Source organism: Ovis canadensis, chromosome 2, assembly GCF_042477335.2.
Source record: "Ovis canadensis isolate MfBH-ARS-UI-01 breed Bighorn chromosome 2, ARS-UI_OviCan_v2, whole genome shotgun sequence".
NCBI classification, from domain to species: Eukaryota; Metazoa; Chordata; class Mammalia; order Artiodactyla; family Bovidae; genus Ovis; species Ovis canadensis.
The window spans coordinates 90,394,954-90,458,526 of NC_091246.1; the positions used below are offsets into that span (position 1 = coordinate 90,394,954).

At 41.8% G+C, this 63,573-nt stretch overlaps 2 protein-coding genes across 13 annotated transcripts; both read left to right on the forward strand.

Moving 5' to 3' along the window:
• Positions 1-16,025: 16,025 nt before the first annotated feature.
• On the forward strand, positions 16,026-51,538 carry KLHL9 (kelch like family member 9). 12 transcript variants are annotated; one of them, XM_069576658.1, is made up of 7 exons: positions 16,026-19,042; positions 21,600-22,589; positions 23,649-23,874; positions 44,602-44,785; positions 46,916-47,555; positions 50,002-50,147; positions 51,308-51,538. In XM_069576658.1, exon 1 carries the CDS (start codon positions 17,088-17,090, stop codon positions 18,939-18,941), a length of 1,854 nt encoding a protein of 617 aa, XP_069432759.1. In that variant the 5' UTR covers positions 16,026-17,087; the 3' UTR covers positions 18,942-19,042; positions 21,600-22,589; positions 23,649-23,874; positions 44,602-44,785; positions 46,916-47,555; positions 50,002-50,147; positions 51,308-51,538. The 12 variants fall into 12 exon arrangements, with proteins under 12 accessions (XP_069432759.1, XP_069432760.1, XP_069432757.1 ...); XM_069576659.1 differs by lacking the exon at positions 44,602-44,785 and having other exon boundaries at positions 21,634-21,715; positions 22,488-22,589; XM_069576664.1 differs by lacking the exon at positions 44,602-44,785 and having other exon boundaries at positions 16,519-19,042; positions 21,634-22,201; positions 22,488-22,589.
• Positions 51,539-54,572: 3,034 nt separating this feature from the next.
• Positions 54,573-55,169, forward strand: LOC138432385 (interferon alpha-H-like). The gene has a single exon (XM_069573731.1). It carries the CDS (start codon positions 54,573-54,575, stop codon positions 55,167-55,169), a length of 597 nt encoding a protein of 198 aa, XP_069429832.1.
• Positions 55,170-63,573: the final 8,404 nt, after the last annotated feature.

Here is a 63,573-nt window from a genome sequence, read left to right on the forward strand (position 1 = left end):
ACTCCAGTGTTCTTGCCTGGAGAATCCCAGGGACGGGGGAGCCTGTTGGGCTGCAGTCTATGGGGTCGCAAAGAGTCAGACACGACTGAAGCGACAGCAGCAGCAGCATCACACGCTGGTAAAGTAATGCTCAAAATTCTCCAAGCCAGGCTTCAGCAATACGTGAACCATGAACTTCCAGATGTTCAGACTGGTTTCAGAAAAGGCAGAGGAACCACAGATCAAACTGCCAACATCCATTGGATCATCAAAAAGCAAGAGAGTTCCAGAAAAACATCTATTTCTGCTTTATTGACTATGCCAAAGCCTTTGACTGTGTGGATCACAATAAACTGTGGAAAATTCTGGAAGAGATGGGAATACCAGACCATTGACCTGCCTCTTGAGCAACCTGTATACATGTCAGAAAGCAACAGTTAGAACTGGACATGGAACAACAGACTGGTTCCAAATAGGAAAAGGAGTCTGCCAAGGCTGTATATTGTCACCCTGCTTATTTAACGTCTATGCAGAGTACATCACGAGAAACGCTGGGCTGGAAGAAGCGCAAGCTGGAATCAAGATTGCTGGGAGAAATATCAATAACCTCAAATATGCAGATGACACCACCCTTATGGCAGAAAGTAAAGAAGTAAAGAGCCTCCTGATGAAAGTGAAAGAGAAGAGTGGAAAAGTTGGCTTAAAGCTCAACATTCAGAAAACGAAGATCATGGCATCCGGTCCAATCACTTCATGGGAAATAGATGGGGAAACAGTGAAAACAGTGTCAGTCTTTTTTTTTTTTTGGCTCCAAAATCACCACAGATGGTGATTGCAGCCATGAAATTAAAAGACGCTTACTCCTTGGAAAGAAAGTTTTGACCAACCTAGACAGCATATTAAAAAGCAGAGATATTACTTTGTCAACAAAAGTCCTAGTCAAGGCTATGGTTTTTCCAGTGGTCATGTATGAATGTGAGAGTTGGACTATAAAGAAAGCTGAGTGCCAAAGAATTGATGCTTTTGAACTGTGGTGTTGGAGAAGACTCTTGAGAGTCCCTTGGACTGCAAGGAGATCCAACCAGTCTATCATAAAGGAGATCAGACCTGGGTGTTCATTGGAAGGACTGATGTTGAAACTGAAATGCCAATACTTTGGCCACCTGTTGCCAAGAGCTGACTCATTGTAAAAGACCCTGATGTTGGGAGGGATTGAGGGCAGGAGGAGAAGGGGACGACAGAGGATGAGATGGTTGCATCACCGTCCCAATGCACACGGGTGTGGGTGGACCCCAGAAGTTGGTGATGGATTGGGAGGCCTGGCATGCTGTAGTTCATGAGGTTGCAAAGAGTTGGACACGACTGAGCAACTGAACTGAACTGGAGCTGTCATGGCGCCTGTGGGTGTATCATTTTCCTTTCTGATTGAGGATCAAGGTCTAGTCAAAGTTTACTTGTCTGCCATCTTGGACCTATTTGATTCTAATGAGTTTATGTTGTATCCTTGGGCTATGTCATTCTTTCAAGAGCTGTGCCCTGTCCCCTTCCCTCCTGTTTCACTATCAAGGCCTTGACTCAGCACTGAATATTTATATGCTACTTGAACCTTGAGACTCAAGGGAACCTGAGATCTTACTGCACTTGCACTGGTGATAGATTAGCTAGTTACCAAGGCAGATAATGTAGGAGGATGAGAGAAATATTAGGAGTGAGGCACAGGGTGAGCAGGGGAGGGGCTCCCTGTGAACCCAGGTTCTAGAAGGGGTGACTTGGGGTTGTTAGGCAGTTAGAATAGGAAAAAGGAGTCCAAATTGGTGGGGCTAAAAGGCAAAGAAGAGAAAAGCCTGAAAAAATAGAACAAAGGAAGGTCCAAGGACCAGAGTGAGAACCTCAGATAAAACAAATAGCCCTCCTGGCTAGCCCAGTTTACATAGGGCAGGCTCAGGGGGAGGAAAAAAATCAAACAAAAAGAGGAGCCAAAATTGAGGGCGGGGTAGAGAGAGCTTCTCTTCTCTTCCTATTCTTTGGGTCGACCCGCCCTCATGCCTCGAGGATGTATTTTCCTTTGCTTTCTAAATAAAACTGAGCTGTAACACAGAGCTGTAACACTGGTCTCTCTGTCACTTCAAATTTTTGCTGCAGCAAGACAGAACTAAGGAAATTACAAACTCCCCCAACAGGGGCACTTGAGTTTTCCTAACAGCGCACTGCCACCTTCAGTTCAGTTAAGTTGCTCAGTCATGTCTGACTCTTTGCGACCCCATGAACCAAACCACGCCAGGCCTCCCTGTTCCTCACCAACTCCCAGGGTCCACGCAAACCCATGTCTATTGAGTCGGTGATGCCATCCAACCATCTCATCCTCTGTCGTCCCCTTCTCCTCCTGCCCTCAATCTTTCCCAGCATCAGGGTCTTTTCCAGTGAGTCAGCTCTTCTCATCAGGTGGCCAAAGTATTGGAGTTTCAGCTTCAACATCAGTCCTTCTAATGAACACCCAGGACTGATCTCCTTTACGATAGACTGGTTGGATCTCCTTGCAGTCCAAGGGACTCTCAAGAGTCTTCTCCAACACCACAGTTCAAAAGCATCAATTCTTTGGCACTCAGCTTTCTTCACAGTCCAACTCTCACATCCATACATGACCACTGGAAAAACCATAGCCTTGACTGGATGGACCTTTGTTGGCAAAGTAATGTCTCTGCTACCTAGGTTGGTCATGACTTTTCTTCCAAAGAGTAAGCGTCTTTTAATTTCATGGCTGCACTCACCACCTGCAGTGATTTTGGAGTCCCAAAAAATAAAGTCTTACACTGTTTCCACTGTTTCCCCATCTATTTCCCATGAAGTGATGGGACCAGATGCCATGATCTTCATTTTCTGAATGTTGAGCTTTAAGCCAATATTTTCACTCTCCTCTTTCACTTTCATCAAGAGGCTTTTTAGCTCCTCTTCACTTTTTGCCATAAGGGTGGTGTCATCTGCATATTTGAGGTTATTGATATTTCTCCTGGCAATCTTGATTCCAGCTTGTGTCTCTTCCAGTCCAGCGTTTCTCATGATGTACTCTGCATATAAGTTAAATGAGCAGGGTGACAATATACAGCCTTGACGTACTCCTTTTCCTATTTGGAACCAGTCTGTTGGTCCATGTCCAGTTCTAGCTGTTGCTTCCTGACCTGCATACAGATTTCTCAAGAGGCAGGTTAGGTGGTCTGGTATTCCCATCTCTTTCAGAATTTTCCACAGATTATTGTGATCCACACAGTCAAAGGCTTTGGCATAGTCAAGAAAGCAGAAATAGATGTTTTTCTGGAACTCTCTTGCTTTTTCCATGATCCAGTGGATGTTGGCAATTTGATCTCTGATTCCTCTGCCTTTTCTAAAACCAGCTTGAACATCAGGGAGTGCATGGTTCACGTATTGCTGAAGCCTGGCTTGGAGAATTTTGAGCATGACTTTACTAGCATGTGAGATGAGTGCAACTGTGCGGTAGTTTGAGCATTCTTTGGCATTGCCTTTCTTTGGGATTGGAATGAAAACTGACCTTTTCCAGTCCTGTGGCCACTGCTGAGTTTTCCAAATTTGCTGGCATATTGAGTGCAGCACTTTGACAGCATCATCTTTTTCAGGATTTGAAAGAGCTCAACTGGAATTCCATCACCTCCACTAGCTTTGTTCGTAGTGATGCTTCCTAAGGCCCACTTGACTTCACATTCCAGGATGTTTGGCTCTAGATGAGTGATCACACCATTGTGATTATCCGGGTCATGAAGATCTTTTTCATACAGTTCTTCTGTGTATTCTTGCCACCTCTTCTTAATATCTTCTGCTTCTGTTAGGTCGATATATTTCTGTCCTTTATTGAGCCCATCTTTGCATGAAATGTCCCCTTGGTATCTCTAATTTTCTTGAAGAGCTCTCTAGTCTTTCCTGTTCTATTGTTTTCCTCTATTTCTTTGATCGCTGAGGAAGGCTTTCTTATCTCTCCTTGCTGTTCTTTGGAACTCTGCATTCAAATGGGTATATCTTTCTTTTCTCCTTTGCTTTTTGCTTCTCTTCTTTTCACAGCTATTTGTAAAGCCTCCTTAGACAGCCATTTTGCTTTTTTGCATTTCTTTTTCTTGGGGATAGTCTTGATTCCTATCTCCTATACAATGTCACAAACCTCATCCATAGTTCATCAGGCACTCTGTCTCTCAGATCTAGTCCCTTAAATCTATTTCTCACTTCCACTGTATAGTCATAAGGGATTTGATTTAGGTCATACCTGAATGGTCTAATGGTTTTCCCCACTTTCTTCAGTTTAAGTCTGAATTTGGCAATAAGGAGTTCATGATCTGAGCCACAGTCAGCTCCCGGTCTTGTTTTTGCTGCTTCTCCATCTTTGGCTGCAAAGAATATAATCAATCTGATTTCAGTGTTGGCCATCTGGTAATGTCCATGTGTAGAGTCTTCTCTTGTGTTGTTGGAAGAGGGTGTTTGCTATGACCAGTGCGTTCTCTTGGCAGAACTCTATTAGTCTTTGCCCTGCTTCATTCTGCACTCCAAGGCCAAATTTGCCTGTGACTCAGATTGGGGGAAGGGATTGTTACCTTTACTCAGTGCTGTGGCTGTGCAATCACACAATCTAGCTCTCCTTGGTACACTTAGCGTGTCCAAAAAATTGTATGTATATAAATCTTGTGCTGTTCCTTGTGACCCAAACAAAATTCTAATTTTAATAAATGTGTGGAATTGCAGAGAATGTCCACCCATGTTTTTAAGTGGAGTCCCCAGGAGTATGGAGATACAGGTGCTCTGTATTTCACCTTCCACCATGACTGGATAAAATGTTGAGCTCACACCTCCAATATATTTATTTTTATTGATAATATACATGTTTGCTACAGTTACAAAATATTATGCCTATTATAGCATATATATTGTAATAGAAATTTTTAGGTGGATAATCTGTGATAAAACATTTTAAAATTGTGTCTTTTTATAATTAAAAGGGCATCATGACTTGTCCTCAAAAAATACATGCACTTCTAAAAGGATATGACAGTCTGCATTGATATGAGCTGCCAGGCCATTATTTTAGGAATACTGTGATATCTCACAGAATCCATGTGAGAGTTAAACAATAAAGCCTGAGAAGAGGTAAGAATTATGTAAACTGGTGGCTCAGACGGTAAAGTGCGGGAGACCAGGGTTCAACCCCTGGTTTGGGAAGATCCCCTGGAGAAGGAAATGGCAATCCACTCCAGTATTATTGCCTGGAAAATCCCATGGACAGAGGAGCTTGGTAGGCTACAGTCAATGGGGTCGCAAAGAGTCGGACACGACTGAGCAACTTCACTTTCCAGCAACCTTAGAACATTCTCATTCATGTGACTCAGCTCCTAAGTCTTAGCTTCTGGCTTTCCTGAGTCAAATTCTTAAGATTAGCTTCCTGATTTTTTTCACACTGGTTTTATCATTCATAGCTTCCAGGTCCTGAAATCACAGCTGGAAGGCAGTTCTTAGGGAAGTTCTGTGAAGACAGATAAGGTGCCCTCCTCCACCTGGATTCCATCCTTGGTTTCCCAGTCTCTGCATCCTTATGCACATGGTTTTGGAGGTACCCAATCCAGTTGTCCCATTCCATCTGCCACTGTACTGCCTTCTGGTGGAGACAACAAGTATCACATGCATAAACTGCTTATAATAAACATTAGAAGGCCACTGTTCTCAGAGTGTCCTTTGTCTATCACAGTCTTTTTTTTTTTTTTTGGCTGTGCTGGATCTTCATTGCTGCATGTAGGCTTTCTCTCATTGTGGAGAGCGGGATCTACTCTTCACTGGGGTGCGTGAGCTTCTCCTTATGGTAGACTTTCTAGTTGTGGAACACCGTCTCTAGGCACACGGACTTCAGTTGTTGTTCTGTGACATGTGGAATCTTCCTGGACCAGAGATCAAACCCACGTCCCCTGCTTTGGCAGGCAAATTGTAACCACTGGACCACTAGGAAAGTCCTGTCCATCACAATCTTGTTAGACTTTTCTGCAGATTATGAACCCAGTAGAAAATTTGAGTGTGACCAGATCCACACAAGAGAAGAAAAAGGAAGAGAGAGAAAAAACAAACACACAAAAAACCAAAAATATCTTAAAAAAAGAATAATAAAGTAAAACGGTGCATGCTAAGTTGCAATTGTGTCTGACTCTTTGCAACGCTATGGACTGTAGCCCATCAAGCTCCTCTGTCCATGAGATTCTCCAGGCAAGAATACTGCAATGTGTTACCATGCCCTCCTCCAGGGGGTCTTCCTGACCCAGGGATCGAACCTGTGTCTCTTTTGTCTCCTGCATTGGCAGGCAGGTTCTTTACCATTAGCACCATCTGGGAAACCCAAAGTAAAGGTACAGTTACTCAATTTTTGTATTTTGGGAAAACAAAGAACAATACCTATAGAGACTGCCAAACTGATTTCCGCCACTGATAATGAGGCAATAATTGAATAGCATAATATTCTTTTCCTCCCATTACATTCCCTTCCAGGGTTATTCGCCTCCTCGGTTAACCAGTTTTTTGCAGTCATGTCTCTTGAAGATCTTTCTATGCCTTCCAAAGGGACCTGAAATCTCTTACTTGGGTAACAAGACTTGAAAAGATGGTATTCCTTTTGCAGATGACTAGGAAATTTGGAGACAGGAAGAAGACTACAGAGAAATACTATGAATTATTTTGTTGAGCCATCCTATCCAACCTCTATGGTACCTTCTTAAGGAAACTAATGGGAAGAATTGAACAAGAATACAATTATTATTCAATTCTTGTTCAATTCTTGAATAAGAACAAGTGATCTTGTTCTTGAATAAGAACACTGCTTTTGTTCAAAGCAGTACCTGGTCCAAAGTGGAGCCAACAATATTAGTTTACAAATCAAGTCTAGTAATATTATTTCTACAGTTCAGTTGTTTCCTATAATCCTGTGAATACAACCTAGCACTTTGGCATTTATAATAGACATTTGATGCACCATTCAAATCTCTCTTAAAGACCTAAGAACTAGTTCCTTATAGCTACTGATAGAGTGTCATGCTTCATGCTTGCAGATCTTCTCTGGAAACTGCTCTTGGCTAAGGTGAGTCATTTAGCCCAAAGTTATTTCCCCCTCCTGGGGCAGCCTTCATCCAATTTTCAGTCTGTTTTCCCAGGTATATGACCTATAGTAGCATAACATATGATATCTATTTTTAACCCCCAGACATAAAAAATAATGAATGAGCCCTGCTCATATGGCTCTGTTAAGAGATTAAGTTGCTGCTGCTGCTAAGTCGCTTCAGTTGTGTCTGACTCTTAGTGACCCCGTGGACTGCAGCCCACCAGGCTCCTCCGTCCATGGGATTTTCCAGGCAAGAGTACTGGAGTGGGGTGCCAGTGCTTTCTCTGAGAGATTAAGTTACTTTTTAAAACATCACTCTTCCCAGATGGACCATTTGGATCAGCTACTTCTTGGAGTTAAAAATAAGGTACTTCTCTTTCTCTTGTTGACTTAAAAAGATGCACAATGGGAGAGTTGTGAGTTAAGTTTTATTGGGAGCAAAGTGAGGACTGCAGCCTGGGAGATGGCACCTCAAATAACTCTGAGAAGCTGCTTCAGAAAGGTAGGTAGGGGGAGCTAAATACATGTGGTTTTGGTGAAAGGAGAGTTCATACAACCTAGCACATATCTTAGGAAAGGTTTTCTGCTAGTCACAAGGAGCTGATGTCACCATGAAAAGATTCAGTGCTTTTCTAGATGTGAGGGTTCCCTGGTGGCTCAGATGGTAGAGAATCTACACTTTCACTTTCTCTTAGATGTGAGGAGATGCAAGGGTTGGGATCATGAAATCAGTTCCTGAAATAGCTATCTAAAGACCTGTTCCACCAGTTTTCCTGGATCACAGAGTGCCCCATTCCTGTTCTCCACCCTGGACTCCCGTCAGGTGTGTCAGCAGCTGCAGCAGCAAAGGATTCAGTCCCCACGGAAAAAAGTGAAAGTCACTCAGTCGTATCCAACTCTTTGCGACCCCATGGACTATACAGTCCATGAAATTCTCCAGGCCAGAATACTGGAGTGGGTAGCCTGTCCCTTCTCCAGGGGATCTTCCCGACCCAGGGATCAAAGCGGGGTCTTGTGCATTGCATGCAGGTGAATTCTTTACCAGCTGAGCTACCTGGGAAGCCCATTCCCTGCAGAGGCAAATGGCAAATGCCCTTGGCAAGCACCCATTTGTAGTTAACATTCTGATGAAAATTTAGTTTATCATTAGATACTAAGGGCACAATAACATAATGACCAGAGGTATAGGGCAGAAGCCAGGTGGAGTATCTCTTCTGATTGTTCTGGTCTACTTGGACAATCATTTCTGAATACACTTTTTTTTTTTTTTTTTTTGCCTTGTGTCCCAGTCAAGTTAAGCTCTGAAGAAAGAAAGAAAGAAAGAAAGTAAAGTTGCTCAGTTGCGTCCAACTCTTTGCGACCCCATGGACTGTAGCCTACCAGGCTCCTCTGTCCATGGGATTCTACAGGCAAGAATACTGGAGTGGGTTGCCATTTCCTTCTCCAGCGGATCTTGCTGACTCAGGGATAGAAGCCAGGTCTCCCGCATTGCAGGCAGATGCTTTACCCTCTGAACTACCAGGGAAGCCCCAACCTCTGACTCAGGAGTAGAGAATTCTCCTGTGGTGCAGGGGACCAGGGTTTGACCCCTGGTTTGGGAAGATCCCCAGTGCAGGGAATGGCTACCCACTCCAGTATTCTTGCCTAGAGAATCTCATGGAAAGAGGAGCCTGGTAGCCTATAGTCCATGGGGTCATAGAGTCAGACACAACTGAGTGACTTTCTCTTCACTATGGAATTAAAGCCAGTCAAGTTGGTGGAAGCTGCTCACTTCTTCACCTGACAGATAATATAGAAACTACTGGTACTACCTTAAGTGGCTACAATGGGACACATTGTAACTTATTAAACACAGAATTTTTTGAAAAGTATATAACAGAAATACATGTAAAAGGTGTAAATGATTCAATTTATGGTCTTACAAAGTTTAACTCTCTCTCCACCAGTCTAATCTAAGATCATTTGTCTTTTCCTTGGCTAGCATGGAAGCTTTCTGGCTAGCATAGTCTTTCTATGAGAACACTATTAAATTTTTGTGGCAGTTTCCCTCCTTTTTCTTGGATTATGCTTGAAACATTCCAGGTTGGCAGAAGACAGCCAGCATGTAGCAAGTGTATTTAAGGTTAAATATAACCAGTATTCAGGGAATTGGCCAAAAGGCAAAAACAGTTCATAAGTTTACCTTCAGTATAAGAGAAATCCAGCTTCTTAGAGATATGGAAGTTTTAGGCAGCAAAGGTAGAGGTATGTACCTCTTGGAAAATATGTCATGAAGTTTGGATAGAACAAAGGACATGGATGCCCGGTGCACTCGGGCCCTCACAGGAAGGCTGCACGGTGTGACACTCAGCCCTTACCTTTCCTTGGGGGAGGAGGGGTCCTGCCATTATACGAATTTCTTTTTTAAATTAGTTAATTATTTTATTTTATTTTTGTTTTTGGCTGCTGGGTCTTTGTTGCTGCGTGTGGCCTTTCTCTAGCTGTGGCAAGTGGGGGCTGTTCTCTAATTGCAGTCCACAAGTTTCTCATTGCAGTGGCTTCTTTTATTGTGGAGCACGGGGTCTAGGGTATACGGGCTTCAGTAGTTGTGGCTAATGGGCTTAGTTGTTCTGAGGCATGTGGGGTCTTCCTGGACCAGATATCGAACCTGTGTCCCCTGTATTAACAAGCATACTTTTAACCACTAGACCATCAGGGAAGTCCAGGAATTTCTTTCTTTGGACTCTGTTGGTCCTTGAGTTCTTCCATGGATGGGTTGTCTTTTCTTTCCTTAATTCATGCATAAGCCTGTTTCCTCTCTAGGATCTAGCCAATATCTGACTTGTCCTTCTGAATGTCACAACCCCCTTTATCCATAAAGACTGCTCTGATTTCTACTAGGTATAGGCTGTCAACAGAGGCTGATGTCACTACGGATTTGTGCTGCGGAATTTCCTGTACCTTCCCAGTTTCTTGTGGATGAAGCATCTGACACACACACACTTCATCTGGCTTTTAAAGTTACTCTTTCATGGAGTCTGTAACAGGAACTGGGGCAACTTGCTTGCAAGGATCTCTGCTAATTCCCTGTCCTGGGCAAAATGATCTAATCTATAATGTAGAAGGATCCGTTTCCCCACACCCCCTCTTTAATACTCTCCTTCTGAGTCTCCTGGGTCTTCTCACTTCTGAGTTGATCATAGATTCTTGTCCTGTTTGCTATTCTTCCCAGTCCAAATGACTAATCATGAAAGCCCAGAAAAATTAGAGTGGGCTCCTCTCATGGTCCTCTGGCTTCCCTTTGTCCCAGTGGAGGGCCCAAGGAAAAAGCTATCCACACTGGGGACTGAATTTCTTCTCCAGAAGCAAATGGCAACACACTCCAGTATTCTTGCCTGGAAAATCCCATGGACAGAGGAGCCTGGTGGGCCACTGTCCATGGCATCACAGAAGAGTCAGATGTGACTGAGAGACTAAACAGCAGCAACCGTCTGCTGATGATTTCTTCCAAGGAGCTTTGCAACCTTGTCCATGGAGTTAGTCTTTGAAACATGGGTAATAGGAAAAGATGGACTTGGGGAGTGTAGATCAAGTGAGGAGGTGGTGTTGAAAGACAAAGTGAGGCATAGGTTCCAGTGTCTTTTCAATACTCTGTGGGTTGAAAGTAAAAGGCAAGTGGTGAGGTAAAAATGATCCTTGAGTATTGTGGCATCCAGTGATAAAAGAGGATTTGGAGGCTGGGATGGAGCAGACTGCAACCTTTTACTATTGTGTCAGGGGTACAAAGGACTATTGCAATCCTTATGCAAAGTTATGATGAGCACATTTTTCTAATTATAAAGATAAAAGATCTATTATAAAAAATGAGTTTGTGAAACTGGGAATTACCATTTATAGAGAAATTGAATGCACCCTCAAACATGAAGTTATACTCAAAATACTGTTGTAGTTTTAAAATATTTGTTTTTTTCATTTATTATTGATAATGTTTGGCTGTGCTGGGTCTTTGTTGCTGCATGCGGGCTTTCTGTGGTCTTGGAGTGAAGGCTCAGCAGTTGGGGCACACAGGCTTAGTTGCCTGATGGCATGTGAAATCTTCCCGGACCAGGGTCAAACCCATGTCCCCAGCATTGGCAGGCAGCGTCTTTACTACTGGACCACCAGGGAAGCCCCTGTTATGGTTTTTACCCTGAGATTTTCAGGGCCTACTCACCTCCCACTGTCAGACAGTATGTGGAAAGTGAAAGTCAGTCAGTCGTGTCTGACTCTTTTAGACCCTGTGGACTGTAGCCTGCCAGGCTCTTCTGTCCATGGAATTCTCCAGACGAGAATACTGGAGTGGTTAGCCATTCCCTTCTCCAGGGAATCTTCCCAACCCAGGGATCAAACTCAGGTTTCCTGCATTGCAGGTAGATTCTTTACCATCTGAGCCTCCAGGGAAGACCAGACAGTATGTGGATCAGATCATTAATCAGAAGCCCTGGGTCTGCCCAGCAGGTTGGAGGAAAGAACCGTATGGAGCTTCTTTTCCTGGGAGGGCTTTGTAGACCTCTTGGTTATTGGACTCCGCTTTCTGCTTCCTTCGAACTCTGCGGGCCCTCATGTTGCGGGCCCTCATGTTTTCAAAAGTATTCAACAAAAGGAAGATTTCTCTTACATGTGTTTCCACAAAATCTGAAAATATCATGCAACTTTAACTTTCTATTTGTGTCCACCTGAGAAAACTTAAAGCCAGAAACCACAACAGAACAAGAAGTGACTGTGCAAATAGGAAAGGGCAGTGAAAGTAAAGGGAGTGAAAGCTGAGGGCCCCCTGGGGATTTCAGCCCTGAAGGAGAAGGAAAGTACTGCGATATGGAAGCAAAGGAATAGATCCAGGAAACCAGGCAGACTTGCCAAGAGAAGTGGACCAGGCTCCAGAATCAGCAAAAGAATACAGGATGTTTTTCCCATTCCAGCCTAGGAGAGTCCCTTCTCAATTTTGGATATTGATTTAAGCCATTGTGCTGAGTCAATATAAATCAAATATGTCTTTGATATGATCATATCTATTTTTAAAAAAAAATTTTTATATTATATTGGAGTATAGCCGATTAACAAACAGTGTTGTGAGTTTCAGAAGAGCAGCGAAAGGACTCAGCCATACATAAATGTGTATCCATTCACCCCTAAAACTGCTCTCCCATCTAGGCTGCCACATAACATTGAACAGAGTTCCATTTGCTATACAGTAGGTCCTTGTTGGTTATCCATTTTAAATATAGTAGTGTGTACATGACCATATCTATTTTTCACTCTTCAAGGTTCTTACCAAGTCAGTTGACTTTGTCAGTCAGCCATCAAAAGTGAAATGGAACAGTGTCAAACCAGTTTATCAAAAAAAGACATAAAATATTCTCATATAGGTTTATATGGGGAAAATGAGGAAAAGAGTTACTTGTTGTTAACTCCAAGGAAGGGGCTTTCTTAGAGCTTTAAAATGTACTTACATCAGCTTTGCAAATATTGTTCATTCCGCTTGAGAAAACTGAGACTCAAAGAAATTGAGTTGCCTTCAAGCAGAATAAGGTTTCATGCAGAACCTCAGACAGTGAGTTAGAGTCTTTAAGCAACATGTTGGATTTCTGTGGGTTGTTTTTTTTTTTTTAACTTGCAGAAATATTCTTTTTCTTTTTCCCTGGGCTTCTCTTTTTGGTGGCTACATTTTTACTTTCTGATGATTTTAGTCTATTTTTTGTGATATGATTTTAATCTATTTTTTTCTTTACCTTAGATTTTTGGGGAAGAGAAATTCTCTGATCCAGTTTCATTTTTCCATCTAATGAAGGAAAATCCTCAGAATTTTATATCTACTACAGTATGATTATTTTTGAGTCCACAAAATTTCCTGATTTTATAAAGCCAATGCTGACCTCTGTAGAACAATTCCAAAGTTAATTAAGAAAGATCACCAAACAAAAATATCAAAGTATAGATACGAGAAAAAATTCTTATATATATAGCTTTAGCAGAAAATGAACTGTATTATAAACAGCAATGGTGTAAACACAGTAACAGTAAGGAAAGTTAGGTGATCAGAGTAAAATAGAGAAAATAAGTCTCTGGGGAGTTCCCTGGCACTCCAGTGGTTACAACTCTGTGCTTTCACTGCTGTGGCCTGGGGTTCAGTCCCTGGTCCAGGAACTAAGATTCCACATGCTGCATGGTACAGAAAACAAACAAACAAAATCTCAGAAATTTTTATATAATCTATAGTAATTAAGTTTGAAAGTAACATCTTAGATGTTAATATGGAAGAAAAAAGTTTCAATACATGGTTACAGTATGAATGCCTGGTAATCTAGACACAAAGCAGTTTATAGTCTCATCTCATAGATGAAAAAAAATTCTCATGTACTATAAAAATAAATGTGAAAGATATAAAACATAAAGGGAATTGATAATCCATAAGATCAACAGAAGAATGAAAATGGGTGAGGATTGGTTCTACATGTTCAGTATTCTGGCATTAGAAGAAAATATAAAGAAAATGAGCTGGTATTTGTAAAGATAAAGTTGACAAATATTTACACCATAGGAATATAGTTACCATCTGCACTCTAGCCATAGCACTCTGCTAAGTTCTACAGCTGTACATCCAGTGTCAAGTCTTAGATTCTTGAAACTGCATCCTCCAGTTTCTGGTGACAGGAGCTTTTTCTTTTGCTTATGGAGTTGTATATAATGTAGTTGAAATGAATTAACAAATTGATTAATATTTTTATGTTTCCTTCTAGCAAAAAAGGAAGTTCCAAGAGGGCTGGCATTTCATTTTTTCCTTCATCCTCATCTTTTAATCCTTCGAAGGCATAAAACCTGCGATTTAGATACATAACTTCAATAAAATGAATGAATGAACTGCAGTTCCACCCTTTGAGTTTGTGAAATCAGTCTTGACATTAATTTCTTTAAGAGAAACAAATGCAAAAATATTTGAAAGTAAAACTTTAAATAATAATTTTAAAATAAAAAGATGAACACGTGTAATTAGCACAAAACAAAAATACTGAAATATAAGAGATATAGTAAAATATTTAAGTATATAAGTACATTAGTAAGATTATCTGCAATTGTCTGGTGCCTGCTATGAACTAAATGCTTTTACTTATAGTTGTTTAATACTACCAATAAATATTTTGACAAATTTAACCCATTGATTTTATGATGAAGGCAAAAAGAAAGAGGCTTTTGAAATTACTAATATGTGGGTGTATGATGAATTGTATCCATCCACAGTAATTGTTTAAGAGCATACCTCTAATTCCTCAGCTCCTAGACTCTCTCGCAAGCTTGATAATAAAGAGAAGGATTTCATGATTTCTTGCTCTGACAACTTCCCAGGTATTGCAGCTCTGTTCTTTCTTTTCCAGAGAGAAACTGTTTCCTTGGAAGTGCTTTTTCACAACCATTCTGGAATTTTCACAGTTCAGGGGAATTCTTCTGTCTCCAGCTTCAAGCAGGCCTCCAGGACTTTTCCATGCTGATGAAACCCAGTGAAGAATTCCTCCATGCTGGTCTCATTCCAACCAACCTCTTCTGCTGAACAGTTTGAAGACTTGCTGAAGCTTCTGATGGAACATAGCAGTGATCCTTTTGGACCTTGCTGCCATCTGCAGGAAACAACAGAAGACCATTGGAACCAGCTGAATGTCCATCTTTAGGGACTAATCAAATAATGTAGGACCCATCCATTCAGTAGGAAACAATACAGCTATTTAAAAAGATAAAGAAGTTCTCTATAAATGACTAAGATCTCCAGGTTAAAAAAGATAGGTGCAGAACAGTGAGTATAGTATGTTATCTTCATATTTTCATCAGTTAGCTTATACATAAAGAAACTGGAAGGATGTATAAGACAGTAGTAACTTCAAAATGTGGAAAGTGTTGGAAGCAGTTGTCAAAGTATACATTTATTCATATATCCAAATTTAAATTGACTAGTCATTTTTAAAATATAAGTTAATCAACTATATTTGAATTTTTTAAAATGTAAGTTTTTAAAATAACCATTAAGGGAAAGATCAGTAGTGGGATAAATATACACTCAAAGTGTTGACTTTAAAAAAGTACTTAAAAAGAGTTGTGAGTTAAGTTTTATTGGGGGCAAAATGAGGACTATTGCCCTGGAGATAGCATTTCACATACTCTGGGAAGCTGCTCCAAAGAGGTAGAGGGGAGGTTGGTATATATGTGATTTTGGTGAAGAGAGGGGTATATGCAATCAAGCATGTTTTTTTGCAGAAGGTTTTGCTAGTCACGAGGGAGCAGATATCACCATGAAGGAATTTAGTGCTTTTCTAGATATGAGGAGATGCAAAAATTGTGCTCCTAAAATCAGCTCCTGAAAATATCTATCTGAAGACCTGTTCTGCCAGTTTTTCCAGAGCACAAGAGTGCCTCCTTTCTGATCTCCACTCTGAACACCCATCTGGTGGTGTTGAAGGTCAGCAGCTACAACAGCAGGAGAGATTTATTCAATCCTTGTAGAGGTAGATGGCAAGTGCCAATGAAAAGTGCCAATATGTAGTTTTTCAAAACATCTCTGGTGACAGTATTTTGCAAAAAACTTTGTATGTCTTCAAGCAGCATTCTAACATTAGGATTTATCCCAAAATGGGAAGTTTTGTGCTCGGAGTCTGTAACATTGGAGAACAACGAAGTATATATTCAGGAACAAATGACAATTGTCTATCCATTTAAAAACTTGTGAGTGGAAAACAAAAGCACGAAAAATTTACTGATGGAATTCTGCTGCATGGCAAAAATTCAGCCTATATTATTTACATAGCATGGTCATAATTTGGTATTTTAAGAGAGGCAAATAACCTGTTTTAAATGATTAAAATCTGAAAATATGTACCCAGAGTTATACTTGAACTGTCTATTAAATTGTGTGGGATAGGTTTTTTGTTGTTTTTTTTGAGGGAGTTTGAGGGATCTTGGTCTGCAGCCAGGGTTTGAACCCTGGCCACAGCAGTGAAAGTGCCGAGTCCTAACCACTGACCTGCCAGAACATTCCCAGTGTGGGATAAGAATTAATAAAGTTTGTTTTTTATAGAGGAAAACTAAAAGCATCTTTCCCCTAAGGAAGCCTTCTGCCAGGTTTCAGCTTCCAGAAAAGCTGCATTTCATTGTTATCCAAAAGGCAGAAGCCAAGAAATGTAAATCTCGAAGTATTCATTTAGAGGAACAGCTCAGCTGCAGTGAAAGAGTTATATTAAAAATAATATCCGGGCACCCATTCCTATTTAATAATACCACATACAAAGTACCCCGAAGACACCCCGCTAGCCCACCACGCACAGCTCTGCCCGACCCAAACCCCGCCTGCTCGAGGCACGGCCCACATCCTCCCATCCCCCACAAGCCCGCCTACTGGCGAGGTCGGGCGGCTGCGCAGCCGCAGTAGCTGCCACGGCCGCTCCTAGCCCGGGGGATCCTGGGACGAGGCCTTTCCGGAAGGACCGGCTCGGCGTTGGGAGCTCAGCCCGTGTTCCAGGCCCAGGCTCGTGTTCCAGGTCCTTGCTCCAGGACGGGCCGGTAGCCGCGGCGACGCTCAAAGGGCGGCGGAGGGCGCGGCGGGCCGCTCTCTGAGGTGCCGGCCCTCGCCGTCGAGCGAGACGCCGGGCCGCAGGACGTGGCGGCACCTCCCCCTTAGCCCGGAGCAGAACTGCGGGAAGAGCAGCGCAGGCCGGACCAGGTGAACCGGGTCACTTAACTGCCTCAGGTGATGAATCATCTACATAGTAGTCAGATTTGAGGTCCACAGCCCTCTGTGGGCCAGCTGCAGAACAATTTTCAATGTGGGACTATTGTGTTCTGAGGCGTGCTGCAGTGACAGTTTGCCCTTGATAAGGAAAGCGAGCTCTCTTGCTCTTGGGACATCCTCGTTTCCTTTAAAGCTTTCCGGTCGTAACCTCTTTGTCCGGCATACATCTTTGTGCAAGAGGAAGGCGTTCACATGAAAGTGTCTCTTGGTAACGGTGAAATGGGCGTCTCCGCCCATTTACAGCCTTGCAAGGCAGGAACCACACGTTTTTTTACCAGCAATACTCACAGTTCGGTGGTATTGCAAGGTTTTGATCAACTTAGAATAGAAGGATTGCTTTGTGATGTGACTCTGGTGCCAGGTGATGGAGATGAAATCTTCCCTGTTCATAGAGCTATGATGGCGTCCGCTAGTGATTACTTCAAGGCTATGTTCACAGGTGGAATGAAAGAACAGGATTTAATGTGCATTAAGCTTCACGGAGTGAACAAAGTTGGTCTGAAGAAAATTATTGATTTTATTTATACTGCAAAGCTTTCTCTTAATATGGACAATCTTCAGGACACTCTTGAAGCTGCCAGCTTTTTGCAAATCTTGCCTGTTTTAGACTTCTGTAAAGTGTTTCTTATTTCAGGAGTCTCTTTAGATAACTGTGTTGAAGTTGGACGAATTGCTAACACCTACAATCTTATAGAAGTAGATAAATATGTCAATAATTTCATTCTGAAGAATTTTCCTGCCTTACTGAGTACTGGAGAGTTTCTAAAACTCCCTTTTGAACGGCTTGCCTTTGTGCTTTCTAGCAATAGCCTTAAGCACTGTACTGAACTTGAGCTCTTTAAGGCTGCCTGTCGCTGGCTAAGGTTGGAAGATCCTCGGATGGATTATGCTGCAAAATTAATGAAGAATATTCGATTTCCACTGATGACACCACAGGATCTCATCAATTATGTGCAGACAGTAGATTTTATGAGAACAGACAATACGTGTGTGAATTTGCTTTTGGAAGCTAGCAATTACCAAATGATGCCATATATGCAGCCAGTGATGCAGTCAGATAGAACCGCCATTCGATCTGATTCGACACACTTGGTTACATTAGGAGGAGTTTTGAGGCAGCAGCTGGTTGTCAGTAAAGAATTACGGATGTATGATGAGAGGGCTCAAGAGTGGAGATCTTTAGCCCCCATGGATGCTCCTCGTTACCAGCATGGCATTGCTGTCATTGGAAACTTTCTTTATGTAGTTGGTGGTCAAAGTAATTATGATACAAAAGGAAAAACTGCTGTTGATACAGTTTTCAGATTTGATCCTCGATATAATAAATGGATGCAGGTTGCATCATTAAATGAAAAGCGCACATTTTTCCACTTGAGCGCCCTCAAAGGACATTTGTATGCTGTTGGTGGGCGAAGTGCAGCTGGTGAGCTGGCCACTGTAGAATGTTACAATCCAAGAATGAATGAGTGGAGCTATGTTGCGAAAATGAGTGAACCCCACTATGGCCATGCTGGAACAGTGTATGGAGGCTTAATGTATATTTCAGGAGGAATTACTCATGACACTTTCCAAAATGAGCTCATGTGTTTTGACCCTGATACAGACAAATGGACACAGAAGGCTCCAATGACAACAGTCAGAGGTCTGCATTGCATGTGTACAGTTGGAGACAAGCTCTATGTCATTGGTGGCAATCACTTCAGAGGAACAAGTGATTATGATGATGTTCTAAGCTGTGAATACTATTCGCCAACTCTTGACCAGTGGACACCAATTGCTGCCATGTTAAGAGGTCAAAGTGATGTTGGAGTTGCTGTCTTTGAAAATAAAATCTATGTCGTAGGTGGATATTCTTGGAATAATCGTTGTATGGTAGAAATTGTCCAGAAATATGACCCAGAAAAGGATGAGTGGCATAAAGTTTTTGACCTTCCAGAGTCACTTGGTGGCATTCGAGCTTGTACTCTCACAGTTTTTCCACCTGAAGAAAATCCTGGGTCACCTTCCAGAGAATCACCTCTTTCAGCACCTTCAGATCATTCTTAGGACCAAGGTGTAAAACCTTTGCAGTGCATCAAGGATGATCCCGTAATTCCCCTTCAGTTGTATCTTCTTACAATGATTGGTACAGTTATTAGATTAAAAAGGTAATTGATGTTATTTGTATTGTTTGGCTTAGTATGTTTATCAAATGGTTAACAACTGTATTCTGCAAATGTATGTGTTCAACATAGCTATTTTAACAAATGTAAAAAGCAGAAAAATTGTTAGATATCTTTTTGTGGTGTTGTGTAAGGCAGAGTGTAGGTGATTGAAGTAAATGTATAATTATGTTCATTATGCTTCAAAGTTGAAAGTTTTCATCTTTGACTACAAGACATCAAAGGGAGGATGCCTACTATAACCTAAAATAATAAACAAAAAAGGTCGTCAAGCCTTATTAGCTGCTTCCCTTTTTTCATGGTTTGTGACATAGCTGCTGACTCACCAAATTGTGTGGGTACATTCAGAATATGTGACAATTCTTCAGCAGACTGGAGGAATATTAACTCAAAAACTAGTATAACCCCAAGTCAGCGTTTCATATCTCTTTCTGGGGAGAGGAAGAGAGAAAATACATTACCGCACACATACATATGTATATACATGCATATACATATATAATTTTTAAATTGATTGGCACTTCAGCTATAGTAAAATTGTAAATTTAAACTCTTCTACATAGCAGCTATTTCTATTCAAATGGGAATTCACTACTAGAGAATAAATGTCTATGTAGTCTTACTGCAGTGATGTAGATAAGGACTTGAACATTAAATTATTAATAACCAAATAGGTCATTTGACTGAATCATTACTATAGATGAAACTTAACTTTTCCTGCTTGTATATTGTTTTCTGTAGAGTTGCCTTTATACAGATTATTTAACAGAGTTCAAGTCTCAGAGAATTGCTTTTGCTCAGTAAATTTAGGCTCTGCTACTTTCCACATTTGTGTTCAGTAAAACTTAAGAAAAAGACAAAAGCATGCTCAACAAAGCTGTAGGTTTTTAAGTTCGGTCTCTCAACTTAGTCATTCTGACATAACTATTTGATTTGAGGTGGTTGCTGTGGTGCTGCTCCAGCTTTGTGTGATCCGTCTTGAGGCTGTGATCTGAGCAAGTGGAAGATGTACTTTTGGCATCACATCAGAAAATGTCCTTTTGGCTATGTCTGAAGGACAGGACCAACTTCAGATTCCCTAAGAAGCCAGCTATAGAAAGCCTAGGACACTGTTGTCTTGCAGGCAGTACTAAAATATATCTTCAGCCTCTTCAATACCAGAGGTGTCCCTACTGGTTGAGAACCACAAGGGGAGACCTTAATGGGACCTTATCAGCAAATGGAATCATATGTGTCCTCTGAAGTGAGTGATTCTGAAGAATCTGAAGAGGTACTTCCCTGGAATAATTGCCTGCCTGAAGAAAAAATTTATATACATACATTTACATGTATATTAATATTTATATCCCTGTACTTGGGAGATTGTCATAGTGTAAATCAGAAACAACCTTGTTATTGACAATCTCAGGAACCAAAACGAAAGGAATTGGCTTCAAGGGATCTGAGCCTCACTGCCCTTTTCATTTTAATGATTTCTGCATTGGCAGAAAATTTCATACTTCCTATTTTTTTAAATGACTCAATTTTTTATTACTAAATATAGCACACGTGAGTACATTTAGAAAATAGAAAAAGTAGAAATTGTAATAACTTCATGCATCAAATAAGAAAGAACATCTCAGTTATTTCCTTAATTATTAACTAGGTTAAATATTTGCATTTTTTCAGTAGCTGTGTTCCTCTTTAACCAAATGTTAATATCCTTTGCTCTTGTAATACCTATTGGAGTTGCTTTCTTTTTCATATCAAGTTATAGCATCTTTATATAATAAATATAATTTAACTGGCATTTGCTTGCATTGACTTTTTTTCTCAGTCTGTTAGAAGTTTACAAGACAGGACATTCAGTTAATTTTTGAGATCAAATTTGTCCATCTTTTGCATTTTGACCTTTTGGGTATAAATTTGCCAAGTTTCCTTTATTTTTTGTCATTTTTGACGCTAATTCTGACATGCTGAAATGGTACTGTTCTGCATAAGCTTTTTTCTTTTCCTTGTTGAGAAAAGGTTTCTGCCTTCTATTACATTTGACCCTGTTGTTTTGTAATTAAATATTATTTATCCAGGTAAGTTAACTGCTCCACCTATACCCCCTACCTCCAGCCTCACACATCCCACCTCTCATCCTTTTACTTGATAATTTTCTGCAGTTTACAAGTCTCTTGATAATCATAAAACAACTCACTGGTGCTTTGCTAATTAAATATATTAAATCTGGCATTCCTTCCTTACAGATATGGAAATTTTAGATGACTGAAATGATTGGGATGATACCTGTTTTAACAAGCTGATAGTTTTGGGTTTTGTTTTTTTTTTTTTTTTTACAGAAAATTTAGACTGTAGAAAAATATTTAAAAGAGGATAAAAACTGTAACAATATAAAACATTTTGTTAAATTTTAATTTCTTGTTTTAGTTTTTCTGATAGGGTCAAAAGTTGACTTTTGTTAAGTCTTCTGATTATAAAAATAATTTGTCTGTTACGTAAGTTATTGTTTAGTCGCTAAGTTGTGTTCGATTCTTTGCGACCCTATGGACTGTAGCCCACCAGGCTCCTCTACCCATGGGATTTCTCAGGCAAGAATACTGGGATGGATGGCCGTTTCCTTCTCCAGAGGATCTTCCTAATCCAGGGATCAAATCCGCATGTACTGCACTGGTAGGTGGATTCTTTACCGCTGAGCCACCAGGGAAGCCCTGTGGTAAGTACAGGAAAATAAAAATGAACAGAAGGTATAAATTATCAATGATTACACATTCAAAGGTAAAATGTTAATTGTGAATTTACCTGCGTACAAAGTGAAAGTCTCTCAGTTGTGTCTGACTCTTTGCAACCCCATGGACTGTAGAGTCCATGGACTTCTCCAGGCCAGAATACTGGAATGTGTAGCCGTTCCCTTTTCCAGGCAATCTTTCCAACCCAAGGGTCAAACCCAGGTCTCCCGCATTGTGGGTAGATTCCTTACCAGCTGAGCCACCAGGTAAGCCCAGGAATACCGGAGTGAGTAGCCTATCCCTTCTCCAGCAGATTTCCCCGATCCAGGAATCGAATCAGGGTCTCCTGCCTGCATTGCAGAGACTCTACAGACACTTGTCAGATATATTGCAAATACACCAAACCTTAAGCTAAAATCTGGATTATGAAGTAAGTTCAACTTCCAGAGACACACACTGCTATTATTATGGCTTTCTCCAAGTTTTCTAAAATCTATATGTATTAGAAAGTAGTATATGGGATGTTTCTTCCTTAATTATCAAATGCATGTACATTAAGAAAAACATTACATTTATAAACCAGATTAATATCCATACTTAATTTTTTCCCATTTGCCTAGAGTAGTATTTCTGTACTTTACCTGCAAAGTAAACATATTTAATCATGTTGCAATTTTCTGGTTTCTAATTAAAATTATCTTGTTCTGATTATAAAGACAAAATATACACCTTCAGAAAATTTCACTCAAAACTACCAAAACATACTATTGAGAATTCAAAGCAACATTCTGTTCGCAGCTCAACTGAAAGAACTTAGGGTAAGTTAACCTCTCCAAGGTTCATTTTCCAGTTTGTCCATGGGGTGGATGGTGGGTGTTAATAAATGTATCTATATTAGAATTATAAGGAGATAATATAAAGTGATCAGCATAAAACATATACAGAGAAGCGTTAGGATAGTTGTTACTAATTGGCCTTGTACTACATCATGTTTTAGTTTAATTTTGTCTTAATGATTTTCAGATTCTTTTCTTTGAAAGTGTTAAATATACCATATTTTATCCATGAATATGCCTTCATATTTTTTCCATTTCCTTATGGGTTATATTTAAATATCTAACCCTAATTTTTTATCATAAATTAAGCAAGATTTAAAGCTCTTTCATAAAACTTTTTCCATCTCTATTGCCCTGTGATAAATTCTAAGTAAAATCTGAGTGAAATAGTGTAAGTTCTTTTATGCTTTTGAAAAATATTTCCAGGAGTATGTGAATATGTGTTTTCGCCAGAATGTGTTTAGTGACTATTTCAAAGGAAATTTTTGCAGTTCTGATTATTTACTGTTTGTACTTGTATTTAATTATTGAAAACTGTGAATTTTTTGTTTTTTGAGCCTGTGCATTTTTTTCATATGTGAATTATTTATTCCTTTGTATTGTTTTAAATGTTCTATTAGCTACAAATACTTTTTTCCTCAGTGTCATTTTTATGGGGACAGGGCTGTTCAATTTTTTAAAATTCAGTTATAACTGGCATTTTATTATATTAGTTTCAGGAATACAACATAATGATTCAATGAAAGTGAAAGTGTTAGTCTCTTAGCCGTTTCCTACTCTTTACAACCCCTTGGACTTTGGCCCTATCCATGGAATTCTCCAGGCAAGAACACTGGAGCCATTTCCTTCTCTAGGGGATCTTCTGGACCCAGGGATTGAACCCAGGTCTCCTGCATTGCAGGCAGATTCTTTACCATCTGAGCCATGAGGGAAGCCCGAAACACTGCAGCTAGCAGAGGATGGTTTTATATAGTATATATTATGAAATGATCACAAGCCTAATTAAATTCCATTACCACACATGCTGCTGCTGCTGCTAAGTCGCTTCAGTCGTGTCCGACTCTGTGCGACCCCATAGACGGCAGCCCACTAGGCTCCCCCGTCCCTGGGATTCTCCAGGCAAGAACACTGGAGTGGGTTGCCATTTCCTTCTCCAATGCATGAAAGTGAAAAGTCAAGTGAAGTCGCTCAGCCGTGTCCAACTCTTAGCGACCCCATGGACTGCAGCCTACCAGGCTCCTCCATCTGTGGGATTTGCCAGGCAAGAGTAAGTTACACACTTTTTTCTTGTAATGAGAACTTTTAACATCTGTGCTCTTAGCAACTTTGAAATATTCAGTACACTATTACTAATAGCCACCATGCTGAACATTATACCCCTGGGACTTATTTGTACCTTTTGATTGCCATCTTCAATTTAATAGTCAAATATGTCTGTCTTTTTTGCATTTTGACCTTTTAGTGATAAAATTGTAGTTTTTGTCCATAGTTCTCATGTCACATTCCTTGTCCTTTATTTTAATGCTTTGTCAGTGCTTATTTTTAATGTGCTCAGGTAGCATTTACTGCTTGTCTCTTGTTGAAATAGCTTTTCTTTTTTCTGGTTGAAATGAAGATGAATTTCAAAAATTCCTTTTATATTAAGAATATTATCTTATTCCCATCTTTTTTCTCTGAGTATATGTCTTACACAAGGTATTTCTTATACTGTAGTGAAATTAGTTTTTCCTCAGTCATTTTTTAATGCCTTCTTTGCATAATTTTCCTCATCATGTGATGATATAATTACCCTGGTATTTGATGTTGTTGTTATGGATATGGCTTTTCAGCTTTTCACTAGTTTTCTGTTTCCAAGTTGTTATGCAGTTGTTTCACAACAACTTTTTGAATAATCTTTACTTTCTCACTGAATTTTTATGCTTTTTAAAATAATGTAGTAGAATCTTATTTATAATATGGGCACACTGGGGTCTTTTTCTTCAGTTATAGTGATCTTTTATTCAAGTTGTCTTTGGTATGTAGATTGCTCTTTTGAATGGAATTTTGTTTCTATTTTATTTGTTTCATAATTTAAAGCATTGGTTAATACTTTCAGCAGATTTTAGGTGTAATACAAGGCATTGTGCCTTGTAGGTAATTTTAATAGGGATAACTCTAGAATTAGAATTTAGAATTCTTTTGTTAAAGAGATATTCTTGGTCTTGTTCTTGAAATATCTATCTATTCTGCATTAATTGGGAGTCTTTAAAATGAGGGAATAATATTTGCATCACAAATACCAAAATTTATTGAAGGGGGCAACTTAATTGTTTTCATATCAGATACTGAAAAAGACTGTTTTTTGTTTTCCACTGTTGGATTAGAAATTCCTCTCCTCTATCACTGAGTAGACTATCAAATGGCATAGTTTAGAAAGCAATTTGGCACGAGTAGTAAAAGATTGTCTTCCAGCTTTCTCATACCTTTTGAACATTAAATGTATTTACAAAGTAGTAATAATAAGCCCCCAAATGATAATCTCAGCATGATACTATTATCACTGATATTTCCTTTCTAATGTGACCCCCCTCAGACCTTCCATAAATACTTTTAAAGATGAATTTTTGGGAGTTTATATTCCCTGATTTTGTTACATTATATCTGTTGCTAGTATTCGCTGTTAAGCATATATTTGAATGGTGGCGTGATGCTTAAAAAAGACTTAGATATTCACTAAAGATGATTGCATATTGCAGAACTGTTGATGTTGTGGTCCTTAAACAAATGTGCTAATAATAGATAGTTCCTCTATTTTCTTGGTAACTGTTTTGAACAACCATTTTCCAGGGGTTTTGATGTTATTCTGCCATCTACTGGTTGAAATTTTAAATCCTTGTGTAGATAGATGACAGAAAATGTAGGCTTTTTTAAAGAACAGTAATGACAGAACTCATGGCACCCCACTCCAGTACTCTTGCCTGGAAAATACCATGGACGGAGGAGCCTGCTAGGCTGCAGTCCATGGGGTCACAAAGAGTTGGACACCACTGAGCGACTTCCCTTTCACTTTTCACTTTCATGAATTGGAGAAGGAAATGGCAACGCACTCCAGTGTTCTTGCCTGGAGAATCCCAGGGACAGGGCAGCCTGGTGGGCTGCCGTCTATGGGGTCGCAAACAGTCGGACACGACTGAAGCGACTTAGCAGCAGCAGCAGCAATGACAGAACTCAGCAGATGTTTTTATAATGTATATGAAAGTTTAGAGTCTTCAGGTCATACTTAAATAAATGAATACGAAATCCCTATGGTGTACTCTTGGTGTACAGAGAGGGTCAGATAATCAGAGAATACATATTTTCCTGCCCAATGTGGTTTCATTAAAAATTTTTTTGATTGAAATATAGTTGATGCTGTTATATAAGGGGCACACAATTACATAGTGACTCACAATTTTAAAGGTTCAGTTCAGTTCAGTCGCTCAGTCGTGTCTGACTCTTTGCAACCCCATAATTGTAGCATGCCAGGCATCCCTGTCCATCACCAACTCCCAGAGTTCACTCAAACTCATGTCCATCGAGTCGGTGATGCCATCCAGCCATCTCATCCTCTGTCATCCCCTTCTCTTCCTGCCCACAATCCCTCTCAGCATCAGAGTCTTTTCCAATGAGTCAACTCTTCACATGAGGTGGCCAAAGTATTGGAGTTTCAGCTTTAGCATCATTCCTTCCAACGAACACCCAGGACTGATCTTTTTAAAAAATTTTTTTTATTTTTTATTTTTACTTTATTTTCCTTTACAATACTGTATTGGTTTTGCCATACATTGACATGAATCAGCCACGAGTGTACATGAGTTCCCAATCCTGAACCCCCCTCCCACCTCCCACCCCATATCATCTCTCTGGATCATACCGGTGCACCAGCCGCAAGCATCCTGTATCCTGTATCGAACATAGACTGGCGATTCATTTCTTACATGATAGTATCCATGTTTCAATGCCATTGTCCCAGATCATCCCACCCTCTCCCTCTCCCTCAGAGTCCAAAAGTCCGTTCTATACATCTGTGCCTCTTTTGCTGTCTCGCATACAGGGTTATCATTACCATCTTTCTAAATTCCATATATATGTGTTAGTATACTGTATTGGTGTTTTTCTTTCTGCCTTACTTCACTCTGTATAATCGGCTCCAGTTTCATCCATCTCAGAACTGATTCAAATGTATTCTCTTTAATGGCTGAGTAATACTCCATTGTGTATATGTACCACAGCTTTCTTATCCATTCATCTGCTGATGGACATCTAGGTTGTTTCCATGTCCTGGCTATTATAAACAGTGCTGCGATGAACATTGGGGTACACGTGTCTCTTTCAATTCTGGTTTCCTCGGTGAGTACGCCCAGCAGTGGGATTGCTGGGTCATAAGGCAGTTCTGTTTGCAGTTTTTTAAGGAATCTCCAGACTGTTCTCCATAGTGGCTGTACTAGTTTGCATTCCCACCAACAGTGTAAGAGGGTTCCTTTTTCTCCACACCGTCTCCAGCATTTATTGCTTGTAGACTTTTGGATCGCTGCCATTCTGACTGGTGTGAAGTGGTACCTCATTGGGGTTTTGATTTGCATTTCTCTGATAATGAATGATGTTGAACATCTTTTCATGTGTTTGTAGGCCATCCGTATGTCTTCTTTGGGGAAATATCTATTTAGTTCTTTGGCCCATTTTTTGATTGGGTTGTTTATTTTTCTGGAATTGAGCTGCATAAGTTGCTTGTATATTTTTGAGATTAGTTGTTTGTCAGTTGCTTCATTTGCTATTGTTTTCTCCCATTCCGAAGGCTGTCTTTTCACCTTGCTTATAGTTTCCTTTGTTGTGCAGAAGCTTTTAATTTTAATTAGATGCCATTTGTTTATTTTTGCTTTTATTTCCAGTATTCTGGGAGGAGGATCATAGAGGATCCTGCTGTGATTTAAGTCGGAGAGTGTTTTGCCTATGTTCTCCTCTAGGAGTTTTATAGTTTCTGGTCTTACATTTATATCTTTAATCCATTTTGAGTTTATTTTTGTGTGTGGTGTTAGAAAGTGATCTAGTTTCATTCTTTTACAAGTGGTTGACCAGTTTTCCCAGCACCACTTGTTAAAGAGATTGTCTTTAATCCATTGTATATTCTTGCCTCCTTTGTCGAAGATAAGGTGTCCATCGGTGTGTGGATTTATCTCTGGGCTTTCTGTTTTGTTCCATTGATCTATATGTCTGTCTTTGTGCCAGTACCATACTGTCTTGATGACTGTGGCTTTGTAGTAGAGCCTGAAATCAGGCAGGTTGATTCCTCCAGTTCCATTCTTCTTTCTGAAGATTGCTTTGGCTATTCGAGGTTTTTTGTATTTCCATACAAATTGTGAAATTATTTGTTCTAGCTCTGTGAAAAATACTGCTGGTAGCTTGGATTGCATTGAATCTGTAGATTGCTTTGGGTAGTATACTCATTTTCACTATATTGATTCTTCCGATCCAGGAACATGGTATATTTCTCCATCTATTAGTGTCCTCTTTGATTTCTTTCATCAGTGTTTTATAGTTTTCTATATATAGGTCTTTAGTTTCTTTAGGTAGATATATTCCTAAATATTTTATTCTGTTCGTTGCAATGGTGAATGGAATTGTTTCCTTAATTTCTTTTTCTACTTTCTCATTATTCGTGTATAGGAATGCAAGGGATTTCTGCGTGTTGATTTTATATCCTGCAACTTTACTATATTCATTGATTAGCTCTAGTAATTTTCTGGTGGAGTCTTTAGGGTTTTCTATGTAGAGGATCATGTCATCTGCAAACAGTGAGAGTTTTACTTCTTCTTTTCCAATTTGGATTCCTTTTATTTCTTTTTCTGCTCTGACTGCTGTGGCCAAAACTTCCAGAACTATGTTGAATAGTAGCAGTGAAAGTGGGCACCCTTGTCTTGTTCCTGACTTTAGGGGAAATGCTTTCAATTTTTCACCATTGAGGATAATGTTTGCTGTGGGTTTGTCATATATAGCTTTTATTATGTTGAGGTATGTTCCTCCTATTCCTGCTTTCTGGAGAGTTTTTATCATAAATGGATGTTGAATTTTGTCAAAGGCTTTCTCTGCATCTATTGAGATAATCATATGGCTTTTATTTTTCAGTTTGCTAATGTGGTGAATTACATTGATTTATTTGTGGATATTGAGAATCCTTGCATCCCTGGGATAAAGCCCACTTGGTCATGGTGTATGATCTTTTTAATGTGTTGTTGGATTCTGATTGCTAGAATTTTGTTGAGGATTTTTGCATCTATGTTCATCCGTGATATTGGCCTGTAGTTTTCTTTTTTTGTGACATCTTTGTCAGGTTTTGGTATTAGGGTGATGGTGGCCTCATAGAATGAGTTTGGAAGTTTACCTTCCTCTGCAATTTTCTGGAAGAGTTTGAGTAGGATAGGTGTCAGCTCTTCTCAAAATTTTTGGTAGAATTCAGCTGTGAAGCCATCTGGACCTGGGCTTTTGTTTGCTGGAAGAGATCTGATTACAGTTTCAATTTCCGTGCTTGTGATGGGTCTGTTAAGATTTTCTATTTCTTCCTGGTTCAGTTTTGGAAAATTGTACTTTTCTAAGAATTTGTCCGTTTCTTCCACGTTGTCCATTTTCTTGGCATATAATTGCTGATAGTAGTCCCTTATGATCCTTTGTGTTTCTGTGTTGTCTGTTGTGATCTCTCCATTTTCATTTCTAATTTTATTGATTTGATTTTTCTCCCTTTGTTTCTTGGTGAGTCTTGCTAATGGTTTGTCAGTTTTATTTATCCTTTCAAAGAACCAGCTTTGCCTTTCTTGATTTTTGCTATGATCTCTTTTGTTTCTTTTGCATTTATTTCTGCCCTAATTTTTTAAGATTTCTTTCCTTCTACTAACTCTGGGGTTCTCCAAGTCTTCCTTTTCTAGTTGCTTTAGGTGTAGAGTTAGGTTATTTATTTGACTTTTTTCTTGTTTCTTGAGGTATGCCTGTATTGTTATGAACTTTTGTCTTAGCACTGCTTTTATAGTGTCCCACAGGTTTTAGGTTGTTGTGTTTTCATTTTCATTTGTTTCTATGCATATTTTGATTTATTTTTTTATTTCTTCTGTGATTTGTTGGTTATTCAGAAGCATGTTGTTCAGCCTCCATATGTTGGAATTTTTAATAGTTTTTCTCCTGTAATTGAGGTCTAATCTTAATGCATTATGGTCAGAAAAGATGCTTGGAATGATTTCGATTTTTTTGAATTTATCAAGGTTATATTTATGGCCCAGGATGTGATCTAACTGGAGAAGGTTCCATGAGCACTTGAGAAAAAGGTGAAATTCATTGTTTTGGGGTGAAATGTCCTATAGATATCAATTAGGTCTAACTGGTCTATTGTATCATTTAAAGTTTGCGTTTCTTAGTTAATTTTCTGTTTAGTTGATATGTCCATAGATGTGAGTGGGATATTAAAGTCTCCCGCTATTATTGTGTTATTGTTTATTTCCCCTTTCATACTTGTTAGCATTTGTCTTACATATTGCGGTACTCCTATGTTGGGTGCCTATATATTTATAATTGTTGTATCTTCTTCTTGGATTGATCCTTTAATCATTATGTAGTGGCCTTCTTTGTCTCTTTTCACAGCCTTTGTTTTAAAGTCTATTTTATCAGATATGAGTATTGCTACTCCTGCTTTTGGTCTCTATTTGCATGGAATGTCTTTTTCCAGCCCTTCACTTTCAGTCTGTATGTGTCCCTTGTTTTGATGTGGGTCTCTTGTAGGCAGCATATATAGAGGTCTTGTTTTTGTATCCATTCAGCCAGTCTTTGCCTTTTGGTTGGGGCATTCAACCCATTTACGTTTAAGGTAATTATTGGTAAGTATGATCCCGTTGCCATTTACTTTACTGGTTTGGGTTTGGGTTTATACACCCTTTTTGTGTTTCCTGTCTAGAGAATATCCTTTAGCATTAATTGGAGAGCTGGTTTGGTGGTGCTGAATTCTCTCAGCTTTTGCTTGTCTGTAAAGCTTTTGATTTCTCCTTCATATTTGAATGAGATCCTTGCTGGGTACAGTAATCTGGGCTGTAGGTTATTTTCTTTCATCATTTTAAGTATGTCTTGCCATTCCCTCCTGGCCTGAAGCGTTTCTACTGAAAGATCTGGAGTTATCGTTATGGGAATCGCCTTGTGTGTTATTTGTTATTTTTCCCTTGCTGCTTTTAATATTTGTTCTTTGCGTTTGGTCTTTGTTAATTTGAATAATATGTCTCTTGGGGTGTTTCGCCTTGGGTTCATCCTGTTTGGAACTCTCTGGGTTTCTTGGACTTGGGTGATTATTTCCTTCCCCATTTTAGGGAAGTTTTCAACTATTATCTCCTCAAGTATTTTCTCATGGTCTTTCTTTTTGTCTTCTTCTTCTGGGACTCCTTTAATTTGAATGTTGGAGTGTTCCATATTGTCCTGGAGGGCTCTGAGATTGTCCTCATTTCTTTTAGTTCGTTTTTCTTTTTTCCTCTCTGATTCATTTATTTCTACCATTCTATCTTCTATTTCACTAATCCTATCTTCTGTCTCCATTATTCTACTATTTGTTGCCTCCAGAGTGTTTTTGATCTCCTTTATTGCATTATTCATTATATATTGATTCTTTTTTATTTCTTCTAGGTCCTTGTTAAACCTTTCTTGCATCTTCTCAATCCTTGTCTCCAAGCTATTTATCTGTGATTCCATTTTGATTTCAAAATTTTGGATCATTTTCACTATCATTATTCAGAATTCTTTCTCAGGTAGATTCCCTATCTCTTCCTCTTTTGTTTGGTTTGGTGGGCATTTCTCCTGTTCCTTTACCTGCTGGGTATTCCTCTGTCTCTTCATCTTGGTTATATTGCTGAGTTTGGGGTGGCCTTTGTATACTCTGGGAATTTGTGGAGTTCTGTTTATTATGGAGTTTCCTCACTGTGGGTGGAGTTGTATCAGTGGCTTGTCAAGGTTTCTTGGTGAGGGTAGCTTGTGTTGGAGTTCTGGTGGGTGGAGCTGGATTTCTTCTCCCTGGAGTGCAATGAAGTGTCCACTAATGAGTTATGAGATGTCTATGGTTTTGGAGTAACTTTCAGCTGCCTGTATGTTGAAGCTCAGGGGTGTGTTCCTGTGTTGCTGGAGAATTTGCGTGGTATGTCTTGCTCTGAAACTTGTTGGCCCTTGGCTGGTGCTTGGCTTCAGTGTAGGTTTGGAGGTGTTTGATGAGCTCCTATCGATTAATGTTCCCTGGATTCAGGAGTTCTCTGATGTTCTCAGGATTTGGACTTGAGCCTCCTGCTTCTGGTTTTCAGTTTTAGTTTTACAGTAGCCTCTGGACTTCTCCATCTATACAGAACCAGTGATAAAACATCTAGGTTAAAGATGAAAGGTTTCTCCACATTGAGGGACACCCAGAGAGGTTCACTGAGTTACATGGAGAAGAGAAGAGGGAGGGGGGAGTTAGAGGTGACTGGAATGAGATGAGGTGGGATCAAAAGAGGAGAGAGCAAGCTAGCCAATAATCACTTCCTTATGTGCGCTGCACAGTCTGGACTGCTCAGAGATCTTCACAGGAGTCATACAGGGAAGAGGAGAGGGAGGAAGTAGACAGAGGTGGCCAGGAGGATAAAAGAGGGAAATGAAAAGGAGAGAGACAGATCCAGCCAATAACCAGTTCCCTAAGTGTTCTCCACTGGCTGGAACACACAGAGATTCACAGAGTTGGGTAGAGAAGAGAAGGGGGAGGGCTGAGACAGAGACAACCTGGTGGAGAAAAAGGAGAGTCCAAAGGAGGAGAGAGTGGTCAAGCCAGTAATCTCGCTCTCAGGTACAATTGGGTACTGAAGATTGGGTTTATAAATGTACAAAATTGACAACAAATACCAAAAAGCAAAGATTCAAAATCTAGAGTACAGTTTGGATTTTCAAAATTTCAATATTAAAAGAAGAAAAAAAAAAAGTCACGAGAATTATTAAAAAACAACAACAACAAAAGATATATATGGCATTTGCTTTAAAAATAGGGTCTTTTTTTTTGAAAAGTAATAGTAGGTTATTAAAATTAAAAGAGAAATAGAGGACTTAAAATTTTTTTTAAGTTAAAAAAAAGGAGAAGAAAAAACAACAACATCAACAACAACAACAAAAAAAGAGAATGGTCGTAAAAATAGTAAAGATATATCTGGGACTTCCTCTGGTGTGGGCAGTGTGGGGTCACTTCCAAGGTGGTTCCCTCTGTTTAGCTTCTTCTGTTTGCTGGTCTCTTCAGTGTCTGATTTCCGCCCTGACACAGTGGGGGCAGTGGTGGACACTTTTTTATTTTTTTTAGGCTCACTTGTTCAGTCGCGCTGTGGGGAGGGAGGGATGCTGCAAATAACACTGGTGTGTGCATGCAGTGTCTCAGCTCCTCTGGGCCTGCCCCTGCTCGCGGCGCACAAACTGCTCAGGCTCTAGGTTGCTCCGCCGGGGACTGTCTGAGGCCGACCCTAGGCTGCATGCACCTCCCTGGTCTAAGCTGCTCAGGCTCGGCTCTCAGGTAGCCCTCAGAGGCGCAGATTTGGTTGGGCCTGTGTTTTGTGCCCTTCCCAGGACCAAGTAGCTCAGGTGTTTGGCGAGCGCTGTCGCTGCAACGTATCGCCTTTCCTGTCCCTGCTCCTCAGTTTTCTGGGTGTACTGCTGGCTCCCCTTGTCAGGCGGATGGTGACTGTCAGGACCGCAAGAAGTCTTAGCAAAGAAGCCTGCTTGCAGTTTGGTAGGTAAAGTCTCTCTGGGGCTGCGATTGCCCCCTTCCAGCCCTTCTGGCTCTGGCTGCCTGTCTCCGGAGGGGGATGGCCTGTAGCCGGCTATTTCTGTTCTGTCCTTTGTTCTGTGCGCGGTCCTGGCGGTGTCTTATGTTAGAGCTTTTCCCGTGGTAGCTATCCCACAGTTTGGTATGCTAGTCCAAGTTAGTTCGCTCTGGTTACACTCGGGGCATTCCGGCCCAATTCTTAAAAAGCACTGCAGCCTGCACCTCCCTGCCCAGCCCCCGCTTGCTCGTGGTGCATGCAGGCCCCTGCACTGCTTCTCTGCTCGGGGAGTTACCATTTGGCTCGTAATCTGTTGGTTTTAGTTATTTATTTATTTTTCTTCCCTGTTATGTTGCCCTCTGTGCTTCCAAGGCTCGCCACAGACTTGGCAGTGAGAGTGTTTCCTGGTGTTTGGAAACTTCTCTCTTTTTAAGTCTCCCTTCCCCGGATGGGACTCCCTTCCTGGGAAAGAGCTCCCTCCCTACCTCCTTTGTCTCTTTTTTCATCTTTTATATTTTTTCCTACCTGTTTTTGAAGACAATGATCTGCTTTTCTGGGTGCCTGATGTCCTCTGCCAGCATTCAGAAGTTGTTTTGTAGAATTTACTCAGGGTTGAAATGTTCTTTTGATGAATTTGTGGGGGAGAACGTGGTCTCCCCATCCTATTCCTCCACCGTCTTTCAAAATGCTCCTGATCTCCTTCAGAATGGACTGGTTGGATCTCCTTGCAGTCCAAGGGACTCAAGAGTCTTCTCCAACACCACAGTTCAAAAGCATCAATTCTTTGGCACTCAGCTTTCTTCACAGTCCAACTCTCACATCCATACATGACTACTGGAAAAACCATAGCCTTGATTAGACAGACGATTGTTGGCAAAGTAATGTCTCTGCTTTTGAATATGCTGTCTAGGTTGCTCATAACTTTCCTTCCAAGGAGTAAGCGTCTTTTAATTTCATGGCTGCAATCATCATTGCCTATATTCCCTGTATTGTATATCCTTGTGGCTTCTTTATACATAATAGTTTGTACCTATCCCTTAATCCCCTATCCCTTGTATTACCCCTTCCCTCTCCCCTCTCCCCACTGGTAACCACTAGTTTGTTTTCAGTATCTGTGAGGCTGCTTTTTTTGTGTTATATTCTCTAGTTTGTTGTGTTTGTTAGATTCCATATATAAGTGATATCGTACACTATTTGTCTGACTTACTTCACTTAGCATAATACCATCCAAGTCCATCCATGTTGCTGTAAGTGGCAACATTTTCATTCTTTTTATTGGCTGAGCAGTATTCCATTATATATAGATATCACATCTTCATCCATTCACCCTTGATGGACTTAGGTTGTTTCCATATCTTGTCAGTCATAGTGCTGCTATGTACATTGGGATGCATATATTATCTTTTTGAATTGATATTTTTGTTTTTTCTGGACATGTAATCCTGGGTCATATGATAATTTTATTCGTAGTTTCTTGCACTTTGTTGTATTTTGAGAAACCTCCATACTATTTTTTCCTGTGGCTGCACGCATTTACATTCCCACCAACAGTGTACAAGGATTCCATTTTTTTCCACATCCTCGCCAACATTTGTTTGTATTCTTTTTAATGATAGCCATTCTGACAGGGGTGAGGTGACATTTCATTTTGGCTTTGATTTCCTTTTCCCTGATGATTAGCAATGTTGAATATCTTTTCTTGTGCCTGTTAGCCATCTGCATTTCCTACTTAGGAAAAATATCTATTCAGTTCTGCCCATTTTTTAATCAGGCTGTTTTTTGATGCCAAGTTTTATGAACTGTTTATGTATGTTGGATGTTAACCCCTTATAGGCCTTAAGGGGTTAAGGAATTAACCCCATATCATTTGTAAATATCTTCTGCCAGTCAGTGAAAGTGAAAGCGCTCAGTAGTGTCCGACTCTTTGCAACCCCATGGATTGTAGCCTACCAGGCTCCTCCGTCCGTGGGATTTTCCAGGCAAGAGTACTGGAGTGGGTTGCCATTTCCTTCTCCAGGGGATCTTCCCGACCCAGGGATGGAACGGGGTCTCCCGCATTCCAGGCAGACCTCTAACCTCTTGAGCCACCAGGGAAGCCCCAGTCGGTAGGTTATCTTTTCATTTTGTTGATGGTTTCCTTTGCTTTGCTAAATCTTTTAAGTTTTATTAGATCACATTTGTTTATTTTTCCTTTTATTTACTTTGTTTTAGGAGACAGATAAAATACTGCTACAATTTATGTCAAAGGGTATTCTGCCAGTGTTTTCCTCTAGGAACTTTATACATTTTGGTCTTTAATCCACTTTGAGTTTATTTTTGTAAATGGTGTTAGAGAATGTTCTAATTTTGTTTTTTTACACATAACTGTCCAGTTTTCCCCACTCCGCTTATTGAAAAGACTGTCTTTTTGCTAATGTATATTCTTGCCTCTTTTGTCAGATTAATTGACTGTAAGTACTTCAGTTTGTTTCTGGGCTCTCTCTACTTTTCCATTGATCTGTGTGTCTTGTTTTTGTGCCAGTACCATTCTGTTTTGATTCCTATAGGTTTCTAATACACTGTGAAGTCAGGAAACATAATTCCTCTAACTCCATTCTTCTTTCTCAAGATTGTTTTGGCTGTTTGAGGTCTTTTTTTACCATACAAGTTTTAAAATTATTTGTTGTAGTTCTGAAAAATGCCCTTGGTATTTTGATAGCAATCACACTGAATTGTAGATTCCCTTGGATAGTTTGGTCATTCCAACAGTATTAAATCATCCTGTCCAAGAACATGGTACCATCTTTCCATCTGTGGTGTCTTCAGTTTCTTTCACCAGTGTCTTATTAATAAGTTTCTGAGTACAGATCTTTTACCTCCTTAGATAGGTTTATTCCTAGGTATTTTATTTGTTTTGATATGGTAAATGGGATTGTTCCCTAAGTTTCTTGTTCTGATATTTCATTGTTAGTATACAGAAATGCAAGAGGTTTCTGGATATTAATTTTGTATCCTAGAGCTTTACCAAATTAATTGATTAGCTCTAATAGTTTTCGATGGCATCTTTAGGATCTATGAATAGTATTGTGTCATCTGCCAACAGTGACAATTTCAGTTCTTTTCCAATTCAGGTTCCTTTTATTTCTTTTTCTTTTGCTGTGGCTGGGACTTCCAAGACTGTTAAATAAAAACGGTAAGAGTGAGCATCCTTGTTTTGTTTCTTCTGACCTTAGAGGAAATTCTTTTAGCTTCTCACCATTGAGTATGATGTTAGGCGTCAGTGTGGCATATATGGCTTCTATTATCTTATGTTCCCTCTATGCCCATTTTCTGGAGAGTTGGTTTTTTTTTTTTCCATAAATGGATGTGAATTTTGTCAGAAGCTTTTACTGCCTCTACTAAGATGATCATATGGTTTTAATTTTTCAGTTTTTTTAATGTGGTATATCACATTGATTGATTTGTGGGTATCAGAAAGTCCTTGCACCTCTGAGATAAAATCCTACTTGATCATGGTGAATGATCCTTTTACTGTATTGGATTCAGTTTGCTAATATTTTTTGAATAGTTTTGCAACTATGTTCATCAGTAATACTGGCCTGTAATTTTATTTTTTTTGTGGTGTCTGTTTGGTTTTGGTATCAGGGTAATGCTGGCCCCATAGAATGAATATGGAAGTGTTCCTCTGAAATTTTTGAGAATAGTTTGAGAAGGATAGGTGTTAACTCTTCAAATGTTTGGTAGAATTCACCTGTGAAGCCACCTGGTCCTGGACTTTTGTTTGTTGTGAATTCTTAAAATTATTAGCTTAATTTCACTACTGGTGATTGGCCCATTCATATTTTCTCTTTCTTTCTTCCTAATTTGGTCTTGGAATATGGTACTCTTATAAGAATTTGTCCATTCCTTCTCGGTTGTTCATTTTACTGGCATATAGTTTGTAGCTGTCTCTTAGGATACTTTGTATTTCTGTGATCTGGGTTGTAACATCTCCTTTTTCATTTCTCAGTTTATTGATTTAACTGCTCCCCCACCCTTTTCTTAATGAGGGTGGCTAAAGTTTTTCAACCTTGTTTGTCTATTCAAAGAACCAACTCAGTTTCATTGGTCTTTCCTTTGTTTTTTAGTCTTTATTTCTACTCTGATCTTTTGCTTCTACTAACATTGGGTTTGTTCTTTCTCTAGTTCCTTTAGGTGTAAAGTTAGGTTGTTAAGATTTTTCTAGTTTCCTGAGGTAAGTTTGTATTGCTGTAAACTACCCTGTTAAAACTGCTCTTACTCCATCTCATAGATTTTGGATTATTATGGTTTCATTTTCATTTACCTTTAAGTATTTTTTTTTTTTAATTTCCTCTGATTTCTTCAATGATCCACTGGTTGTTCAGCAGTGTATTGTTTAGCTTCCACATGTTTGTGTGTTTGTGCTTTTTTGCAGTTGACTTCTAGTCTCATTTTGTCTAATAAGTATTGTTACTCTAGCTTTCTTCTGACTTCCATTTGCATAGAATAACTTTATCCATCCCCCCACTTTCACTGTGTGTCTCTAGATCTGAATGAAGTCTCTTATAGGCAGCATATATGTATAGGTCTTATTGTGTCCATTCAGCCACTGTATGTCTTTTGATTGAAGTGTTTAGTCCATTTGCATTTAAAATTATTATCAACATGATATCCTTATTGCCATTTTGTTAATTGTTCGGGAGTTTTGTAGGTCTTTTTTTCCCTTTTGTTTTCATGATTTGATGATGATCTTAAATGTTGTTTGGGTTTCTTTTTTGTGGGTGCATTATAGATGTTTAATTTTGTGGTTCCCATGAGGTTTTTATATAGCAATCTATATATTATAGCAGTCACCAGGTGACTCAGCAGTAAAGAGCCCGCCTGCCAAGGCCAGAGACACAAGAGACCCAGGTTTGATCCCTGGGTCAGAAAGACCCCCTGGAGGAGGAAATGGCAACCCCCTCCAGTATTCTTGCCTGGAGAATCCCATGGACAGAGGAGCCTGGTGGGCTACAGTTCATGGGATCCCAAAGAGTCAGACATGACTCTTTTATATAGCAATCTATACACATACACATACAATCTGTATACATACACGATTGTTTTAAGTTGCTGGTCTCTTTATTTCAAATGCATTGTACTTTCCTCCCTTCGGTTACTGTTTTTGGTATGTTTTATATAGTTATTTTGTGTATCCCTTAACTGCTTATTGTGGATATAGATGATTTGACTACTTTTGTCTTTTAACATTCCTACTAGCTTTGTGCTTGGATGATTTTCTACCTTTACTGCATACCTGCCTTTACTAGTGAGCTTTTTCATTGCATAATTTTGTTTCTAGTTGTGGCTTTTGTTATGTTTTTTTTTCTCTTTTTTGGCATAGAACAGTTCCTTTATCATTTGTAAAGCTGGTTTGGTAGTGCTGTATTCTTTCAGCTTTTGCTCATCCATGATGCTTCACCCAATCTGAAGGAGAGCCTTGCTGTGTATTCTTGTTTGGAGGTTGTTTGCTTTCATCACTTTAAATATATTGTGCCACTCCCTTCTGGCCTGCAGAATTTCTGCTGAAAAATTACCTGATAGTCTTATGGGGATTCCCTTGTATGTTTATTGTTTTTCTCTTGCTGCTTTTAATATTCTCTTTAATTTTTCTCATTTAAATTACAGTGTCTTGGTGTTTTCCTCTTGGGGTTAATCCTTTCTGGGACTCTGCTTCCTGGACTTACACGACTGTTTCCATTCCCAGGTTATGGAAGTTTTCAATTAGTATATCTTCAAATATGTTCTCAGCTCCTTTTTCCCCTCTCCTCATTCTGGGACCCCTATGATGCAAATAATTAGTGTGCTTATTGTAATCCTAGAGGTGTCGAGCTCACTGGTTCATTTCTCTGTGTCTCTTAGTCTGTTTTTGATTCCTTCATGTATATTTTCCATTTCAGTTATTGTGTTCTTTATATTTATTCTTACTGTTAAAAATTTTCTAACTTCTCTGTGCATTCGTTCTTTTCCCAAGTTCTTTCATTATTACCCTGAACTCTTCTTGGTTAAGCTGTAAATCTACTTCATTCTTCCTTCATCTGGAACATGTTTCTCATTTTGTGTGTTCTTGCAGAAGTGGCCTTCTCTAGGAAACATCTTATGCATTCTAGCAGTGCAGTCCCCTCTCATTTCCCATGCTGTATGCTCTAGGCATTCCTCTCCCCCCCAACAAGGGTGGTGTGGGTCCTTGATTGTGGCAGGTGGGCTATATGGGGAGTCTGGTAAGCTTAGTTAGCTCCTATTATGGTTGGTTGCCATGCCTTGCCTGGTTCACAGGCTGCCACCTGCTGGTTGGTGGGGCCTTGTCTCTTTTCAGGACCCCAGGGGCTGCAGGGCTAGTGCTGGCTCACTGGTAAGCAGAGCCAAGGTCCAGAAGACTGGGGCTGTTGCCTGCCCACTGGTGATGGGCTTCATGCCAGGTCCCAGGGTAGCTCCTCAAATTAGTTCCAGACTACTGGCAGGCAAAGCTAGATCCTAGACTCAGGCTGCAGGGCCCAGAGATCCCAGAGCTGGTATCGGTGGGGGGTGGGGGTGGGGTTCCGGACACCGCTGGGTATGGGGTGTCCTTAAGCTTGTTTTGGCATGCTAGTGGGCAGGGCCAGGGCCAGCTTGTCCCAGTGCATGGTGTGGCTAGCTGTGGGTAGGCTGGGTCCACTGGCTGCAAGATTGTGGTTTTGAGTCTGAGGTCTGGTACCCCTCTCCCCCACCTCCCCTTATACAACCTGTCCACTGTTATCCTACCCAGTAAGTTGTGTGGCCTGAGGTGTTGCAGCACTGGCTCCTTACAGCTGTTGGGTGGGGCCAGGTCTTGGCACTGATGAGCTAGAGAGGATCCCACAACAGTGCCTGCCCATCCAGTGTCCATGTGGCTGAAGGGTCTGCTGCTGATGGCTGTGTCCCTGGGGTCAGCTGCAGCCACCCATCCTGCTACCTCTCCGAGAGACTCCCCAAGACCAGCAGGTAGGTCTGGCCCGAGGTCCTGTCAATTTTCTGCTTTAACCCTGGGTCTCATTGCAGAGAAATTGTGTGCCCTTTAAAAGGGGAGTCAATTTTGTGAGTCCCAAAGGACTGGGAGAAATAAGCCCCACTGACCTTCAAAGCCAAATGCTCTGGGGACTCAACTTCTTGGTGCAGGACCCTCAGGCTGAGGAGCCCAATGTGGGGCTCAAAACTTAATTCTGTGAGAAAACTTCTGCAATAGAACTATACCAGTTGGTGGGTCTCCCATCCCAGGAGGGGTGGTATGGAACATGACTATATCCAAGTCTGCCCCTCCTTCCCAGTCTCACTGTAGTTTCTTTTTTCATGTCTTTAGTTGTAGAAGATCTCTTCTGGTTGGTTCTGGTCTGCTTCATTGATGTTGTTCTGCAGGTTTTGGCATGCTCCTAAGACATGGTCTGTCTACTCCACTTTATTTGGTGTAGCACAAAAATACAGATTTAAATTGCTTTGGCTTTTATCTTATTGATAAATTCATATAATCTGAGTTTGCTACAAATCTGAAACATATCATCTGGATTTTGAGTATTCACACCCATTACTATGTGGCTTTTTTAAAAAATGGATTGTAAACTGAAAGCTTCAGCTTACAAAGTATCACACTAAGAGTAAATCTTTTCATTGCAGAAAGGATTTAATGTGCAAATACGCAGGTATAAGTAAACTTGGTAAACATACTATCATAAGGGCTTTTTATATTGCTTTGCCCTTGCAGATGCTAGGATCAGGTCACTGCTCTAGCCACAAAGCTTTTATCCAGCCCAGAGAGCAACATGTACGTAAGCACTCATGTGTCATAGACAGTGGCTTCTGGACCAGCTGATCCAAATTCTTTTTAGTACCATCCCTGGGCTCCAAGAAAGCCTATTTTGGGGCTAGGGAACTACCCATTTCCCAGGTGGCGCTAGTGGTAAAGAACTCAACCTGCCAATGCAGGAGAGGAGTGTTTGATCAGTGTTTGATCTTCCTGGGTCAGGAAGATCCCCTGGAGGAGGGTGTGCCAGTCCACTCCAGAACTCTTGCCTGGGGAATCCCATGGACAGAGGGAGTCTGGCGGTCTACAGTCCATAGGGTCCCAAAGAGTTGGACATGGAACAACAGACTGGTTCCAAATCGGGAAAGCAGTACATCAAGGCTGTATATTGTCACCCTGCTTATTTAAACTATGCAGAGTACATCATGTGAAATGCTGGGCTGCATGAAGCACAGATTGCCAGAAGAAATATCAATAACCTCAGATAGGCGGATGACACTACCCTTACGGCAGAAAGTGAAGAGGAACTAAAGAGCCTCTTGATGAAAGTGAAAGAAGAGGGTGAAAAGTTGACTTAAAACTCAACATTCAGAAACTAAGCTCATGGCATCTGGTCCCATCACTTCATAGCACATAGGTGGGGAAACAGTGGCAGACTTTATTTTTGGGGCTCCAAAATCACTGCAGATGGTGACTGCAGCCATTAAATTAAAAGACACTTGCTCCTTGGAAGAAAAGCTATGACCAACCTAGACAGCATATTAAAAAGTAGACACATTACTTTGCCAACAAAGGTCCGTATGGTCAAAGCGGTGGTTTTTCCAGTAGTCATTTATGGATGTGAGAATTGGACTATAAAGAAAGCTGAGCACCAAAGAATTGATGTTTTTGAACTATGGTGCTGGAGAAGACTCTTGAGAGTCCCTTGGACTGCAAGGAGATCCAACTAGTCCATCCTAAAGGAAATCAGTTCTGAATAGTCATTGGAGGGACTGATGCTGAAGCTGAAACTCCAATACTTTGGCCACCTGATGTAAAGAACTGACTCATTGGAAAAGACCCTGATGCAGGGAAAGATTGAAGGTGGGAGGAAAAGGGGGATGACAGAGGATGGTTGGCATGGTATCACTGACTCAATGGACATGAGTTTGAGGAGGCTCCGGGAATTGGTGATGGACAAGGAATCCTGGCGTGCTGCTGTCCATGGGGTTGCAGAGTCAGACATGACTGAATGACTGAAGTGACTTAGCACACACACAGGGAACTACCCATTTCATCTGTCTCCAGAACATTGTCTCAGAGCGAAATGTTTGTGTACTGAGCGTTCTCTCCCTCAGGTGACCTCTTAATTGTGCCTCCTGAAGGCTGTCAAGAATGTACTTACGCCCATAGACCTTTTCTAGATATAAGCTTGTCCTCCTGTTCTATTTAATACAGTATTAGAACAAGATGAATATGAAGCTGCTGATGGCGGTTAATGTCTGTTACCTGAGCTCAGTTGTTTCACTGTATATATAGGCCCTTCTCAGTTTTAAGTTCATGTAGTATTTCTAGCTCTTTACTAGTCCGTCTTCCAGAAGGCTCTGACTATAGTGGTAGAGGTTTCTCATTCTTTGTGTTATTTCACCCAACAGCCTATCAGCAGACTCTATATGTGTGAGTGAGGGACAGGTCTAATTTCTACTGACTGAACTTTTATGTTATTTGAGAAGGATAGTTTATCACTTAGAAGCCAACACATTCCAGACAGGGATTAGTGATCAATAAAACTCATTTCTTCATAGTAGGCAGAGTGGTTATTGAGCTCTCCATCCTTCTCCTGATAACACTGTTCACAAACCTTCCATGTATGCTGTGTACCCAGACACACTCAAAGGCATCACTTACACTTAGAGAATGGGAAAGAAAAGGGCTTTCTGACCTTCCAGGCTGACTTTCCATTAGTGAACTAACCTGTGCCCTCAACTTTTCCTCCTGTACCTGTAAGGGGAGTGGGTTATGGACTCCACTTAAAGTGTCCACTTGGTTTACTTCTCCAGTATTGGTATCTGCACTTCTCATTCACCCTCACCACTTACCTCGTAGTACAACCACTTACCAGCCACGTGCAACAGCTTCTTTTAGACTGAGCTGAGAGGTGTTCTCTTGGCCCCCAAACTGAGTTCCAGAAATGTGTTTTTACATATCCTCCTGGGCACTTGCATCTGGTCAGAGCTCCCAGTAGACAACCTGCCTATGTGGAGTGTCCACTGGGACACCATAGAGAATCCCTATCAAGACCTAAGCAGCAACCAGGACTGTAACTTTGACCTAAGTCTGCTGATGCCTTGGTCCTGTGCAGGGGTGTTAGCAGCAAGGGGACTTTGTTCAGGACAGTGACAGAGCTAGAATCATCTTACTGTTGTTTAGTTGCTAAGTCATGTCTGACTCTTTTGTGACCCCCATGGACTGTAGCCCAGCACGCTTCTCTGTCCATGGGTTTTCCCAAGCAACAATACTGGAGTGGCTTGCTATTTCCTTCTCCAGGGCATTACTGCACTAACCAGTCTTGAACTACAAACAAGTCACTAGCTGGATGTTTTCTTTTTAAAAGTCAGTAAAACTGACCATTCTTCTGTCCATAATCTCACTTCCTTGGGGTAGTTAATACTTCACAGATATTGCTGGACCGAAACCATTCTGTTTAGAGAGATGTACAGATGACTGCAGAAGGTGGTGGTATCAGGCACAAGAAAAATGCACAACCTGCTACTCCTGTGCACCATCCCTGCCAAAAGTGATTAGCTTCCCTCTAGCATCCTTTACTGTCGGCTTCCCTGGTGGCTCAGCAAGAAAGAATCTGCCTGTGAAGTAAGAGACGCAGGTTCGATTCCTGGGTTGGGAAGACCCCTGGAGAAAGAAATGGCAACCCACTCTGGTATTCTTTGCCTAGGAAACCCCACAGACAGAGGAGTCTGGCCAGCTGTAGTCCCCAGGGTCACAAAAGAGTTGGACATGACTTAGCGACTAAACAACAGCAATCTTACTGTTTCACCATCCGACTTCTGTCTTTCAGAAGAGCAGGGTCAAAAGAAAAATCTCCACACTACGCCCATTTAACTCTTAGTATTAGCCTTCGTCCATCCCTGAGGAATGACTACACTCTAGACCTTATCTCTACTACACTGTCCACAGTTCTCTTCTCCTCAAGCTGACTTATAAAAACTGCTTTTATTAATACGAAGAATATAATGCTGAGAAACACTGTTCTCTCACATATAGATTTATTCTGTTTGTCCCATACATCTCTAATCATCTTGAAGGATCTGAGCCACTTTGATACAACAGAGAAACATCCTGATTCCCAAACCAGATGCAAAGCTTCATATAGTGAGTGGGTTTTCATACACTCTTTTCCTTATCTATCCATTATATTTTCCAGGGAAAAACAGAAACAGGATTCTCTTTAATCCCCTTCTATCGGGGGACAAAAGGTGATCTTCCTAACATTTCTAAAGAAATGTGGCAAACAACACAACCCTCTCAGTGTTAGAGTGACCGTAAGAAAGCAGCAAGGACTACCCAAGCTCCACTGTGTTCCTCGGACCTCCGGGAAAATAGCTCATGTGAGCTCAAACATTTTAACCCTGAACTGTCACCCTCCTCCCTGACTTCCTTAGAATCATGTCATCCAAGCTCAAACCCTGGACAGATCCCCTTCCCACTTCTTCCTCCTGAGCCGCCTCATGTTTCTTCACGGAGATGTCTCTCACTGCAAAAAAAAAAAGAAAAAAGAAACCCTGGCTTGGTTTAACTATAGAGCTATTTCTGGGGGTCTGTAGCTGCTGGGCTTCATTACAACATCAGGAAAGGAGAGCGTTCAGAACTAGCAGTCTTCCAGCCCCATCTGTTCCCTGAGTGGTCAGAGAGAAGAAATTTGGTGCTAATATTTTCTGGCGGCGCGGGGTGGATGGGGAGGGTGGAACATGGCCTCTTCTATTTTATGCATATAAGTAACATTTTTAACTATGCAAGAAAATATCTGAAGAATTTGAGAAAAGCTCTATCCTTCGACTAATAGGTTAAGAAAAAAGGTTTAGATGTGTCCTTAACATTCTCATAGCCATAGTGTAGTTAGATTGTATATTAAACATTCAGCATTGTGAACACATCCTTACCCAAGTCCCTTGAAATAATATCAAAAGCACTAGTTTTGAAACTTTCAGAAGATAAAAGATTTCATAGTCTCCACTTCAAAGAGCAAAAGTTGCAAAACCACAGGGCAAAAGACTGACAGATTTAATCTTCCAAGGATACCAACAATGCTAATTGCCATCCCACAGGTGCCTTGGAAACCTTGCCATTTCTCACCAAATTGAATCTACTTCACTCTTTAAATGTGAGAATGCTTCTGTTCCATTGTACCTCCTTCATGTTCAGTTGCTTCTATCGTGTTCAACTCTTACTGGCCATCAATTCTTGTATGTGCACAAACACAGAATAATCAATGGCTAAATGGAAAGGAAATCTTAAGCAAAATACTGCAGCAACACCCAGTGGAATGCAGGCAATCTCACCTATTTGAGGGAGGAAGATACTATTATTCTGAGAATTTCCATCAGATTTGGCTCATCAGTTACTAAGGAAACCAGCAGCATGGGGCTCTTCCTTTAAACTACTCAAGTTACCCGCCATCACAAGGGCTAATATTTACCTTTTCTGTTCAGTTCATTTGCTCAGTCGTGTCCAACTCTTTGCGACCCCATGAATTGCAGCACGCCAGGCCTCCCTGTCCATCACCAACTCCCGGAGTTCACTCAGACTCAACGTCCATCAAGTCGATGATGCCATCCGGCCATCTCATCCTCTGTCATCCCCTTCACCTCCTGCCCCCAATCCCTCCCAGCATCAGTCTTTTCCAATGAGTCAACTCTTCGCATGAGGTGGCCAGAGTACTGGAGTGTCAGCTTCAGCATCATTCCTTCCAGAGAAATTTACCTTTTAGGAACTAGCAGATGAGCCCTTTGGGCCTAAGTATTAGAACAGCCACTAGGTGGGGCAAGGGCAAGCACATTCCTGTGAGTGGAGTGTAGGTCTGCAGGGACCTGTCTAGTAGGAGATGTAGAAAGAGCAAGAGAAGTCATCTTGAAGGGCCTGACCATACACCTCACCTCCCTACATACCCTGCACAGCCCTTACAATCATGGTCTGCCCATATTCTAAGACATCCTCTGGGTCAGTCCAGTATGTAGCGGTTCAGTTCAGTTGCTCAGTCATGTGCGATTCTTTGCAACCCCATGGACTGCAGCACGCCAGGCTTCCCTGTCCATCACTAACTCCTGGAGCTTCCTCAAACTCATGTCCACTGAGTTAGTGATGCCATCCAACCATTTCATCCTCTCTCATCCCCTTTTCCTCCCACCTTCAATCTTTCCCAGCATCAGGGTCTTCTCCAGTGAGTCAGCTCTTCTCATCAGGTGTCCAAAGTATTGGAGTTTCAGCCTCAGCATCAGTCCTTTCAATGACTATTCAGAACTGGTTTCATTTAGGATGGACTGGTTGGATCTCCTTGCAGTCCAAGGGACTCTCAAGAGTCTTTTCCAACACCACAGTTCAAAAGCATCAATTCTTTGGCACTCAGCTTTCTTTATAGTCCAACTCTCACATCCATACATGACTACTGGAAAAACCATAGCCTTGACTAGACAGATCTTTGTTGACAAAGTAATGTCTCTGCTTTTTAATATGCTGTCTAGGTTGGTCATCACTTTTCTTCCAAGGATCAAGCATCTTTTAACTTCACGGCTGCAATCACCATCTGCAGTGATTTTGGAGCCCCCCCAAAATAAAAGTTTCCACTGTTTCCCCATCTATTTGCCATGAAGTGATAGGACCAGATGCCATGATCTAAGTTTTCTGAATGTTGAGTTTTAAGCCAGCTTTTTTCAGTCTCAAGAGTATGTAGCAGCATCTACAACCAAATATCAATGCATTAAATACAAAGGACAGCAGCTAAGAAGTGTCAAGAGTAAGCAAGGCCCTTGGCAATCGGGACAGGAAGAAGGCAAGAGTCTTTATTGGCCCCACGTGGCTGCATTAGCCAGGCTGATTTCCCTTGGCATCCTGCTGCACACCAGCCAGCAGATTCACTTTGCAGAGAGACCATCACTGTCACCCAGTCCTCCAGCTGATTCCCTGCCCTCAAGCTAAGGAGGAAATCTAGCAGGACAATACAGAGAGGTCCTGACCAGTAAGAAAAAGATAAGCCTTAAGAGCATTCTCAGATAATGCCACCCAGGCCTGTGTTTCCTGTCCTGGCTGCAGTACCACATGGTCTGTCCACCCCTAGACCCCACAGCTGGTGCCACAACTAGCCTGCAGCAGCAAGGTTATAAGGTAAGTGGAAACACCAGAACTTGGCCAGTAAACTGGGATTCCTTGGTCACTATCAATGTCTATGGTGAGATATTTCGATAAGAGTACAACCATTGTGAAAAAAGATCAGACAGTAGTCTGGGGTCCAATTCACAAGCCTGTCCTCAGTTAATATTCCTAAAACCGGTAGCTTTTAACAGTTTAGGGGTGGTGAGTACAATCAATTACCCAACCAAGTAACTCCCAAAGCATTTGATAAAGAAAGAAACCAGGTCCTTGCATTTTGCCTGCATGCACCAGCCATCCCCGTGCAGTCAGATCGACCAGGGGCAAGGATGTCTACTTTATAACTAACTGGAAAGAGACCCTGAGGTTAACAGGATATCATCAGTGTAAGGGTCTAGAAAGACATGCCTCACAGTAGACAGCAGCCATAGGGTCTCCTCTAGTGGAGGGCCACTTTAGGATTAGCAACCCCACCCTTTCTCCCCAAACCCCACCCTAGTCTGTTTCCCAGTTTTATTTCCCTACATCTCAGCACTCACCAGAGCTTCTTTGCTGGCTCACCAGTGGTTGAGCTGCATCCGGCAGGCCTGCAAGTTTTAGAGTTGCCCAGCCTAGAGGTTGAGGAAAGAGCCCAGAGTAAGTGGCAGAGACGTTAGTGGTTTATTGAACTAGGGATCTTACATGTCTGAAGCCAGAGGTCTTCCAAGAACATCCAGCTGGGAACAGCAAACGACAGACACGTCATCTTTGCTACTCTAGTTGGGGGGCGGGGCCAGGGGGTGGTGGCGGATACAGACTAGTATTTCTAGGCAAAACTGACCTGAGGTTGGTTCATCGGTTACTAAAGAAACCAGCAGCTGGGGCCAGTCCCTCACAACCCCTCAGGTTAATGTCCATCACCAGGGCTGATATTTCTCCTTAATGAACTAGCAGTGGAGCCCTTTTGGCCATTAGGTAGGACAGGGGCAAGCATGGTCCTTGAGTGGGGTATACCTGTATCAGGGACGGGTCTAGCAGGGGATGGAGAAGAGCCATCTTCAGCGACCTGACCATACATTCTGCCCTGAACATACCCTGCACAACTTATTATCCTGGTGTCCCTCTTCAGAGACATCCGTGGGGTCAGTCTAGTGTGTACAGGTACCCTGTAACCAAATAAAAAAGAAACAAAGGAGAGCAGCTAAGAAGTGTCATAGTAAACTAGGCCCAGGACAGGAAGAAGGCAAGGGTCTTCGCTGGCCCAACGTGGCTGCACTAGCCAGACTGATTTCCCACCCAGTCCTGCTGCACACCCCGCCAGCACACTCATTTGCAGTGAGGCCACCATGGTCACCCAGTCCTCCAGCTGATTCCCCACCCTCGTCAGGGAGAAAATCCAGAAGGATGATACAGGGAGGTTCTGACCAGTAAGAAAAAGACAAGCCTTGACACCATCTCAGATAATGTCACCCCTGCCTGTGTTTCCTGCCTTGGCCTGCAGTACCACGCAGTCTGTTCACCCTCAGTCCTCACAACAGATGCCACATAGTAAGACTTCCAGTTAGCCTGCCAGCAGCAAGGTTGTCAGTCAGGTAGAAATACCAGTGCTTACCATCCTTATCAGCTCATGAGACAAAGTCTCTCTTCTTAAACAGGCAACTCGCTGTTCTACTCGTGGAGGCTGCTTTGGTTTTCCTTTTTCTTTTTTTGCCCCTTCTCCCTTGGGCACAAGTCCTCTGTTGTAATAAAAAGCTTTGCTTGCCTAAGAGTCTTCTGGAAGTGGTATCATTCCTATGATTTTGCTGCCCAAGGATCTAGAAAGGGCTTGGGAACAATGGCAGTCCTATTTATTGCTCACAGCTGTTCTAGATTCCCCAGAAGTGATTTTTGCCATTGCTTGATGACTCATAGAAGCCTGTGGTTATGGTTTCCACTGCTTCTAAGACACTGTGGACAGCAGAGAGCTATGGTTTCATCACACTGCGTCCTTGCTCCATCCTCTTCGAGAGCTGGGCCCAGGAGCTCCGTGGTATCTTAATATGTTGGGTTCACAACAGGTTCCAGTGAAACCCTTTAAGGGAACTGGTCACACCCAATTCACAAGCCTGTCCTCAGTTATTATCCCCAAAGCCTGTGGCTCTGGGGATAGGGGTGGTAGGTTGCTGGTACAGTCGATTACCTGATCAGGTTACTCCCAAAGTATTTGACAGGACACCCCAGCCCTTGCATTTTGCCTGCATTCACCAGCCATCCCAGCACAGATTGGCCTCGAGCACAGGGCTGCTACTTTTAAACGAAACTGAGGTTAACAGGGTATCACCAGTAAAAGGATTAAGAAAGACATGCCTCATGGTGGACAGCAGCCACAGGGTCCCTCATGCTAGTGGAAGGCCACCTTGAGATTAGTGCCCCTGCCCATTCCCCCCACTTTCCCTACCCCTGACCCCAGTCTGTTTCCCATTTTTATTTCTCTACATCTCAGCACTCAAAACTTCTTTGGCTTCTTGGCTGGTTCACCTGTGGCTGAGCCCAAGGTTGGTGGCAGAGACATCAGTGGTTTATTGGACTGAGGATGCTACATAGCCAAAGGTTCTCAAAGAACACCCAACTGTCAACAGCAAACAGCAGGTAAGAAAGGCCAGGCATCCTTGATACTTGGTGCCCAGGGGTAGGTGGAGATTAGCATTTCTATGGGAAACAGACTTCAGGTTGGGTCATCATTTATCAAGGAAACCAACAGCAGGTTCCACTCCCTCAGAACACCTCAGGCTCATGACCATCACCAGGATTGGTATTTCCCTTTCAGGAACTAGCAGGTGGAGCTACTTCTCTCCCTAAGCATTGGATCAACCACTAGGTGGGGCTGGGGCAAGCAGGTTCTTGTGAGTGGGGTGTAAGTGCAGCAGAGATGCTCTAGCAGGGAGCATAGAAGGGGCAGAACAGCCATCTTGAGGGCATGAACATACACCCCGACCCCCTACATAACCTTGCACAACCCTTACAATGCTGCCCCACCCTAGACATCCTTAGGGTCAGTCAGTACGTTGCTGGGTCAGCCCAGCAACCAAATACCACAAATACAGGGAAAGCAGCTAAGAAGTGTCACAGTAAGCTAGGCTCTGGGCACCCAGGACAGGAAGATAAGACTCTTTGTTGGTCCCACATGGCTGCATTAGCCAGGCTGATTTCCCACAGCATCCTGCTGCACACCAGCCAGCAGACTCACTTTGCAGAGAGGCCACCCCTGGCGCTGGAGCTCCAGCTGATCCCCTGCCCTTAGGCCAGGGAGGAAATCCAGCAGGACAATACAGGGAGATCCTGACCAGTAAGCAAAAGACAAGCCTTAAGAGCACTCTCAGATAATTCCACCCAGGCCTGTGTTTCCTGTCCTGGCTGCAGTACTGCACAGTCTGTCCACCCCCAGTCCCCACAGCAGGTGCCATGTGATAACCCTTCCAATGAGCCCTGTAGCAGCACGGTTGTAAGGAAAAGTGGAAACACCAGTGCTTACCAGCCTCATCAGCCATTCCTGAAATCCATGGTCAGTAAAGTGGGATTCCTTGTCGCTATCAATGTCCATGGTGAGATAGGAAGACAAGAGTACATCCATTTTGAAAAAAGACCAGACAATGTTTTGGGGTCCTGAGTCTGGGTACCTGGGTGGCAGCGGTCTCCCAGAAATAAAAGAACTTTCTCTCTGCTACACTAAAGCATATACCTAGTTCGCAAGGCAAGAAGGTCCATCCATTGTAACCTTTAACCGTGCCTGGTTTTGTGCTTTCTTTCAGAAAATCTCACACACTCCTTTCCCCACACTGAAGCTCACCATTCCTGATAGCCACCATGGGCCTCCTGCTGCTGAACCAAGAAGTGTGATGATTTCTGGACATTATCAGTCCCCAGAGACAAACCTCCCATTTGTTGGAAATGCAACTCGCCCCCCTCTACTCAGGGAGCTGGCTTTTTCTTGCCCCTTCTTTGTGCACATGCTCTTTGAATAAAAAGCTTTGCTTCCCCAAGAGTCTTGTGGAAATGATATCATTCCTATGCTATTGCAGCCCAAGGAACGTGCCCGGGAACTTTGGGAATCCCATTTATCCCACACAGCTGTTCTAGATTCCCCATCAGTGGCTTTTCACGTTGCTCTATGCCTCATTGAAGCCTGTGATTATGGCTTCCATTGCTTCTAAGACATTGCAGATGGAAGAGAGCTGTTGTTCCATCACACTTAACCATTGCTCTGCCCCCTTCCAATGCCCCAAAGCTCCAGGGTATCCTTAGTACACTACCTTTGCCAGAGGCCTGGATAAAACCTTTCTGGGGAACTGGCCATGCCCAATTTACGCCCTGTCCTCAGTTACATATCCCTAAATCTTGTGACTGTTAACTGTTTAGCAGTGTTGGGTTGGGGGTCTGCTTGATTACCCAACCAGGTTAACTCCCAAAGTATCTGATAGGAAACCCAGGTCCTTGCATTTTGCCTGCATTCACCAGCCTTCCCTGTCCAGTCAGATAGACCATGAGCTCAGGGCTGCTGCTTGTTACCTGGAAACAGACCCTGAGGTTAAGAGGATATCAGCAGTAGAAGGATCTGGAAAGACAAACCTTACAGTGGACAGTGGCCTCAGGGTCCCCCTTGCTAGTGGTTGGCCACCTTGGGATTAGCACCCCTCCGCAACACCCTTCCAGTCTGTTTCCCATTTTTATTTCCCTACATCTCAGCACTCACCAGAGTTTCCATGGCCTCTTGGCTGGCTCACCAGTGTTTGAGCGGCATTCCCCCACATCTTCAGGCCTAAGAGCTGCCCACTCTGGAGACTGAGGAAAGAGCCCGGAGTTGGTGGCAGAGACATGAGTGGTTTATTGGACTGGGGATCTTACTGCTTAGCAGAAGGTCCTCAAAGAACACTGCACTGTGAACAGCAAAGAGCAGGCAGGATGCACCAGTCATCCTTGCTACTCAGTACCTGGGGAGGACTGAGGTTGCCTTTCCAGGGGGAACTGACCTCAGGTTGGCTCATCAGTTACCAAGGAAACCAGGAGCCTGGCCATCCCTCACAACCCCTCGGGTTAATGACCAACACCAGGGCTGATATTACCCTTTAGTGAAGTAGCAAGTGTAGCTGCTTTAGCCCAAGCAGTAGAATGCCCCCCACCAAACTGGGTGGGGCCCTCATGTTCCTGTGAGTGGGGTCTAAGTCTGCAGGGACCGGTCTAGCAGGGGACGTAGAAAGAAGAGAACATCCAGGTTGGATTGCCTAAGCATACAGCGTGTGCACTGTTTACAGAGTAATTTGTTGGAAACATATTCTATGACTTCCAATGGTAGGTTAGGGTTTATCAACCTTGGCACTGCAGACATTGAAGGCAGATCACTCTTTGTTGTGCTGTCTATCCTGTGTGGACTGTAGGGTATTGAAGAGCATCCCTCACCTCTATCCATTAGATGCCAGTGTCAGCCCTCATCACCAGTTTTAGTGACTGGAAATGTCTCCAGACATCACCAACATCCCCTCAGGGACAAAATTCCCATCACTGAGAATCAGTGGATTATGTCATAATAGCTTGTTCACTGGACCACTCACTTTTGAGCTCAAGCTCCCCATGTAAAAGGTACAACTACACTGAGTGCACCATGCTCACAGGAAAACCAGGCCACAGGAGAGGTCATAGAGAGGTGCGTCGCTGCCCAGGGCCAGTTGAGGTCCCAGCTGAGGCTTATTAGCATCAGATCTATAAGTGAAAGTACCCACCAACTGCCAGGTCACCCCCAGTTACCCAGTGATCTGTGCATCTGAGGCCCTAAAAAATTGTGAAACAGGGACAAGCCATTCCTTCTGTGCCCTGTGGAAATAAATCCCTGACTTACAGAATCTGTGAGCTGAGACAATTATTACCTAGTGTGATTGATCTTAGAGTAAGTTATTTCAAAGCTATAGTGACAGGGACATTGTTTGTATTGTGTGCAGAAAATGTTTTAAGCTACTAAACTTTTGCAATGCAGCAACATTTACCATAACGTGCTCTATGCTCAGAGTCAACTAATACAGGGAGCACAAACAAATTATAAAAATTCCTTCAGCAATTTCACTTGGAGTACCAGGGCAAATTGCTTCCTTTCCTCTCCCTGCAGTTAGAAAGGGAAATGGCAGAGCTGTGGCCTCAAAATAAAGCCGCAGGACTCCTATCTTTTATTATTATTGTTGTTGTTTATTTATTTTTGGCTGTGCTTGGTCTCCTTTGCTGCACTCAGGCTTTCTGTAGCTGCAGAAGGCAGGGCTACTCTCTAGGGGTGGTGCACAGGCTTCTCATTGCAGTGGCTTCTCCTGTTGCAGAGTATGGGCCCTAGGACTCAGGAGTTATGGGCTCAGGAGTGTGTAGGGGTTAGTTGCCCTGCAGCATGTGGGATCTTCCTGCATGATGGATCGAACCTGTGGTCCCTTGCATTGGCAGGTGGATTCTTAGCCACTAGACCAACAGGGAAGTGCCAATGTCATTCTTTTTTTTTAAAGAAAAATATTAATTTATTAGGCTGTGCCGGGTGTTAGCTGCAGCATGCGGGATCTAGTTTCCTGACTAGGGATCAAACCTGGGCCCCTTGCACTGGGAGCCTGGAGTCCTACTAGACCACCAGGGAAGTGCCGATGTCATACCTAACCTTGTATTCAACACAAAGAGAAAGGAGAGCACGCCCATTCTCTATGTATAAGGACACACATGGAGTATAAAAATAGATCCACAGTATGTCTGTGATATCAAAACTTCATAGTGCGGGCAAATTAGAAAAAATATCTCAAAAGACTCTGGATGGGGGGAAAGGGAGGCAATAATGAAGAAAAAAAATTAACGGTTGACAAATGCTGTCAGAACACATTTGGAGAGTGCAAAATGAAAAGCAAAAACAAAAGTAGAAAGTAAGGGGGAACTTTCAGAAAATGGAAATCATTGGCTCCTATTTAAGCCCCAGGCCTGAAGGAAGGTCTTCAGAGAACCTAGAGAGCAGGTTCACAGAGTCACCCACCGCCCCAGGCCAGAAGCATCTGCAAGGTCCCGATGGCCGCAGCCTGGTCCTTACTCCTGGCCCTGCTGCTGCTCAGCTGCAACGCCATCTGCTCTCGGGGCTGCCACCTGCCTCACACCCACAGCCTGGCCAACAGGAGGGTCCTGACGCTCCTGCAACAACTGAGGAGGGCCTCCCCTTCCTCCTGCCTGCAGGACAGAAAAGACTTCGCATTCCCCCAGGAGGCGCCGGGTGGCAGCCAGTTGCAGAAGGCTCAAGCCATCTCTGTGCTCCACGAGGTGACCCAGCACACCTTCCAGCTCTTTAGCACCGAGAGCTCGGCCGCTGCGTGGGACCAGAGCCTCCTGGACAAGCTCCGCGCTGCACTGGATCAGCAGCTCACTGACCTGCAAGCATGTCTCAGGCAGGAGGAGGAGCTGCGAGGGGCTCCCCTGCTCAAGGAGGACTCCAGCCTGACTGTGAGGAAATACTTCCACAGAGTCACTCTCTATCTGCAAGAGAAGGGACACAGCCCTTGTGCCTGGGAGGTTGTCAGAGCAGAAGTCATGAGAGCCTTCTCTTCCTCAACAAACTTGCAGGAGAGATTCAGGAGCAAGGACTTACACACAGCTGGTTCAACACGGAAATGATTCTCATGGACCAACAGACCACACTTCCTCCTGTGCTGCCACGTGGAAGACTCTCATTTCTGCTGTCATCATGCCCTGAACTGAATCAATTTGTCACATGATTTCAGGAATATTAAAGGATATCATGTTCTACTCTATAGGCACTAGTCCCTCACAGATGCCCTAGCTGACGTATCCATTTATTTATCTACTTGGACATTTATTTATTTACTTATTTATAAAGATTTAAATTATTTTTGTCCATATAATATTATGTGTATATATATGTTGTCATTAAAAGAATAATATGTATACTCTGTATGCAGTTTATTATTTTTCTTCACTCATTAAATTCTTCCTATAAAAAATTCCTTTATTTGCAGTTGCTTTATAAAAGAAACACCAAGCCTGAATGTGTAATTTGATTAAAGAATACATTTTACAATTCCTTGACCCTTTTTTACAACTTGCACGTTAAAAGTAAAAATACACTTCCTTTAGCCAGGGTGTTTGTTGCCTTCAGGACATAGAGGTGAACATAACTAATCCAGTCTTTTTTGTAATTCTGATTTTTTTTAAGGAAAATAACCTAGAAACAATAATCAGTTAATTCATAATAATGTGTTAATTATTTTTAAAATAGTATTAATTAGTTGTAGAAAATATCAGTTAGGTTGAATGCAAAAACAAAAGGGAGAAAAATGGAATTCCTTCAGTAGAAGATGGATCAAGCTATATGAGGACATAAAGATAAAAGTTAACTACTAGACTAGTGGGCTTCCCCCACAGCTCAGCAGTAAAACTCTGCCTGCAATGCAGGAGTCACAGGAGGCATGGGTTCAGTCCCTTGGTCCGGAAGATCCCTGGAGAAGGAAATGGCAACCCATGCCAGTATTCTTGCCTGGGGAATTCCATGGACAGAGGAGCCTGGTAGGCTACAGTCCACAGGGTCTCAAAGAGTCAGACACAACTGAAGCGAGTTAGCACAGCACAGCACTAGACAAAGAGACATTTCAGTGCAAATGTCCATTGGATTTGGAGATGGCAATTGACAAGCAAATTTATGAAGTGTAAAGCATGGAACAGAAGAATGATCAAATGGGAGGAGAGTACAGAATGAGAAAAGGACTTAAATTGAGTTCCATGACCTTAACCTTAAAAAGAAGGGAATGTCACAAAGGAAGCAGAGCTAGAGTAGCTGTAAGTTAACAGGACAAGAGAGAATGGTGAGAAGACAGATGCAAAGGCTGCAACCACTTAAGAGGCAATGCATTCATGAACATGTAGATGGAAAGTGCCTCCTACCTGGGAAAAGAGATGACATTGACCTTTCAGTGAGAGCTTGCTTAGTAGAATTAATCAGCAGAAACCATAGTGGACAAGATGAAAGGATGAAGAAGAGAAGGTAATGATGATATATAGAACATGGCTTTCAGATATTTGCTGTCTGAATTGGAGGAGACAATAGGGTGGGACCTAAAGTAGAAGGTGGCTTTTCTTCTTTTCTTTTTTTTTTTTGCTTTGCAGTGTTATCCCTTTTTGAAATACTTTGCTTATGAAGGGATTTCATGGATTTGATATATAGACAACTCATATCAGTGTTCAAGATCGGATTTACTTTAAATCATGAGATTCAGTCACATACAATGGTGACGTATCATTATTTTGATTAATTGGATGTTGAAAGTCCCTGATGCTGGGAAAGATTGAAGGCGGGAGGAGGAGGGGATGACAGAGGATGAGATGGTTGGATGGCATCACCGAATCAACGGATATGAGTTTGAGTAGGCTCCGGGAGTTGGTGATGCACAGGGAAGCCTGGTGTCCTGTAGACCATGGGGTCACGAAGAGTTGGACATGACTGAGCAACTGAACTGAACTGAACTGAATTTAGGAAGCTGCTCCGTGGTTGAAAGCACTCACTACCTGGGAAATAGACGGAACTGACCTTAGTGAGAGCTGCGGTGGAATCAATCAGCAGGAACCATACGGGAGTAGGCGGAAGATCAATAACAAACGAAGTCGCCTGGACAGTTACTCACCTGGGGATTCACTTCACCTCTTTTACTCTCATCCAGGTCAGATTTGCATTAGTTTTTCTTTTGCTTCAGTGTATCTGATACAACGATGGCTTTCCAAGAAAGCTGAATGGAGAAGAAAATCAACGATGTGTTGAACATTATGGAAAGTTATGGTACAGACCCTTTATGTTCCCATTTTTACTTTCCTACTAGGCTACTATCCTCAAGGTGATACAGAAAGTAATTCAGAAGTAGCAAGAAAACCCCTGCCCAGAAAATATGAAATGAAAAAGAACATAAAATCACATAGACTCTGAAATCAGGAAAGCATGAGGCTGATTTTACCTAGCATCACAGACACTACAGCTCCACTGTGAGATGAAAATGATGATCCAAGAGGCTCAACAGAAATGTACTCAATCAGCTAATGATGCTTAATAACTACTTCTATTACAGCTCTGATGTAAGGTGAATAGATGCTTATGATGGGAGGTATGATGGAAAAATTTAAGAATACTCATTGTGAATAACTTTTGGATTAATTATGAACTCTGTGCTAACAATAGAATGGTGAACAAGAGACATACCTTTCTCCTTTGGTTTACTTGTTAAATGTGTCTAAATAATCTATTTTCAAGAAGACCAATTTGAAGGGTAAGTCAGAGGGACTAGTATAAAATAATAAACAAGGCAGAAACAGAAACAGGACTCAAAGTAAACACAGCCAAACTCCTTGCAAGATAAATGTAACTCCTTACCCTAAATTTACTTCTTTTCCTTTATCCCGTCCATCATATTCAATGTACGACAGAAACTCGCTATACTAAAAGGGGAGAAACACAATTTGAAGAGACAGAGAATATATCATAACTAGACTCAGATACAGTCGATATTTAGAAATTATCAGGCCAGCAGTCAATTAACAGTGACTAAAGTGCTAAGGCTCTGATGTATTCACCTACTTATCCCTGCACTTTATCTCAGTCATATTCTGTATGGTATTTAACATTTTTGTTCATATAATATCATGTTCAACTTTATAATGTATTCAAATATAATAAAGGATGCTTACCTTTATCATCTCTCCAGTTATTTTCTGGTTTAATTTATGAAATTCTTCCTCAGGAGAGACCTTGGAACTGTTACTCTTACAAAAAGAAATAGCCTAAATTTGCAAAGCAAAATGAAAAATGGATGATAGTTTCTACTCATTATTCACTTCTTTAGTAGGTTATGTTTTAAAACCTTATATTTCTATATTACTTCTCTGGTGGCTCAGTGGTAAAGAATCCTCCTGCTAATGCAAGAGATGCAGAAGATGTGAGTTGAATCCCTAGGTCAGGAAGATCCCCTGGAGAGTGAAATGGTGACCCACTCCAGCATTCTTGCCTGGAAAACCCTATGGACAGAGGAGCCTGGTGGGCTACAGTCCATGGGGTCAGAGTCGGACACGACTTAGTGACTAAACATTTCTATATCAGATATATGATAGCTCTGAGAATACAGAGGTGAAAAAAGCAAACGTAAAACCTCTTCTTCTGAAGCTTCTGTTTGCAAAATAAAGATTTTAAAACTGTGATCATGCTTAATTATTTCATTTAAACGTCCTGTTACAATGAGAGCTAGACAAAAGGAGATTCTCTCATGGGAATCTGGCTGAGAACTCTCGAGAAGGGGAGAAAGCAGATGTAGTCTATAAAGTGGCCAAGAAACACCTTAAAACAGATTTCTCATTGGTAGATGCTTATGCGGATGTTGTGCCTTAGGAGAAGAGTATAGAAGGAGAAGATGACCTAAAGCTTATAAGGACCTTTCATTTAGAAGACTGAGAAAGTTAAGGAGAGTCTGCAAAGGGCCCAGAGGTGGAACGACCAGGGCAATTGGGAGCTACCCAGGAGAAATGATCTTCCCAAAGCATCAAAGAAGAAAGCAAAGGATTGAGAATCACACAGGCTGAAAGTTAAAGAATGATTTCTATGTTATATAAGATCCTGCATCGAGTCTAGACTCTGTCAGAACATACAGGTAATCACAGGAAATCATTGAACTTCCCTGAGCATCAGTCTCCTCAAATATAGGATAAGTGAAAATGTTTCTAGAGTTGTTCTGAGTACCAGATAAACCAGAACATTCAAGAACACTTAGCAGAGTATGCCCCACTGAGTGACGGCTAAACAGGTAGTGCATATTTTATTGTGTTTTTACATATAAATCTAAATGGCGATAATGAACTCTCCTACCATCTCTCTGTAACTGGCTGCAAACAAATCTAAGAAAAGAATTGGAGGAAAGTGTCCCATCAATTATTATGTAATTATATACATAATAATATACATATACACCATATGAAAACATATTATAAAGTATACTCCGTTCAGTTCAGTCTCTCAGTCGTGTCCAACTCTTTGCGGCCCCATGGATGGCAGCACGCCAGGCTTCCCTGTCCATCACCAACTCCCAGAGCTTGCTCACACTCATGTCCATCAAGTTGGTGATGCCATCCAACCATTTCATCCTCCGTCCCCTTCTCCTGCTTTCAATCTTTCCCAGCATCAGGGTCTTTTCCAGTAAGTCAGTTCTTCACATCAGGTGGCCAACGTATTGGAGTTTCAGCTTCAACATCAGTCCTTCCAATGAACACCCAGGACTGATCTCCTTTAGGATGGACTGGTTGGATCTCCTTGCAGTCCAAGGGACTCTCAAGAGTCTTCAACACCAGTTCAAGAGCATCAGTTCTTCAGTGCTCAGCTTTCTCTATAGTCCAACTCTCACATCCATACATGACTACTGGAAAAACCATAGCTTTGACTAGACAGATCTTTGTTGGCAAAGTAATGTCTCTGCTTTTTAATAAGCTGTCTAGGTTGGTCATAGCTTTTCTTCCAAGGAGCAAGTGTCTTTTAATTTAATGGCTGCACTCAACATCTGCAGTGATTTTGGAGCCCCCCAAAATAAAGTCTCTCACTGTTTCCATTGTTTCCCCATCTCTTTGCCATGAAGCAATGGGACGGTATGTCATAATCTTAGTTTTCTGAATGCTGAGTTTTAAGCCAACTTTTTCACTCTCCTCTTTCAGTTTCATCAAGAGTCTCTTTAGTTCTTCTTCACTTCACTACCCATAAGGGTAGCATCACCTGAGTATCTGAGGTTATTGATTAAAGTATACTACGTACATAATATACTACACACCTGCCGATTCTGATACATGGTATAGTTTTGCCTTCCTCTTTGCATTACCCTCAATCTCATTGTTTCAATCAAATATCGCAATCATTCACTTCCTCCCAGTGTAGAATCCCCAGCGTGCTCTCCTCATTCACTCTGCATGAAGGCGTCCTCTCCATTCATACAGCTGTGTCCTTCTCCATTACGGTTTCTGGTTGTCAATTTCCCCTTACGACTGCAAACCACCGACTCAAAGCAGAAGCTGAGTGAAAGTTCTAGGTTTGTCAGATACTCTCCTATGACTTCACCTGCTTTGCCTGCCAAGCACTACGGGTCCAGACTGTCCAGCCTCTCAGAGAAACACAGAAAACAGAGGGAACCCCACCCCACAGTGAACAATGGTGGAGACACCAGGGGCTCCTCTGAGCATCTACCTGAGCTCTTCTGTGTGCTGACTGCACTAGGAGGAGCTCACCTGGGTCAGGAGTCTCATTTGCTCAAAAAGCCCAAAGCCCAGGAAACATGAGCTGAAACTCAACAGCAGCTTGAGAACTTGGAAGGAGAACAGAGATGTTTAAAGTTTTCATGGAGCAGCAGTGGGTCCTCAGGACATGGAATGACACAGATGAGCTGCACTGAGGCAAGCATTTCTCCAGAACATTCCTTTTCAGAGACTGAGAAGACTGAAGCAGATGCTGAGAGCAGAGACAGAGCACGAAGGCCTGGCCACCAGCTGTGTCCCCAGCACGGGAGACGCTCATACCACAGCAGTCTGCAGAGTCCTGGAAGGGGCGACGGCCACTCCCGTCACAGCTGCAGACTTGTGTCTTCCTTAGGAATGATAGCTTACAGTGAATGATGTTGGATTCATCATCTCTGAAAAAGAAGATTTAGCTTCAGGACCAGGGACCAGGCTTGATCACTCACGAGCTTTTGTATAGCAAAGTTTTACTAAAGTATGAAAAAGAGACAGGGAAAGCTTCTGACATAGACATCAGAAGGGGGACGGAGAGTGCCCCCCTTGCTAGTGTTAGCAAGGGAGTTATATAGTTTTTTAATTGGTTATTACAATAAATCAAAAGAATGTCTCAAGGTTGCAAAGATCTTACTAGACCCACTCCAACGATATACATTTTAAGATAACAGGATTAGTCAGAAGGTTTTCAGGAAGGAGAAACATGTCCTCAAGTAGGATATATTATGGTTATATAATCCTTACTAAGGAACATAGAAAAAAAGCTTGTCCTTTTCTCCTTGAGAATTCCAGACCCCTACCTCCTCCTTGACAGCCCCAGACACCTTTCTCCTCCTTGGGGACCCCAGACTTCTTATCAACCTGCCTAAGAATTGACTCTCTCGGGACCCAGCAAGTTATCACAGAGCAGAGCAAGGCATTCCTGGGGATAATGCAATCCAAGGAAGTTCTTAAAATTCCATCATGATGTCTTTGCCTCTTTGAAAGACAAAAATAAAAATAAAACAAGTTCGATAGAAGAGACAAGGACTGGGCTTTTAATACATTTAGTGCAGATGGTGATTGTAACCATGAAATTAAAAAATGTTTGCTTCTTGGAAGAAAAGCTATGACCAACCTAGACAGCATATTAAAAAGCAGAGACATTTCTTTGCCAACAAAGGTCCATATGGTCAAAGCTGTGGTTTTTCCAGTAGTCATTTATGGATGTGAGAGTTGGACTATAAAGAAAGCTGAGCACCAAAGAATTGATGCTTTTGAAATGTGGTGTTGGAGAAGACTCTTGAGAGTCCCTTGGACTGCAAGGAGATCCAACCAGTCCATCCTTAAGGAAATCAGTCCTGAATATTCATTGAAAGGATTGATGTTGAAGCTGAAACTCTGATACTTTGGCCACCTGATGCAAAGAACTGACTTATTGGAAAAGACCCTGATGCTGGGAAAGATTGAGGGCAGGAGGAGAAGGGGACGACAGAGGATGAGATTCTTGGATGGTATCACCAACTCGATGGACATGAGTTTGAGTAGGCTCCGGGAGGTGGTGATGGACAGGGAAGCCTGGTGTGCTGCAGTCTGTGGGGTTGCAAAGTCAGACACGACTGAGCAGCTGAACTGAAGTGAAATGAACCACTGGGACAGAGCCTTCCAAGCAGGACATATATCAGTAAAGTGCACATTGTGTGCGTGCTCTTTCACTTAGTCGTGTCCGACTCCTTGTGACGCTGTGGACTGTAGCCTGCCGGGCTCCTCTGTCCATGGGGTTCTCTAACAAGAATGCTAGAGTGGGTTGCCATGCCCTCCTCCAGGGGATCCTCCCAACACAAGAGATCGAACCTGTGTCTCCTGCATTGCAAGCAGATTATTTACCACTAAGCCAGTGGGGAAACCCATCATGCACACTGGAAGACCTCAATTTCTAAACGCAATAAAGATCTCTGTGGAAATTTATTTTTAATGTAGGCAGTTTAGAAAGAGGACATTGATGGATCAATCATCTTCCTTTCTTTCCAGTTGGTACAAACAGCACTGAGTAGGAATGTTTAAAGTCAGAAGGACATTTAAAGTACATTTAGAGGTTTGGAAACCTCCCTGAGGAATAAGGCCTTAAAATAAGCAAAAACCATTCCTATATTATAGCTAAAAATATCACTTACAAGTGACTTCTTAAATAAGATTTTTTATTTCAATCCTACAGTATTATTTTATGATGTTTAATAGATTGAGGCTAGAAATTTAAATAAACACAACCATGCAAGGCCATGAGGCTGACTTTGGAGTTCATTTCAGACCCTCCCTGCTAGGGAGCCCATCAAAACCTTCCCTGCCTCTGTTCAGGAATTGTGTATGTTCTTCCATCTTGGTCACACATAAGGCCTCTTCAGTGCCCACGTCATAACTAGTAGCTGGAAAAATAAAGAGCAGAGGGTCTTCACTGGACTCAGTGGACCACAGGATGAGCCATCTGGACTAGACGTGGGAAATGGAAGAGAATGAGAATGAGAGCAGCAGGCTGACCAAGGGGCTTCCAGATAGCTCAGTTGGTAAAGAATCTGCCTTCAATGCAGGAGACCTGGGTTGGGAACATCCCCTAGAGGAGGGAATGGCTACCCACTCCAGTATTCTGGCCTGAGAATTCCATGGGGTCACAAAGAGTCAGACACAACTGAGTCACTTTTACTTTCAGACCTGAGGGGGTCTCCTGGGAAATCAGTGAAGTCATCCTCAACTGAAAACAAAACAAAACAAAACATTGTGAGAGCTGCGA

Bases quoted from the DNA above. Each gene is read 5' to 3' on its own strand.
- KLHL9 (XM_069576658.1), top strand. From the start codon at position 17,088: ATGAAAGTGTCTCTTGGTAACGGTGAAATGGGCGTCTCCGCCCATTTA.
- LOC138432385 (XM_069573731.1), top strand. From the start codon at position 54,573: ATGGCCGCAGCCTGGTCCTTACTCCTGGCCCTGCTGCTGCTCAGCTGC.